This window comes from Anopheles marshallii, chromosome 3 (genome assembly GCF_943734725.1).
Source record: "Anopheles marshallii chromosome 3, idAnoMarsDA_429_01, whole genome shotgun sequence".
In the NCBI taxonomy this organism is placed as follows: domain Eukaryota; kingdom Metazoa; phylum Arthropoda; class Insecta; order Diptera; family Culicidae; genus Anopheles; species Anopheles marshallii.
The window spans coordinates 42,061,666-42,122,613 of record NC_071327.1 but is presented as its reverse complement, the minus strand read 5'-3'; the positions used below and the strand labels follow the sequence as shown (position 1 = coordinate 42,122,613).

The following is a 60,948-nucleotide window of genomic DNA, read 5'->3' as shown; positions in this document are numbered from 1 at the left end:
AGTTGTAAAATTGTTTCTGGGTCATTTCCACTGTTCCGAATAGCAGCGCTCTTTGCTGTCAGCAAAACAGCAGCGACAGAGGAATGTACCAAACACTGGAATAGCCCGAATAATTTAATTGTCCTAGAAAATTCAGAAATAGTTGCGATACCTGACCCATCGATTTGGTTCTGTTTTGTTTTTATTCTGTTCAGTTGTAAATACAGTGACTTGTTTCGTACGAACCTGTAAGGAAAGTCATCTGCACCAGTGTTGTTCAAATATGGTGGACAAGTTAGGTGAGTTTATTTTGTTGAATTCAACATTGTCATGATTTTTCTTTGTGTACGAAAAGTTCGTACTACGTGAATGCAGATTCTTTCTATTCTAGCTCATTACATGAATTAAAATGGAAACTTTGTGCAAGTCTTTGGAAACAATACATTAGCAATAAACGCGTATGCTGCTATATAGAATAGTTATGACGATGGTGCTGTTAATATGATTCATACACCATCAGGGTTCATTAATGACCTTTCAAGATACTTTACATTTGTCAACAAAATAACGAAACAAAAATAGAAAGTTCCACGCTGGTCAAATTTAGAATACCATTAGGTTGTAGCTGAAATACGGATCCTAGATAACATATTATATGTTTGAGGGATTAATAATAAACTGCGTCAACATTATAGGCTTGAGTTACTTTAACATATGATATGATATGATATTTCTGCATGACGATCCGCCTATCGGTGTTATTTGGAAAGTGTAAAGCAATCTAAACATTAATGATGTTCTGTTTTTCCTCCCTTTCACCTAAAGTTAACAGCGAAGCCAATGCTCGGCGGATACAAATGGTTGAAAACTGTTTCGGGACATCCGGACAGCCATTGTTTCTTCCTGGGCGTGTGCTAGTAGGCGAAGGTGTCCTTACAAAGATGTGTCGTAAACGTCCTAAAGCGAGGCAATTTTTCTTGTTTAATGACATTCTGGTTTATGGCAATATTGTTATTGGCAAGAAAAAATACAACAAGCAACACTTAATACCCCTCGAGGAAGTTCAATTACAGGCGCTGGAAGATAATGGCCGTAAGGAATATGTTATTATAGAACGTTCGTTACTAATACCCACTGCTTACGCATCATTGCTCTTCACATTCTCTTTTGGGTACAGAGTATAGAAATGGATGGTTGATACGTACGGCTACAAAATCTTTCGCCGTGTACGCTGCGACCCAAACAGAAAAACAAGAATGGATGGCACACATCAACAAGTGCATTGAAGATTTATTACGCAAAAGTATGTTTCAAATGCCTCGGGTAAAGAAGTAGTTCCATTTTCTTATCATGATAATTTTTTTTATTACAGGCGGGAAAAAACCAGTTGAAACGCATGCTGCGGTCTGGGTTCCGGACAGTGAAGCCACTATATGCATGCACTGTAAAAAGACTCAGTTTACTATGATCAACAGAAGGGTACGTAGACAAAACACACAAATGTGATTATGTTTGCTATGAATCATGCGATTGCTACATCAGTGCAATTCGGTAAAAATCGTTCTTTTTCAAGCTTTGCGATGAATGCTTGTTGATATTATTGTAATTGTTTTGATATTATGACGCATGAGATGTATTTTCATTACTTGTCGTTAATAATGTGTAATTTTCCTTGTTCCTTAGCACCACTGCCGAAATTGCGGGGCCGTTGTGTGTGGTCCTTGTTCGTCGAAAAAATTCATTCTTCCGGGTCAGAGTAATAAACCGCTGCGTGTATGTCTTGATTGCTACGACAACCTCACTTCCATGAAGCGTGATGGAGTAAGTGACGATGGGTCATATTACAATGTAACATTGTAATTCATGTGCTTTTATTATTTTTTTGCAGAACAAAGCACTTGCCGGTAACAACAACAAACCAGCAAACTCTGCTGAAAGTTCCGGTGAGGATGATTCAGGAGATGATGAAGAAACTCTTAAGGATAATGTTACTCACGACGAAGTAAGTATTAAGTGGCTTGGTAGAAGTTTTATTTTGTATAGTGGGGGGAAGCAGACAAATTGCCTTTTGCCACCACTATCATGCATTACATAGAAAAGTTACGTTAAGGATTATGTAGCGTACGTTTTCTAAACACGAACAATTATAATGCGTATCTTTTTCTAACTTTCTTTATTCTCTTCTTTCTATCTTTTACTAACAATTATGAATTCGTTGCCATTACGGATTATTCTACAATACAGAATTTTAAGATGCATTACGAACATGCAGCGTTATGTGTGTAATAATACAAGTGGAATCAATCAGTAAACTTGTTTTTGAAATAACGAATTTTGTAGAAAGCAAGAAAAAGGTTGTAAAGCATTTTTTTTTCTGCTGTAACTCTTCTGAAAGTTCAAAAGGTTAGAATTGTGCGATAAAGATAACATGTGTGAATGGGTGATTTTTGTGATATGAAGCGTGATTTTAATGTTGTTGTATTGCCGCTGTAAAATATAGTTTTTTTTTATTTATCTTTAGCTCTACTTCATTTATCATTCTTTCTGCTTTTAAAATAAGCTAATAGTTGAACACATTATTGAAGTTTTGTGATCGTTGTATCGTTAATCGTTTTGTTATATAGTTTGTGCAAACATAAAAACAAACAGCATACGTCCAATCGCGATTTTTAGCATAAGAAAGAATGTTTGCTAAATAGAGCTATATATTACACATGCGTCTGTAATATAAATCATTCCGTTTAAAACCCATATCAAACGAACGTTTTAACTACCGGGGCCGTCTAGTGGTGTATGCAGTAGCGAAAGTAGCGAAACACGACAGGACCGGTACAACATTCCATCCTTAACATCCTTGTTCCTTGCTTATGATTTTATGAATTACTACTTCTTTACAATAATTTTACTATGGCAAAGTTAACTAACGAATCAGGGAAGAAATAGTAGAACGATTTGAGTATTTTTTTTTAAACCGGGGTACAATTGGTTCGTGGGTTTTTTTTTGTTTTTAATTTCACTCTGCTTGTTATTTTTTCTCTATTGCAAGTTAAAGACTGAATGCTAAGGAGAAATAGTGAACTAATTATTTGGATTCTATCCGTTATTTGCAACGAAATGCTGTCCATCATACTGGCAGCTCTTTTTTATATATACAGTCAATACCCGAGTTAAGCGTTTCACGACTTTTGCGGATTTTAAAAAATTGACATTTCACTGAATTTAGCATGCAGAATTCAATTTTTAAATCGCAAATTTCTAAAATATTTTACATTTCATCAGTATAAAAAATAATGTTCATAACATTCTATTGTAATTCTTTAAATAAACGTATAAATATCAATTTTGAATGAGCTGCGTAACATTTGAATAAGTATTCGATCCCTTAATACGTCGTATAAATGATGTTTTGGAGGAAACTCGAGGTACGCGGATGTTCGAGATACGCGGATTTCTCTGGAACGCGTTATCTACGTATCTCTGGTATCGACTGTATATAAATGTCTACTTCATTGAAAATTAAGGTATAACATTTGGTGCATTTGTTCATGTTTACAAATATTTTACAAAACAAAGCTACTTCATACTATCCCTTCCCTTTCTTTGTATGATGTGAAACCTGTGCTTGTGTGACCTTGTGCATGTATCTAGCCAGTTCAGTTTATTTTTTTATTAATCCTTTGTTATGGTATTTACAGAACCGTTCTGGATTGAACTACAGACAGCTTAGAATTCCTAAACTTCTTCACGTTTTAACTAAATATTTTCATACCCAAACTATAACCACGCTTCTTGTTGATTTTACATTATTGCCATGATACACTAAAATTAATTTATAAAGTTACTGACATCTGTTAGTCCTTAATTTTGCAATAAATAAATACTTTCCGCCTGTCAGTTTACCAACGGTGGTTTATTTTGTCCTAGCTGCATCGAAGTGCATCGGAATCGGTTGTTGAGATATTTATCTACGAGAAAACTGTAGTAGTTTATCATTTTACACAATAAATTTCACAAAAAAAGAATCCTGTTCAAATTTTTCCGCAATTCAAATAATAATTTTTCGTCTTGTTTTAATTCCGGACAGCCGGAGTAAATTGTAATCTCAAAATAAAATCACAAAGGCGCACACAAAAATGTCACATCGAGAGGTTTTGCTTTGTTTGCAAGATTGAACTACTTTCAAGGAGGAAGAACGTGACCAAAATCTTGGAAAACGTGGATGTCTATTTGAACGGTAATATCTTAAAAATTAGGAAATTGTGCTTTTAGCATAGAGGGTGTGTGATTTTTGAACTCTATTGAAGAAGTTTCGAAGCTGTCCGTAATTTGAATTAAAATGTCCGTAATATGAAATATTGCGACAAAAGTGTTCTTAGTTCGAATCAAAATAGTGTTGCAATTTCATTATTTTTTCGAACATTTCGAGTTATTTTTTTGGAAATATTCATTTGTTTCTCAAATAAGAATGTTTTGTTCTATTCAACCGGAGTGTGGTATGGCGGCCCGATGGCATGATGGTAGCGGCACCGGTCTTCACACGAACGGACCGGACCAATATCCCATCCGGACCAATCCCCCGTAGCAAGGACTGACTATCCGGCTACGTGGTAAAATAAGTCGATACGGCCAGGCCGTTCTAACGAAAAAAAAAACCCGGAGTGTGGTGAGGTGTGACCAATTAAATTTGTATTTACTACATAATATTATGTACAATAGATGTCTTAAGTGTCCGTAATTTGGTCCAAAACTGTACTTTTCTCTGTTTCGCTATTAATGTGTTCTAATATTTATTTCTTCAAGGTTTCTCTAAAAAAAATGGAACGGCCAAATGTAACACGTTATACTTTTTTCTTGCAAGTCAAAAAACTAACCTGTTGTTTAATGATATGCGCCACTGGGCCGTCTCAATTTCTGATTTCCATTAAACATCACCCAAATTTGAGCGTTCAGTTGCGTCGCTCAACGTGTTAAATATAATGTTCCTATGAGCGAATAATCCGATTTGATTTGATCGTTGATCCAACAGCTGAATTAGGCGAGCTCATTACCTGTAGCAGTAGTAACAGAAGAAAATATTTGATTGCGACATTATTTAGTACAGTGTACATTTTTTGATAATTTTGTAACGGGCTCGAATCTGTCTTTTCTCGTTATTTAAAAAAAAAATATTTGAGCTTATCGATGTTATCTATAGTTACCTGTTTAGGCGTTTTGACGAGAGTTGCGCGTTGAAAAGAGCTCGTTACCTGTTAAACCTATCTGTCCCCGTAAAATACCTATAAAATTGTATGAAAATAATTTACACTATTATAATATGGAAACGATTTGTATAACCCGCTTTACGTGTCGCTTGGGCCGTTTCATAATTTGTTTAAGGAACCAGATAATTTAAGGAACCACATAACGCTTTTTAGATTTACTATGTTTTTAATTAACACCTTTTTTTATTTTTTTAATTTTCAGCCCAAGTTTTACGCCGATGGTAAACTTGAAAAATAATACTGTAAGTGCTTTAATGAATCCTTCTTAGCGTAATGCTGGCGTTCGAGCTAATAAAGTAAAAGTTTTCTGGAGAATATTCTGTACTGCATTAAATAATCGTATATGCAGCAGAACATGAAACAGAAACCAATTTCATTTTGATGTATACTCTTATATTCATTTCAATGATGGTTGAAAATACATTGGGCTTACTTATTACACAAGCTATACTTTTAATTACAATGGATGATGAAGTTTGATCCATCTTTTGATTTATTTAAGTTATAGAAGAAAGTTTAGAAGAATCAAAATTTATAGATATTTCCGTAACTTGTATTATGCTGTTTTTAACACGAAATATATTATACTTTTGTCCAATCATGTCATATTAGTTATGTGTTTTATTGTCAAAGTTCTATAGAATAGTTGAGCTTAAATGAAAAAGTTTGCTTAAGTCTCAAAACAAATATAAATCCGCCAAATAATGCATGGCCACTTTTTCTTTACTTCTAGTAACTTTTTTTCTTTTTTTCCTCGTCCTTTTTCGAAAATGTCCGGGCACAATACATTAATGAAAAACCAAGAACACTACAGAACATGAAACAGTATTTGCCATTGTTAGATTTACGCTGCCAAATTGTAGGTTTACAGTGGCTTAGTGACTCTTGATGACGACAATCAGTGGATTTACAATGACCGATTGTGACTGTGTAAACCCTGTAAATTATGTTAATATTTGACATCTTCGGAAATAAGGGTGTGTTATAGATAATTTTTGTCCTTAAACTATCATTCTTACCTTATCTCTTAGTTTGAAGGCAACATAGACTATAACATGGAACATCATTTATTGGTCGCTCTTGCAAGATAGCAAGACAGCAGTTTGTGTCTTCTCTAATAATTCTCTGAGATAATTCCCCAGTACTTCCTTCCTGGGCCTTCCCTAGTTACTTCACTTTTGAAAGCTTTATTCAACCTTTCTTAAATTATATTTTTGTTAAGTCCTGTATTAGTAAAGAGCTAAACAAAGAATAAAAGATATTTACCCGAGATATCCAATTTTAAGACAGTTAACATTTTTATTGCAAATGACAACAACGTGCTCCCGACACTCTAGCAAAATTCCCCCATTAGAGTCAACCGATGTAGATAGGGTTGTGCGCGACACAGCAGCAGCTCGTGAAGCTCTTTGTTTGTTGATAGTGCCGTTGTGTTGTATTTGTTAATTTCGTCATCTAACACTCGCTTTCGGATTAAATGTTGATAAAACCTTTCACGGTCAAACTTTGATCTTTTTACATCATGTTGACCGACTGTTGTATGAAACATGTTTTGCACGAGTTTCAACAGCGTTGACATTGTTTTATCTTCCTCATTTTCATTGCTTCCTTCCTTAGTTGACGTAAGTTTTGATGTCACTATAATATTGCACGATTCTTCCACGACACGGTCTATTCCAAAAATTATATAATTGGTTTTGTCCGTACATTTCGTTTCCTTCGGGCCACTGGTTGACGACATTTTTACATTTGCAGATACGGACGAAAGCACACGACTAGCATCATCCAAGTCTTTTCCTTGTAAATTTGAAGATGATTTCTTATCTTTGTTTAAAATTGGTACAGCTGATGAGATAGGTTTTATCTTAATATCACTAGCAGCACTTTCCACTTTCTCTACATCACGATTCATTGTGCCTGTAGGAAGACTTACCACATCATCACCGGTTTTTGTTTCAATGTCAGAAAATGTTGGTTGTTTACGCACGGGACGGTCCCACAACTGTTGGCTAGCTTCTTTTTTATGTGATCTTGTCATTTTTCGTTGATCTTTTGAAAGAAACAATTCGCCACGCGGAAAGTTGTCTTTGTTTGGGTTTCCGAGTGCCCTTTCGGCATATATGTTGTTATGAATCGCTTCACAGCACCGCAGAGCCGTTGGATCGATAGGGTGGGCTTCCGTGTTGAAAATGTGTCCCCCAGCACCTAGGACACATTCGTGCGTTTCAATCGTATCATCGTCGTTCTTAACTACTTTGACAACATTGCCAATGCTGCCATCATTGTGCAAAACATTATTTGGATCGAACAGTAGGTACAGATATTTGGTAGTTTCGGCCAAAAAGAATGATTCCATACGATCCTCTTGTTGGTGTGTCAGAACGTTCCGTATCGTCGCATACCCACATGACGTCTTCGCGCTATGCTCTATGCTTTCAAGGATGTTTTCGCCTACCTCCAGTAGGAATGGATCATTGGTAGCGCGATAGAGATACATCACAGATTCAATCAGTTCTGGTCGTAGAGGATAATTTTCACGGTTTGCACCAGCTTCTCCAGTGGGAATATTATAAAACTCAGGTAAAAATCCATATTGACGCCATACGGACTGGTAGTTGTGTAGTACTCGTAGCGCTTCTTTGGTATTACCATATACACTAAGCAAGCCCGGCCAGTATGCTTCAAGTGATTGAAATACGGGAAGCGTGATCTGTCCTTTACTCATGCTAACCCAAACGTACCAATCCTCGCGTTTCAAATAACGATCAATCGCTATCTTACTTTCGAGAAACTTGGCCATCAGGGCAGGTTGTTCGAGTAAAATTGAACCCTTTACCAAATATTCAAAGAAAGAGTCCACCCCAGCACCAATACCAGCATCCTGAGCTATCCAGCGACCGGTTTGTACATCGATATGGTTACCATACAATCCTATTGGCGAGCGGTGTTTGTAAAGTGCGGACAGCGCGTTCATAGCGACATCTTCGTACACGGGATTTCCTGTAAGTCTGCTGAGCGTGCCAAACTCTAGAATAAAGGTTCCAATTCCGGCGGTACAGGTGACAGACGTTTCACCATACGGTACACCGTGGCGTAGATTTACCGTACCATACGGCATGCCCGTAGCGGTTTCGAACGCAGGCAATAGACGCTGAGCAACATCCTCTGCTATTTCTAATAGTGGACCTTCACAGGGCCAACCTGGTTTCACCAGTCCCATAGATGCTAAATCAGCGTGATGAGAAAGTAAGTGTGCCGAAAGTAGTCCTCCAATTATGCGAATATTCGTCTCGAACACCGATACGTTGATGTCTGCATCAAACGTTTTATCGCGCAAAAGCTGTACCACACGTCCAAATTCTGTGTAGTTGCCCATGACCGCTAAAGTATCGAGTGCGTCAATCAAAGTCAACGAATAACTACCCCAAGTGTCGATTGCATCACAGGATAACGGTCGCAATTCATCGTACGGAGCACCATACTGCAGATAACCATCATATGCATGATGAAACATTTGACGAACCCTTTCTCTGGAAAGAATGTTTACAAAATGGTGTAAATACAGTTGCTTTCATTTCACTCACGGAAATCATATTTTACCGCAAACGATGCATATCATTAGTTGCATATTTCCTCAAACCTTGCACTTCCGAGACCGATCGGAAAATGCATACTGCAATACAGCACCAAACTAAAACCTCCAGTGACGGTTGGGGACGCTTAACATGGGAAATATTCTGCGATACTTTTTTTAAGCGAGGCCATCTTGCTTTCGTTTCTAACATTACTATTATTGAAACGAGATGCAATCAACACTAAATTAATTAAAACCGGCAATTGTATCTGAGGCAAGTGTTTTCTGTTTGTTTACAAAACGAATTTACGCTAAAATGACATCTAATACCTAAAGGAATACCCAACGCGCGAATTTTGACAATCCTCCGTCACTGTGCATCTACACCTAGCGGTACGTTTCTGGAAGTTACGTTTTTCCGAGCTTCTCTGGAACGACATGTCCGGGAACCGACACATACGCAACACTCGAGTTACGCGAATTTGAGATACGCGAATCTAAAAAAATTTACAATTAGCGTAATTTTGTATGTGGAATTGAAGTTGTATTTATCAATTTTGTCAGACTTTCGGACATTGTCAGACATTTTGATATAAAAAACATTAATTTTGGCAAAAATTTACTTTAATTGTCGAAATAAACGTAGAAATATCAACTACTAATGTGCATCGTAACGTGAAAAGAAGAAATCGATAACTGAATATTAACTATAAACGATATTCTGAAGGGAATCCGAGTTACGCATTATGCATTTATGCGAGTTATGCATTCTCTGGCACGCATTATTCGCGTAACTCGGGAAAAGACTGTACAGAAATGTATCTTAAATTGAAGTCTCTCTTAAAGCCCATTTAGTGATCGAGTGAACGTGAAAATGAAATCGCTTCGTGAAATTCCAACAGCTTGTGGTTGACATTCGAAATCGGGCGAAATCAACCAGCTGAGCAAAACATTCCATCCCACGACTCAACTAAAAAATACAATTCCAACCAGAATGAGATTGATATGAACTGGATATCTTAATATATTGTAGTGTTGGTCGGCATATACAGAATATTCCTAACGTTATCGTGCATATTTGGCTTTTATTCCATATTTTTTCATTTTAATTTTTAGTTTTGACGAATGCTAGATACTAATCCGTTCCGGGCGATCTGTCAAAACTGAAACTATTTAAAAAATCCGTTAACGCAATTCCAATTTTGAAACTAAGCATAGTGTAAATACCTTTTTTCGTGTGGAAGAAGATTAGTCTTTTCTTTTTTTTTTAATTTTCTTCCTTCTAAAAGTTGGTGAAGATATTTAACTGCTTGCTTTATAACTGTAAGCTCACGGCCGAAGACTGAATAGTTTTATCTGTGACGATGAAAATTTCTGTGAGAAGAATCCTAGCGGTTGCCAGGAATCGCTATCGTACTGTTGTAGAAGTGCTCCTGCCACCGTATCCGATCACCTTCGATGCCCCTTCGTTTGGATAAGTCAGGATATAACATCAAAATTGCGTTATCCAAACTTTCATTTGACTGTCTCTACACAGTTAGCGATTGTCGCAATTGCGACTGCGACTTGTCAAACTCTATACAAAAAAATGCGAAATGTCGCGATGTTCTTTCATTGTAATAGGAAGATCATAATCGATAACAGCTTGTACGTGATTCGTTTGGGGTTTGATAACAAAAGTGAAGGAAGCAATGCATAAATAAATCAACAAACACGAGCACGAAATCGAGGACTCCGAAGATACGAAGCATAAAACACTGAAGTGTCTGGCTCGCGTTGCATAATCCAAATTTTATCATTCTAAATTCAAAGTGCTCAAACGGAGTAAAAACGGCAGTCTTGAGAATATCACTTTCTTCTACCGGAATAAAATGGTATGCTCGTACCATATCCAGAGATTTAAAGATATTATTACCCAAAAAGTTGTTCAGAAGATAATAGATATGGCACGGGGTAACGTTCTGGCGCAGTGATCCGGTTTAAACACCTGTAGTCTCCGACGAAACTGACCGTACGCAATGGGGTGGACTTGTCCGTTCACTTTTGGATGCTCGACAAATTCCGAGCTCCATCATAATCTAGAAATATTTTTTGGCGGTTTGTAGTTTTTCTGACAACATTCTACTTCATTTGCAAGCGACTGCAGAATCAATGGTTTGAATCTGATGCACATCATGCCGTATCTCGGTGCGCATCATGTATGGGGCGGTGATTTCTGAACATTCTCCAAGCAGAACCCGAAAAGGGGGATCACATGCAATGGTTGTGACGCCGTAGGCATCAGATTCCGTTAAACCACAAAAAGTAATCGGCACCGATTATAGCAGAAATAACGTCCACTTGTAAAAAAGAAAATCCAAAAGAATTTTCGACGCAAACCGAGGTCTGTAGGCACATACTTACACCCATACGTACGAATTTTCGTTCCATTGGCTGCGTGAACTAGAAACGGCAATGGTTCTCCAGTTTTCTTTAACCTTGATGCTGGAATTATCGATACATCTGATCCCATGTCGATTAGGAAGCGAATTCTTGAAGGTTTGTCGACAATCAATTGACGGCTGACCCACTCTTGTCTAGGTTTGGATCATACCTAGTTAGGAGATCGTACAAAGTCAGAGTAGCGGACGCTCTCTCCGACTCCTTTGAAGCCAAATCCGGGGTACCTCCATGCAGTGTACTTAGTCCTCTTCTTTTTTTCCTTGTTTTACAACAATCGTGTGAATGTTCTCCCTCAAGATGGGTTTCTTCTATATGCTGATGATCTTAAAATATATTCTCCTGTGTGCACGACAGCTGACTGTCTGTTCCTCCAAATATTCAAAAAAGGTGGGCTTTCAGCGGTTATGTGTTATGTTTGGATAAATTTTGTATTATTAGATTTTGTCGATCATCTAGTAGAATTCTGTGGGATTACTCTCTGGGTGGTACTCACTTAAATAGAGTCACCTCAACCAAAGACCTCGAGGTTCTACGCTCCATCCCGACGCTTCTAAGCTCCATTCCGACTTTTGCGCGAAAATTCCCCACTTCTTATTCCCGCTCGTCAAACTAGCCATAGATTAAATGACCCGTTTTTGAGAACCCTTTCAGCCTTTAATGAAACTTATTACCTTTTCGACTTTGACCTCCCAGAATCCCAATTTCGGTCCAGTCTTCGTAAATTGTCCTTAAACATCTTTCCTTAGGATAAGAATGTATTTGTAAACCCCTTGAGGTATACAAAACAAATTTATTTAAAAAATAATAAAACGGCACTTTGATTTGCAAGACTGAAGGATTCCTATGAATCTGATTACACGGAAGTTTTGTTGGCCGAAGTTTGTGGACCCAATTCCATCATTTCATTTCCCATCTCGGCCAGCATTGAACGTCTGCCATGCTGGGTACCGCAGGGATATTAGCGAATATTATAATTTTCGTAAAATAACATCTTTAAGTAAAATATACGTAAAATAACATCATCATCAATCATACATCATATCAGCCACATGACAAACCACGGATTAATAAAGCTTAGCGACTCCGGCCAAAAAGGACTGAGATTCAACTTGTGCAACTTCGGCAACAGGAAAATTTTCAGTAGACATATTCGATTATATCACGTCGGGGTCACCAATGTGGGAACCAAATGGAAACATAACCGAACCGTTTGAAGAGCCAACTAATACTAACTGTTTGAATTTGTTCGTATTGGACGTTGAACGGCATACTGAATTTAATGAGAATTCTTTTCTGACTAAAGCCAGGTTGAGCAGCCAATAGAGCAACGGACTGTTTAGTAAAAAAATATTTTTTATTATGTTATTTTTCTCAGACTGTTTAATACAAAAAAAAATAACACAACGTAGGACCAAGTTTTCTTTTGGCTACAAATAAAAAATTGGTGTCGTGAATAGAACATTACACCGTTAGCCAACGTACCTGTCATTTACCATGGGGCTAGTACGTTGCGAGCTTCCCACGATTTGTGGGAGACCAAAATGACTGGTACGCAGGCCAGCGTACCTTCGAAGACCGCTAGGATGCACGGTTAGGGGTATATCCCTCTAGGGTCTTAGACCATAATTTTTGTTCGGGTTTGTGGTCTTTTAGGTGTTTTTCTTTTTACACTAGCTTACAGAAGGAATAAAAAGTCCCTTGGTATCAACCAATAGAAAAAATGTGACGCTGTTCAATCTCCTTGTCATTCTATGTATATAGCGTTTGAAACGGTGCAATAGAAAAACGTGTGCGTACTCTTAAGTGTCAGACTGTCGAATGGTTGAACAAGTCAAAACTATTCCACTAGCTGTAATTTTTTTTACCCATGGATTAATCCGCCAGCCAGTTAATCAAGGCCCGGATAATCGATGTTGTACTGTAATTTCAAAAAGAATTGACAACGAATATTTTAACACGTACAGTGCCGTCGCAAAAATCGTAATAGTTACCGTGGGGCCACTGTCAAAGCTTACTTGACTTTTTGCATAGCACATCATCTAAATTCGGGCTATGCGTCGTTGAACGTGCTAAGCCTTTGGCCTACAATATAGCCGCCGAGTGGTGCGGTGGTAAATTTGTAGCGATAACGGGTTTCGCACGACAGGACCGGTCCAAAATCCCATCCAGACCATTCCCCCGTGTATTATGGGGCTGGGGCGAATAATTTTTTGAAACGCTGAGCGGGGAGTGTTCGTTTTGTTTGGCAGAGACCTTTGAGCCTAAGGTCCGGAGCCGTGGGATGAAAGCCAAAAACGGCAGGACTAGACCTTTTGAGCATGTGTACCTATAAACAAGAAGAATGCTACATATTTCTAAAGTGAATGTACAGGCAGTTCCAGAAATACGTTATATTAACGGATCGCAATGACTCAGGAAAAAATCCACTAATGTCGAAACCTGATACAAAATAGTTTATACTTCAAAGATAGATAATTGATTTCTTTTCCTGCACTTAATTTATTGAGCAAATCAGGTGGCTTTTTCAAATAATACATTAAAATAAATTAAATAGAAACGTTTTATATGAAAGGGGGGTATTTTCGACCAAATTTGCACCCTTATGGCTAGATTTTCTCGAGGACTCCCTGTACATTGAATTTGATAGAGACCATGCACTTGATGAAATATCATAAAAATTAACGTAAATCTGCAATAAAACAATTAGTACAATGAAGATAAGACTCATAAGTAGCTATAATAATAGAGCTGCGTAGTTATTTATTAATATATGCGTTTTTAATATTTTTACAGAAGTTTTCTAGTAGTAATTATGCAAATTTATTACATTGCTATCAAAAAACTTTAGGAGAACATTTGTTGGGAAAAGAGTGTTTTTGTGGTAGTTGTTTAACGAATATGTAAATGTTTTATTTCTCGGGATGATTATAAAAACTCATTATCAACGTAATGACAGATACTTTTTTGTTCATTCAAATTTAGCTTGTTACGGTTATTTTTAAGAATGAATTGAAATAGAGAGCAATATTTATGCTATTAATTGCAAACGAGGAAAAAAAACAATCAGTAATATTGGCCACCAATTTTTTTTTTTTAAATTCAGACATAGACACAAATGTTCAAACTTGGTGAAAGAATTGCAGGCACACGGTACGGGCCGCGAATCTACTACAAAGCGAACAGCAGCTACTCTTTTTTATTTCATGACTGATGGAGAAAAGAAACACGGAATCTTTTTCTCTACATTTGATATTCATTTAATGAAGCGAATTCAAGGGCATTTGGGAAACTTAATTCATGCCAATAATGTGTACCTTTTAATTAGTTTCACTGATTAGCTCGTCGCAAATCTTTACCAACTCTTCGTTTTCTTTTGATTTTTGAATCAATTGCTCGTTGATTGAAATTCGGTATAGTTCCTCTTTCTTTATCTGAGCCTTTAACTTTGCTGATTCCTGGGAATGGTTGCGGAGCGCTTCATCTATTTTGGTGTTTGCGCTGTAATTGATAGAAAAGGTACAAAATACAAAATACAAATACATAGTTAAATTGCAATACTCTGACTTAAAATTACAATACTGAAATTACAATTTGTTAAATTACAATTCTGAAGTATCACTCCAGATACAATAAAATTCGATAATATTTTGTATTACCGTATAGTTACATATGTATACAATTCTTCTTTATCGTATATTTATATTATATCTTATTCTTCTTTTATTATTTATATTTTATACTACGCTAGAGGTCTAGACATGCCATTTTTGGCTTTCTGTTACTTTATTTACCCGGAGCTGGATAGTCCTGCGTACGGGATTGTATACAAAACAATTGGTAATATAGACATTTTGTTCCATTGAATTTAGTTTATCATCCGTACATCCAGAAATACCCAAGCAGACAAATAAGGTTATCTTCTATATCGATACAACAACCTCAAAAGACATTAACCGGATGAGATTTTTCCCCGTTCTTGTCGTGTGAAGACTTGCGCCGCTACCAAAGATATCGCCCTTATCCAAATCTAACAGTCAATTATTTTAAGAATTAATTGCCAGTCATTATATCCCACATAACAGCACTTCGGTGATTTAAGTAATTTTTACTATTGTTTATTCAAAGAAAAAATCTTTACTAGCATACACCACGACAACAACAATTGATTAAAAAGCTGCTTGAAATATTTTTTCCAAAATAAAAGTCATTTAAAAAGCAATCGATGCTCGAAAGAGTAAATAGCCAGCAGTTTGCACATTATTTAACCAGAATGGGCCATCTGATCTGGCCACGACAACAACAATTGATTAAAAAGCTGCTTGAAATATTTTTTCAAAATAAAAGTCATTTAAAAATCAATCGATGCTCGAAAGAGTAAATAGCCAGCAGTTTGCACATTATTTAACCTGAATGGGCCATCTATAACGTACAACGCTAATACACCGATTTATGCGAACCAAACAAGCAATAAAAAGTCGATCCATTGTTAGAAAATTTATACTTACATTTCCAGTTGACTCATAGCATGACTTTTCATTTTTTCATATCGCTGCTCTTGCGCTCTAAGACATTCTTCTAGTTTCAAAACCTTTTCTAATAGCTTATCTTCGTTTTCTTTGTATTTAATTGCGTTCTTTTTCATACGCTCATATTTTCTGCAAGAAAAGGAATACATTTTCAGTAAATAACAGATTTATAATACAAACAGTTCCATACGAATACGTACGCATACAAATTTGAAAAGGTTTTCTCCAATGACTCCAAATGTTGTGCGTTGATTTCATTGTCTTGTTTAAGACTTTCGCATTCAACTTCATGATTGCGGATTAAAATTTCCTTTTCCGATATTAACTCTGCTATGGTTCGCTCGTATGCCTCAACCACGTTGCTATGTCAAAAGACAAGACAATAAACAAGTTCAATGGTCATATTATTTTATATTGTATATTCTAACGAATAAAATGCAATGGAATATTTACTACTTTTATGCGATGAAAAGTTGGTAAATTCATCATTAGCACAGATTACCTGACAATCTATAAAGATATATAATATTTACCTCATTTTGGAAATCGTTTTATCTTTTTCTGTGATCCGCTTTAACATGCCTTCTTCCCTGAGTTCAACGTCATGCATCTTTTTCTCTATATCTGCAATATTTACTCTGAAACGATAGAATGTTAACCTTGTCAATTCATTTCTTGAATAACTGTATAAAAATGTTACGAAAAAAACTCCAACAAATTCATCGTAAATAAATGACAAACGGAGCCATCGTTTGGATAACAAAACTGTACTTTTCAATACACGACAAACTGTAACCGCTTAGCTTCATCATTATTACTCCTACTCTGCTCCAAATATGTTTCACTACACTTAATTTAGAGCTCGTGGTAACTTACTCTTCAGGTTTACATTTTTTTCCAACTTCAACATAACCTTCCTCGTTTGGGATTGATCGATCCTCGCTATGTAGAATAAAGGGAAACACACATGATTATCGTTACTGCGTGACATATTTTGCGTTAAATTACCTCATTTTCAATACGGAAATGTTTTGTTTTTCGGGGTGCGTTTCGGCAATCATATTTCCGTCATGGAACGTTATACCATGATGAGTCTAAAAATAATAATTCAATCATAATCATTGCTATTTTCTGTGCTACTTAATTTACTTACATCAGATGCGCTTGCGAAAATGACAGTACTGCTTAAATCTACTGTCGGCTCTGTAGTCACTTCCAATACTGCTTGCTTTACAGGTAATGAAACTTTGACGACCGGTTCTTGTAGTTGTTCAACAGTCAAGTCTTCAAGCGATGGGATGCCAAAGTCCAAATTCAACTCTGACAATTCTTCGGGGTCTACGTTGGCTTGCGCCAATTGAACAACATCTACATCAGAGTTCAAAATTTCCACAAGTGGTTCAATGTGTTCACCTTTTTTACAGTCTAAAACTTCTTGTACTATAGAGCTGGTTGAAAACAAAAGATGTTCCGTAGATTTTGAGGAATTGCTAGTTTCGTTTTCCTCTTTAGTTAAAGTTTTGTCTAAAGAGCATTCAATATTATCCTGACTTCCGTAATCATTTGAAACTACGGTTGTTTCAAGTATAAAACAAGAAGTTTCTTCTTGGTGTTGCTTGTCCTTGGAAGTGGAGAGACTGTTTTGCAATTGCGGTGTCAATGAAGAATCTAAAGTATTCAACAGAAGTAACGTACTGTCTTGCAGCTGTTGTTCGGAACGGTCGTTGCTAATGTTGCTGGACACTGGTGTGTTCAAAGTACTTCCGATAATTGCCTGCTCTTGTGAAAAACTAACTAAAGCTAGACACGCAGCAGATGGGTCACCTCCGAAGTTTTCAGTGGTACCTTTATTTTCCGCCTTTACAATAGTTTGACGACGTAAAAGTGGGTCAAAATTGGCCAGCACAGAGTTTCTTGGAAGATTCGCAATTGAGGGGGATGATGCATAACCTGTAGTTGATTGTACCGAGCTTGAAGTAGACTGCGAGCAACCCCGAGACAGTAAACAATCAAAATCAGCCGCCGAAAAATGGTCTACAACGAAAAACACACACATAAAATCAAGTATCAATTACTGGTCACATTTATCACAACCTATTGCCGTACACTTTCTCAGCAAATCGAAATATCTATTAGTTTTCACACGGCGAAAGTTTTTTCGTCATACACTTTTATCTCTCTTCCTGTCGCATATGTATATAATATACGACGACGATGCAACTCCCCGTCGTGCTCGTGAAGGCCACCCGTGGGAAGCATAAAGAAGGGCGAGTGAGCAAATGACAACCACCCTCGCCGCACTGTTTGCAATGCATGGTTCAATACTTTAAGAACTGGAAAGGGTTGGTTGAATAAAACTAACTCTATTTAAAAAAAAAAGTTATCTCCAGTGCACCTCAAAATTCTTGTCGTTTTACTAGATTTTTAGACGTAATTTTATTTGTCCTAAACATGTTAACATATTCGCGTCTCACATCATATCATGCTTCATGGGAATTCGAGCCGAAATCATTTTGCTCAAGTTTGGTACGAGTATTTCATAAAGCTAACTACGAGTAACTACTACTGTTGCAGAATCAGGGGAATTTACATACTTTTCATGTTGCAATTGGTACAATATAGACCATATTCAAGTATGAAACAACGAAACGAACCATTAGGCTATTTTAATAGCGATTTAAAAAAAGAAGTTGTCGCTCCTTCTTGATAAATAAAAATATAAAATATAATTCACAATATATGATAAATAAAAAATAGATAAATACAAAACTTTGTTGATATTGTGCGTTAATTGTGATGGCGAGACACGTAATTATGTCATAATTTTTTTGGAATTTAAGGAAGTATATTTATATTTTTAAACAAATCAGTCCTTTCCTCACGGCCAGAGTTCGACTGACTGGAGATTAACGATTAAATTAATGGTCGCCCCACTGCCACAGAACAAATTCCGATTTATGCAGGGGTGACATTTTGCTTTTTGAAGTGGTCCAAAATTTCATCTATGTTTGTGTCAAAGGTCACCACCGAGAGCAACAAAAATGTTTAGCTACACACTAGGGTTGCGGCTACCATCCTGTCTTTCTACTGACTGGAGAAACTTCTCAAAATAACTGTAACGATAATTGAAGCTGGGATAACATAGAAACTAAACAGAGATGACGTTGATTCGTTCGCCAGAAAGGCCGGGTTTGGCTGACGGTGCTCGACCGTAAGCGTTCCGCATCGAAAGGGCCCAATACCGTGCCTTACAATGCAAGGGCTCCGTGAGCGGGCTAGAGATCGCAATACCGCGTTGTTAAACGCAAAGGTTTCACCAGAGAGAAATTTACATCTCTTTCTACACTCTATTTTACCATGTACCTGTTCAATCTGTTTGAAACAATGCAAATGTTGTACATAAATTCTTACTTCAATCAATCCTGGAACAGCATGGAAAAACCCATATACGAAATAACTCAATTTTGCATCGTAACTATCTTATATATACAAAATACGATCAAATTTGGAAAATAAAAATACTCACATTCAATAGCTGGTGTAAAATGTTCTTCAGAAAGTGAAGAGTGTTCAAGAGATGAACGAGCTGATACAAATTTTGTCATGTCGTCCAGTGGAAAGCTACATCCTTGGCTTTTTGTTTCTGTGGGAAATTCACTTAACCGGGTGTTACATGTTTCCGTAGAGATGTTTTCCTTGTCTGATCCACAGAATTCAAGGTTTGTAGTGTTCATTAAATTTCCTTTCAAACGTTCGATTGAACTAATACTCCTTTGAATAACGTTGAACTGATTGCAATCTTTTGTATCTTGCAGCGGAAAACGATTAGGTTCCGTAGCACTTTCACTAGTTTCCGCCGGGAAATTGCTGCTCGGAACTGGCGGAATATTCATTTCTGGACTACTAGATTGCTGTTCTGTTACAATGGTTGAGCCATTTTGGGAATCGAGTTCATTGACCAGGACTTTGTGGGAAACTTGTAGGGCTGCAATGTTTTGACCTTCATAGCATTCATGTTGTTCTTCATCACCTGCCAATTGAAAATGCATGTGTGGACAGTTAATCGTTCTGATAACATCGTCATGGAGGTTTCTACTTACACATCATACCAGATATTTCGCCAAGTTTATCATCGCAGTACGAAATATCCATACTCTCCATATTAAGCTCTCTATGATGATGCAATTGTCTAAAAAATGAAAATATTAAATGTACATTTCGATTGTCCTTGCTCCGACTAAAGTATTGCCAAGTTCTATTGGTTTATTTTTACACGCAAGGTACTTTTCCATTTCATTGTCAATGCATAATGCGCAAAGTCAAAAAGAGTGAACCATAGCCGCAAACTGCGCATAGCTCCGTAGACTTAAAACCAATCTCTCAACAAGAAACACAAGTTTTCATCAAGTCAATTTAGGCTTATCACCGTCTTTAATTTGTTTACGTGCAATCATAGCTTGACTAATCTGAAACAAAGGAACGGTACACTTACCAAGAGAAGATGGTACTTTTCCCGATTGTGTACAAAAGTTATTTGTCGAATTAAGAAAGATCGTTAATCTCGCGCCCAAGCGGTTCTCTTTTGTACAACAATTTAACATTTTTTGAGGAGGTTGTTCCATGCTGACGATATTGACAACGATCGTATTCATCAAGGTACCTAGAAGAAATTTGCAGCAATCATGTGTCCATCGAAAACAAATACAGGCATTCCCTACGATACGCGACTAATACGATCCTCTAGAAGAGAGATTCCTCTATAACTAAATTCCTCTAGAATTAAAATTAGTTTTTGTAATAAAGGAATGTAACGTATTGTTGACGTTATTTAAAATTTGCAAATTTTAAATTGAATTCCACTTACAAAAATCTACGAAATTTTATTTTATTTATTTATTCCATAATGATGGCATTTGCCGTATTATCAAAACTCTACGAAATGTTAAATTATTAAAATCCGCGTGTCTCCGAATCCGTTAAATTTGCTAAGTTGATTTCCTTCTCTGCAATTAATTTAAACAAGTAAGGCGAAGTTTTTAAAAGAAAACAATTAAATAAATCAAGTATAAATGCTTTATAGCACAACTGAAGGTATTTTTGATAAATTTTTCAGCTTTTTGCCTAGATTTTGTGCTAAAAATTTACTCAGCTGTGAAATTTCTAAAACCGAATTTCTGAATCCGCGTATCTCGAGAACTGCCTGTGCATGCGGAGCAAACGGCGTTTAAATTGTCGGAGCATGCTGAATAACACCAAGGCAAATACATATTACAGAACATGTAGTTATCTTGACGATGCAAAACGACATTACGGGTCATGATGTATGAATTCCGGAAAAAAACGATGGGTATGTTTTGAGTACAGTCGCTATCCAATTACGTTTAAATTATCTAAAATTTTGAAAATCCGCCTATCTTTGTATCCGCATTCGTAAGTCGAGAACCGCGTACGGGTATTGACTGTACAGGCAGTGCCCGAGCTACGCGACACTCGAGTTACGCGAATCTTAAAATTATGACAGATCATGTAATGTTGTATGTGGAAATAATATTTTTGATTATCAAATTTAAAATTTTCTCTAAAAGACGTTACATTTTAACATTAGAAACGTTAATCGAAGGAAAAATGTACTCTAATTGTCCAAAAAATCGTAAAAATATCAATTCACAATGTGCTTCGTAACGTGAAAAGACGTAATCGATGACAGAATACGAATCTGAATCGATATTAAAAAGGGAATTCCCGTTACGCAAATTTACCTGGCACGCATTATTCGCGTAATTTTTCAAGTTCAAGTTCTTTCACTTTTTGAACTTATAGAAAAAAAACTGTAAACGTTCTTCTCAGCACATTTCTTACCGACGGGTAACAGGGTACACTCGCGTCACACTTTCCGGTGTGTAGATCAGTTACGCTGACATCGTACGATGGGACGAAATAACTTCGATCGTTAGGTTGCATCGTCAGAACTGTAAGAGGATTCTTCTACTCGACCGTTGGAGACATTGAGGCCTTACCTTGGGTAGGGGGACACTCAAAGTTCTTGAAATGAGAAGACGTAAGGAAGACGTTGAGTAATATCTAGCTCAGACGGCCCAAACGATTCTCTCTGTTCTGAGCTGCGGCATCTTTATTTATACTCAATTTTACATTGTGATTTCTATTTGTTAAACTATGTGAACCAAAATGAACTCAATATAATTGCTTATTATTTCTAGTTCAATAATTGTTCAAAGTTGACGTTGAGTTCACGCGGATTTGTAAGAATGCTTACTTTGCTTAACACATCACCTGAGCGTTCTTCAGCGCCTCATATTGTTCATGTTCTCATTTGCGTTGGTCACTAGTTCCGTGCAATTGCTGATTTTGTTATTTCTTTCAGGGGTTTGCTATATATGGGTCACTGTTCCAGACCGGGTTGTTGTTGTGTTGGTTTAAAATGTACTATGATATATCGTTTCATGTGAGGTGGTCATGTGATCTTTTCTGTATTCAAATTTAAGCTGTTTAGCAGTTATGCTACAAAACAATAAACGCGGTTCAATGCTAAGGAAAATTAAAATGTAAGGAAATTGATACGAGTCTTCACTTTCTTCAGTATGCTATTTATTTGCGCATGTATTTTAGTTCTCTAGTTAATTATTAAGTTATCGGGGTTGACATTTTACACAAGACAGACGAAATTCAAAGAAATTTGTTCATTTTTGTTAGGTTAATTTGTTCCGTTAAACATACGCGTAAATTAGTTAGGTATAGCTACGCTTAATGCCATGCGGGTGTATCTCTTGATTCCTTTCCTTTTTTAATTTTAATTAACAAATATACATTAAGATTTGATTATTAGGCGCATTACTTTACTAAACTATTGAGGGAAACAAATGTACCAACAAATTGAAATTGAACACGTTTCCTAGGTCTAGAAATGTGTATGACTTTTTCTAGCAAAACGGTTTATTTGCTGCTCGTAGTAATAGTAAAGATCATTGAGACATTTTTCACTTATTTTCATCTGGTATATTGTACGTTTGCTATCTGAAAAGCGAATTAAATCCCTGATGCACTGGGCACATTTATGCGTTGTTTCGAAATTAAAATGTCAACCATTCAATAACAACTGATTTCGTTAAAGAACTTACTGTTGAATGTTAAATTTATTCAAGTTTAACATGTTGAACTGACTTCAATGTTTGATATTATTCACAGCTTGAATTTCACTCTCATCAAACTTTAAAACTGCTGCTATTGCATTGGTCATATGTTTCTTACTGTCTATGTCCCGCGATAAAAGGAAACTGAGCACAACGTTTTTCAAATACTCTAGGTTAGATCCTTCCAGTTGGTTGTTGCTTCGCAATCGTTCGATGTCTCTTTCCAGTTGAAATATTTGGTCCTTATAATTTTCCTCAATCATAACTTTTTCCTGTGCAAGCTTCCGAAGTGCAGCCTCCGACATGTTTTTTGAAGTACGAATCGCACTGATTTCTACGTTTTTCCGTGCTATTTCTTGTGCATAATGAAGAATATGTTGATGTTCATCAACTAAAGAAGTGAAGGACGTTATCATTGTAGAAGAGTCATTGTTACTATTCCAGCGGTTGCGATCACCTTTCGCGTTGTTCATAACTTCGCTGTTTGACTCCTGTTGGCGGATAGAAGTAGAAGACGAGAGTGAAATAATTTCCAGCGACGTTCGTAACGTTTTGATTTCTTCATCCTTCTCGTCCATTACGGCAAGCGAACGTTCACGTTGCTTTTGCAATGAATCTTGAAGATGACCAATTTTTCTCTCGAACGATGCTTGCATTGCATTCAAGGCCTCTGAATGTTTGGAGGACTCATTTTTAAAGGTCATCTGCTGTTCTGTTAGTTTCTGCTGCAAATCGGACTCCAGCTGTGCTGTGGATTGTTTTTGCAAATCATGTTTGTGTTTCAGTTGTGTCACACATTCTTGACACAAAAGGAGTTCCTTTTTCAGTCGTTGATTATCACTTATTGCTTGTTCGTAACGCCATTTATAGTTTTCCAGCTCATTTTGTGTATCCAAATGTTGGTCATGGGCAACGTTGGAAGGAAAATTAAGATCAGTTCGATTTTCACCAGTTTTATCAAAACTTTCGGTTTGGTGTATTGCGAAAAGCTCTTGACGTGCGCCATATCCATCTTCTATGGATTCACGATCAAAATTATTATCGCATGGCATGTTGTTTTGTTCTTCTACGTGTTTCGTTTTGAGGTTAGCTATGGTGCATTTCAATTGTGAGATGTGTGCCTTGTCCTGCTCTTTTAGACGATCATACTTACCCACCATTTCGCTAAGCTCTCGTATGCGGGATTCAAAATTGGCCACACGTTCCTCATGAATTTCTCTCAAACGTTTGCTGCTTTCTTCCGCCAACCGCACCCGCTGCTTTTCATCTGCCACTGCAATGGCATATTGTTTCTTCAGATGATTCATTTCTCGTTGCAAATCATGCAAAGATTCTTTTAAATTTATTGAAGTGCTTGAGCTCTTCTCAGTGATGCCAGTCACGGAACTAGAATCCTTTTCTTCAGTACGTTTTTTTAGCTCTGCCGGCCGATCCGGGATATTGAGCAAAAATTGCGTTTTCAGATTACCTAATTGTAATTCTAACTGTTCGTTCAAGTTACGTTCATCGTCTAACAGTTTCTTTAGCTCTCTTATTTTTAAGGACTGATCCTCGTACTTCACACTACTTAGTGGGCGATCGGCAGAAACACTAGCAAATGAGCTGCTAGAGTCATACGGGAATTGGCTTTCAAGCATTTTGATTCGCCTCGTTAATTCCTCTATTGTTGCATCCTTGTTTGCTAATTGTTGCCGAAGCTGGTTTCTGTCACTCTTTAATACTTCCTCAATACGATTTCGTTCAGCAGTGAGTGTTGCGAGATTTTGCATTAGTTTTTGGACTTGTCCTCCTTCGTTCGGCGCCAATGGTTCTTGTATTGTGTCAGACTGTTCATGTTTTTTTAAGCTGACAGATACTTTGCCTGCACCATCCCCTTCCGCGTTGAGTGTCTGTAAAGATTGCTCTAAGGCAATCTTTTCCTTGGCTAAACCTTTATATGCTACGATAATGTCTGGAAAAAAGCATTGTCGATTTTTATTGAAGGTAATATTGTGAGAATGCCATTGTATGGTACAAGACGCATGAGTAAATATCACTCACCCTTCAATCGACTTTCATAACGCAATATGTGTTCTTTTTGAGAGCTAATTACGGATTCATATTCTTTCAATTTGTTCATTTCGTGATTTCGTTTCTCCATAATGATAAGATTCTTATTATAATACACTCGCCAAACTCGAAGCGCTTAGTTCCACAAACTACATAAATAACTGGGAATCAATAGTGTAGTGAATTTCAAATAGTGTAAAACAATACTTTATTTCAGCACATGACAAACACGATAGATAATTGGTACTATCACCACACAATCAAAAAAAAAAACAGCTGGCATTGCAGATGCCACATTTGTACATTATTTGCGAGCCACGGACAAGCATTAATATCTAGGAAGTGAAGTGTCATCATATGAAACATTGACAATTGCAATCCCTTCAAACAACTTCGCTACAAACCTTAATCGGTTTCAAAAAACTTATTTATTAATTTTATATTATTTCAGTTCAGCTGCTTTATTTATTTTTTTTCATTTCGCTAAAAACGGCGTAACCGTATCGCTTAAAATTTAGCATTACTTTATAAGGTAATTTAATGCAATATTATGAATAACCTGACTAGTCTTCTACGTCAAGTGATGATTGACATCAACTGATCAAACGGTTGTAAATGACCGCAGCCGTAGCAATCTTGAAACGTAATCAACAAACTGTACGGAAACGTAGTTCGCTTTGGATAAACAGAGAGAAAACAGAAAAAAAATTACATCAATCTTTACATTAGCCACACCGAAAACAGTTGCTATGGCTTCTAGAAAACGGTCTGGTTCTGGTACAAAAAGACCGAAGGAAAAAGTAGTCCACATCTACGAACTATTGTGCCGTGGTGAAGATCCTAAAAGACAGAATGCACAGTTTTGGGAGGAGTTTTTTCTGCTGCAGCCGAACATGGATACGCTGGAAGGTGAATTGCTTAAGCTCACTCCGGAACAGTATAATTGTGCCAAACACAATATACAACAGTTTTTCACGGAATGTATAAATATTCTCTCAACTGGTAGTCCCAAGCGGATACACAATGCATTACAAACGATAGGTGTGTTCATTCATGTGCTGTTCCGCAAACTGGCAATGTCCGGATCAGGTAGCAACGGCAGTGATTTCAACAATGGTGGTGGACCTGCTGGCATGCCTGCTTCCTTTATTACCATCAGTTGCATAGAAGATGATATGCGCGAATTAATGAAACAGCTTTATGAAATACTGTCCAGCAACATTCCCTCGGAACGTCCAAAAGATTTGTGTTTAAAGATTTTGCTTATTATTGCCACCGGCATGGACAATGTAAACGAAAATTGCGTTATAGAGTTCATCATCGGACAAAATATGTTTGAAGTATTTAAAAACATGCTAAGCGATTCCAGTTTGCGGAACCAGCATGGACACGATGTAATTACGCTGCTAACAATTTTGGTTAATTATCGAAAACATGAAGGAAGCAACCCGTATGTGGTAGAACTGTCATTACTAGCAGACGAGTTTGCATTGAACGGGTAGGTTTGGCCATTATATTTTAATATGCGCTTAAGAAACCGAAGTAATTGAATTATTTAATGCACAGCTATGGACAAGTGATATCGTGCGTACTGACAATGTTCTGCAAGCAGCATCTACTGAGCCTGACAGAGCTTCCAACATCATCATCCTGGTTTTCATCGTTATCAAGCATAGTTGGAAACATGTTCATTTCTGACGATTTATGTTATCGAAGCCAACAGATTCGGTAGGCATGAGGAATTCGAAAAAAATCTGTCGTTAACTATTGTCGATTTTTGTCGTTGTCGTTCTAGGGCAAACAATGCACTCCTTCTGGCACTGTATGAAGCGATTCATTTGAACAGGAATTTCATAACCACTTTGGCACATACGCAAGCAGATTCCACACCGCCTTCGCCGTGCAATACTTTAAACATCAATGACGGAACTCCCGATTTGTCGGCGGCAGCTATTCTAGATGCGTCACAGTACTCAACCAATCTGTTCGTTGCTTTATTTCAATACTGGTAAGTGTGTGGCCGATTTTTACTAGCAATATATTTGCCGAAGATTACGTCAGAAAATACAATATTATCTGTTTCTTGTGTTATTTGCAGTTCGATCGTGATGCAAGATCATAAAAGCGAATTGAGTGCAATTAATTTGAAACTTTGTTTGCTTATTTTGACATGCATTGCTGAGGATCAGTATGCGAACTCTATGATGCATGACAATAATCTTACGTTCAAAGTTTCATTACACCGAGCACATATGAGACATAGAAAGCTAACGTCAGAGAAAATTTCCAAGCCACAACCCTTAGCTACCACTTTACTCGGTAAGTGATGGCGTTATAAATACTTACTTACTCATGAGCCGCTACAAATTGTAGCCTATAAACGCTTCGAGGTCTTGGCCATCCGCATGAGTTCTATAACCCGTACAGGGTCGAGTGTTGTCTTCTGCCAATCCAAAATACAATTTTAAGCTACTTTGATCACGGGGATTTACCAGTTTTCGAAGACATGGCCGGGGATTAGTCGCCCTCCTACCGGCGTTATCAATAATGTTAGCGTTAATCAATAGCGTTACGAGCTTGTAACGTTATAACAGTGATATATCAAATAAGGATTTTTAATTTAGTGAAAAAATGCCCAAAGGTCGTATTGTGGACATAGTTTGTCAAAATTGAAACGTCACTGGGCATTTCCAGTTATGAACCCCTTCGCCCGGGTTTGCTCGGTTGATTTATAAACTAGCCTATAACTATGGATTGCTGTGGCGGGTGGCTTGTGATAATTGAGGCTGTGCTATTTATCTTGTCATTGTCGGAGAGTTGGTGTGCATGGTTAAAGCAACAGTGGAGTGGTGAGATGATAAAACAGGCTCGTAATTTTAAAGGCGTAAAATATTGCGGCCAACTCGGCAGTGTATAAAGTGCATGGTTGCCTCAACTTGAACGCGACATACATTGTTATGCCAAAAACATCGAGACCCTTACCCTCCCCAGAAGACGATCTAATAGTGTACAATTGTTTTGAAGGGTTTAAATGGCCATACTTGTTCCTAAACATGCCACGACCCTCGAGCGAAGATCATTAGGTATGGTGTTGATTTCCTCTCACAACGAGGACTATGTAAATGTACATACAGATGTACATACAAAGGAACTGTAGATCTCATTAAGGGTAGCGCAGTTTATTGTTTGTGAGGCGCTAGGGTGCACTTGTAGGGAAACAAAATTATTATATACATTCATGATTTTGTTCTTTGAAGCTGCCTCTATCAGTGCTTCAAAATTCTCTATAATCAAGGGATTTGATACCGAGATTTGGACCAGCAGACGAAGCGAGAGCTGTTTAAAACAAAGTTTCAGCGGTATCACTCCGGTCATCACTTCTAGTGCTCCGTTTAATTTCTACGTGACCATTATCAAAATTGATTACTTTTTCCAACAAAAGATAGAAGAGAAAATTATTCATCTTCGGATACAGCCCCGCATTTTCTATCATTTGACATAGTTTCCAATAAGTCACTGAGTCCATTCCAACTCCATTCTAACTGAGTCAAAATCCCGCTGTATATCATGAAAGATACAACCCATATTTTGCCCATATACACACGCTGTACGTGTGTAGGTTACTGTTAATTGTGTAGAATTTTTTACATGTTATTCTCTTTTATTACTCTTTCACAGACCTATTAGTGGAGTTTATTGTGTCGCATTTGCTCAAGAAGTTCCCAATAGAATTGTATCTTTTATGTATTGGTATAATACACCGCGTAATTATTTACCAAAAAAGATGCCGCGTACGAATTGCATATCACTGGAAGGAATTATGGACAGCAATGATAAGTTTGTTAAAATTTCTCATTTACCAAGAACAGAACCTTATGAAGAGATGTAACATTTTCGAGTTAGCATTACAGGTAAGAATGAAAAAGAGCTGCATGGACACGTTGTTAGTTGTGCTGAGGTCGCATTGTTGTTAATTGTTTGTAAATTTATACCGACTTTTGTGTTGCAGGTGATAAACATTTTCAATCTTTTCATCACATATGGGGACACTTTCCTCGCAACAACTAACAGCTATGATGAACTTTATTACGAATTGAATCGAGAAGAGAAGGTGTTCTGTGAATTGCACGCAATGGTACTACGATATGCTTCTATACAAGACTGCGATTATAAAGAAGATTCGATTCGACTGTTGAATGCGCTATCCAACATATTGGCAATAATTAAGCATTTTCAGATGAAAATCAAAGAATGGCTCGCTAGCCAAAGCTTATCGACTCCCACTGAACAGCAAATACTAGAACAAATTCAGAAAAACTATGATCTTACGCTTAAGCTTCAGGATAGCCTCGATCAGTATGAACGATATAGCGAGCGCCCTAAGCATGTGTTATTTTTTGCCAACCTTATGAAGGAAGTAATGGGCGATACCAGAAAAACGGTTTACTATTTAGTAAAGGAAAGCAACAAAGGTACATTTATTGAATGTTTATGCGGTGTTGTGACTGACGGAACAAGTACAGCCGATGTAGCAGAAATTGGAATGATGCATTCCTCCAGTTGAAAATTATCGACCGTTAATTGTGGTACTACTTAGTTATGCATTTGTATGACAGCAAATTAAATAAAGTTCTATTTTTTCCTTAACCATTACAATAGACATAGCATATTCATTAGTTTTTTCTTAAAAGCAAAGAAAATTTTGTTTTTTTTCTGCTCATTTGAAAACAGGATTTCAGAATGTGTCTATGGTTTACATATACAAATCAGCATTAACTTAAACGGAAGGGAAAAGCAGAAAGGTAGGCAAGAAAGAGAAAGAACCAATAAATAATAAAATGCTCGTAGGTAGGTTGAGTTATACTTCTAGTAGCATTTTTGGTATTTTCAATTGAATGCTTATAATAATGAAAGCATGATTTTCCTGTAGAACAACAAATCTATTTCTAGATTAATCTCGTCCCAAGGCATACATTAAAAGCAAGATATACACCATAAAAAACCGAAAGGGTCGTAACAAAAACAAAAATAACTACATTCACACCGTTTGTTACACTACATATGTTATAACATCTATATTTTGCTTATTGTTGATTTTAGTCCCATTTTTTTCCTATGGTATTGCAGGATGGTACAGTGGTAATTAGTTGCAAATAAATATGTTGAATCTTGTGCCTTTATTCACGTTTTACCACTTGCGTTTACGTTTGCGTTTCACGTTTTACCACATTTTTACTATAAGCAATGCAATACAAAAATACACAATTATACACATCCACGGATGCGGAAAGTATTACTCTTGGAACATATTAAAATAAAAAAAAAAACAATTCAATGGAATCTGAACAAAGTGAAAATATTTTCTTTTTCGATTACACTTGCAGCTTCCTGTGTATAATCTAAGCAGACAGAAAGTGAATTTTAGTCGTACTCAAATCGTACTGTGGAATGAACAGCTGGGAAGCTTTTAGAACAGAATATCATCGTCGCCTTCGTCTAAGATGTTTGCTTGGTTGCGCACATCTATGCCTTCTTGCAACAGAGCTGCCCGTTTTTCTTCCGCTTTCTTCTTGGCGATACGTTTCTTGTCCTATTCGGGGAGATTCGATTGTTATTAGAACCTTACACAGCCCTTTAGCCTAAATTGAAAAGTTTTGTCTTGTACAAACCTGAATCTTCTTCAAACGATAGAATTCTTCGCGTTCCAATTCATCCAGCTCTGAGATGATGTATGCCAGTGTGCGGTCGATTCTAGGTATAATAACTGTAAGCGATTGAATGAAGAATTTACCATATTTTTCGTTGTGTATAGATCTATGCATCTTACCATGCTCGATTGCATTTACACGACGATTGGTGATTTTGATGACCTCGTCTAATGTAACGAACGACGTTTGAAGCGATGCCAACTCTACTAGCAACTTAACAGCGCTTTGGTAGTTCTTTTTCAATTTTTGGAGCTGTTGTCCTCCCTTTGCCAAACCGGTCAGTTCGTAGGTGTCCGAACCATCTTGATAAGATTCGAAAACTGGCAGCGTAACTCCAGCAACGTTATCCTTTTTGGTACGAATCTTGATTTGGGCCTTGGTGACGTTTTGTAATACGACTTGGTTGAAATCACCCGAAGCAAATTTCGCCTCTGCTAGTGAGAAAGCCGCTTCTTTCATTACTTCACCCATCAATGTCTTAGTCTGTCGTAGAAGTATACGGAAACAAATTTAATTCAGAGCTACGAACCAAACATCAACACATGACATATGCGGGCAAATGGTAGCGAACTTACCTCGATAATTTTACTTAAAATCATTCTGAAACGCATCTGGAGCGCATCTGCCTTCTTCTTTAAAAGCCCGTGACCCTTGTGGGCACCTGCAAGGCGAGCCTTCATTTGCATTTGGGCGCTTCAAAAGGAAAACAACATAATACGCATTTAAGACCGATGGATATCCATTCCATCTTACACGACTCAGAAATACCTACCCTCGCGATGGGAAAATAGGGATCCGATCCTTAGATGACATTTTGAAAAAGGAGATTTCCTTCAGACTGATTCGGACAAAGTGGTTCTTGCTGCTGAACTGGTCCACTAAACGTACGAAGACAACAATCACGGGTTGCAAATTTCAGATTCCTCTGGTCACAAGACCATATAACAACACACACACGCATACACTTTTCCATTAAACCGTAACTTTTGCTGTCAGACAAGGTTGGGCCATTTTTAAACTTGACGGAAGAAGAAGAGAATTCACCAAAGTGTATAGAAGAGAGATGTGCTCAGGGTTTTAATTCAATTCATTTCGATTTCAGTGCTTACCATGGTCGTTGGGGTGCTCTCTTTCGTTCCGAATCAAGAATACAGCATGTTGCTTGAAGATTTTAACCAGCCACGCACCACCCTCGTAGCAAAGTGGTGCTATTTCTCATGACATCTCACTCACACCATACTGCTGTCTCCCTTTTCTGGGCCTAAGGTTTTGTGACATGGGATCGCAGTTTGTGTTTACGTGCGATAGCCAGCGAGATTGCGAAAATATTGGACAAATCCTTACAAAAAGTAAGTATATTTGTTTCAAAGTTAGGTCAACTCCTTGATAATTGCAATGCATTTTTCCAGTTTTACATCCTTTTCGTAAAAATCCGGAGCAGAACGCCGCGGCGCCATCATCGGATACACCGTGGACACAACACTGAAGACCATCGTCACCCTGTAAGCAGTGCTTTTTGTGATAATTAAATGTGAATGGGAAAAGTTATTGATAAATGGTGAATAAATGATGTATTTATAGCTGTAATTATTGTGGTATCCGAAAAAAATCGTAACCATATGTAAACAAACACACGCACATACAAGCCACGCCCCTCGATTCGATTTGGGCTTCTTTTCGAAGTGACGTCATTGACCAAGGAGCCGAGAAGTAGCCCAACGGTTTTCATACGATTTAACAGCACGCTTGCCAAGAAGGTTATTCTTTCAGAAGGAGTGACGACCAGCGGCTTCGAAGTAGTAATTTTGGAAGTTAATCAGAACGAATCAGACTTGAAAAGTTATGTAAAATTTTAAATCTTTATTTCCAATCATTCAAGACAGTGTCGAATGCGCGTATTTCACATCTTTGGGTGTTCACACGAGAGCATCGCGCGCATTGTCAAAATTCTTATAAAAAATCCATGTTGAAAACTACGCGCCTACGTCGTAGTGTCAAATCTCTCTCGTGTGAAAACAATGTGACGCAGTTTGGTACGTGTAATTTGATCAGGCTCAGATTGAAACAATGTTACAATTGTTGTTTTATAAAAGTTAAAAGAGTAAAGTACATAAAACATACACTAATATTGAGCAACAAGATAGAATGGTCATAAAACTACAACAAGCCCAACGTCAAAGCCAGTCCCACGGATAATATCAAGCCGTCCTACGCGGTCTCGCCAAACACGATGTGTAGTTTGGCTGTAAGCGCTTCATGTGTTCATGGGCTGTCAAGGGATGAATGATCGTACTTTTCTACCTTTTTTTCCTCCATTTGTCCAAAACGTAGCTGTCAAATCCAGTTGGGCAGATTTGGTTTTATTATTTGGGTTGATGTGTGGTAATCGTGTCCAAAGGATTAGTAAAGTTTTTTTCTGAAGTAGTTTAATGTAGTAATCTACCAATATGCAGATCATTTGCGAAAATTATTTCGCGGAATAAATGTACCTCATCGCCCATCCTTGTATAGTGACATTCCCTTGTGGTTGTTGCGTGGCCAATTCGTCACTGTAATAGATAAGAATCGGAAATCGGTGATTTTTTGTGTCGTAGCCTTTAAGTAACGCAATGAATTTCGAAAAATCCACTTCTCCCCGTAACAACAATGTGGGCGATAAATCTGCTAGTCAAACTTCTTCAACAGCTACAACACCTAGTTCTAGTAATAGTTTAATTGAACCTTCCGAAGATTCTACCTTAAACAATGCATCGAGCATATTTTATGGAGGAGAGCGTGGTGGATCTGGTGCCGATGCGGTAAGTTTATAAAATGTATAGTTTCGGTCGAATAGAACATTGAACAATGGCTACTTTTCTGAAATTTATGATTTATGTATAATATGTTCATTTCATGTGTAATATAATTTAACCGCAAGTGCATATTTTACAGAAAAGTCTGTTTATTTCGCCTTGCTTATCATTCGTATCATTAGCCTTTATCTGATCGTAAACGAATAATGTGTAATTACACTCAATGTTGGATTTAGCAATTGCAAGTTGCAGTTTTCTTTTGTTCCGTTTTAAGCCAATTTCACTGTATTTATTCTACGGCATTTTGGACTTTTACAGAGAGATTTCAGCTTTCGAGAATTATGGGCGTTTACTGGGCCGGGTTTTTTGATGTCTATCGCTTATCTGGATCCGGGAAACATCGAATCGGACCTGCAGAGCGGAATTGTAGCCAAATACAGTTTGCTATGGGTGCTACTTGGAGCAACGCTGCTAGGATTGGCAATGCAACGATTGGCTGTGAAGTGGGTAACATATGTCCAGTGTATTTTGATATTACGTTTACGGCCAAACTCATTTTGGGCATATTCATTCACTAACAACATTTTTCTGTCTGTCCTAAACACAGAATTGGAGTTGTTACAGGATTGGATCTAGCGGAGATGTGCCATAAACAATACAAAACTGTGCCTCGGTTGATACTTTGGCTGATGGTAGAAGTTGCTATCATTGGCTCTGATATGCAGGAAGTCATTGGTACGGCAATAGCCATCTATCTTCTCTCGTACAAACGGTAATTTATGGTTGTGCAACAAACCTAGAATGGATTTATACTTTTTTTACATATTTATACTCTTGATTACAGGATACCTTTGTACGTTGGCGTATTGATAACCGTATTAGACACTATGTGCTTTCTGTTTTTGGATAAGTATAAATTGAGGCGGTTGGAACTATTTTTTGGTTTCCTTATTACAACAATGGCGATATCATTCGGTTATCAAGTAATATATTATGTTTCAATATGTGAATTCTTCTGCTTTACATGATTTTTTTACTTTACAGTACATCATCAGTGATACACCACAAATGGAAGTAATCAAGGGCATGTTTATCCCTTGGTCATCCGACTATCGGCCCGGTACGCTATTGCAAGCGGTTGGGATAATCGGTGCAGTTATTATGCCGCACAACTTATATTTACATTCAGCGCTGGTGAAGGTACACATTGTTTATCAACAAAATTTGAAAAGTGGCAGCTTACTTTTGAATTGTTTTTATTTACAGTCTCGAGCAATTAATCGAAACGAAGTAAAAGAGGTGAAGAAAGCCAACCGTTATTACTTTATTGAAGCATCAATAGCGCTTGCTGTATCATTTGTCATTAACGTGTTTGTAGTTTCTGTATTTGCTCATGATTTATATGGAAAGACTAATCAGGATGTGGTAAGTGAGAAGCACAATTAATCGCTTAAAACGTTGCTTTTGGGCATACTAGCTTATCATTACAATTCATGACATTGAAGCTGAATCTACTTTTGATTGTTTTTCCCGTCCTCTTCTCTTTCTCCTTTTCCGCCTTGCCTCATTTTGTTGTTGTAATATTGGTTCGTTACCAATGTAACAAATAAAACCATCATAACGCATCAATTGAATAACTCGTTAACTTTTGCAGATCGACCGATGCAGTAATTCATCATTTTCGGATGATATTCTACAAGCGTTTACGGCAAATAATGCTACAGCCGATATTAATATTTACAAAGGTGGTTTGGTGCTAGGATGTTTTTACGGTGTACTGTCAATGTATATATGGGCAATCGGCATACTAGCGGCTGGTCAAAGTTCCACCATGACTGGCACTTATGCAGGACAGTTTGCAATGGAAGTAATGTATAGTTCGTTTTCCCCCTTTATTAAATGTTTTGAAGAATGTTCTAACTTTTGATATTAATTGTTTCCTTTGTAGGGCTTTCTTAATTTGCAATGGGCGCGTTGGAAACGCGTATTGTTCACCAGAACCGTTGCAATAATGCCGGCATTTTATGTTGCATTCTTCAGCAGACTAGAGGATTTAACCAAAATGAATGACATTTTAAATGCCGTCATGGCTTTGCAACTTCCATTCGCAGCGATACCTACTGTCGCTTTTTCTTCGAGCGTGGGTATGTTTCTTTTTTAGTAGGCGCACCATGAAGCCGTATAGTAAACAACAGAAACTTAAATTATCTAAACTTCTTACATTTTTTTCTCTCAACGAACAATAGCACTAATGAAGAAAGAGTTCGTGAACAGAACGTAAGGAAATCTGTTTTCTGCAGTTTAATTTTACAGACAAACCGTACTAATAGTTCATTTCGCCTTTTGCAGGATAGAGAAAGCCATCTCCATCACTCTCAGTTTTACTGTCATTGGCATAAATCTGTATTTTATTATAACCAATCTGCAACAAGTGAATTTGACTGCTTTTATGATAATTGCCGTGGGTATGTATGACACAGTATGAAAAAAAAAAAAAATTCATCAACGCTCTTTTTTTTTGCTCTTTGCTAGTCATTTTCGGTACCTTCTACATAGCTTTTAATGTATACCTTATATTACATATGATGGTGAATTTGGGAAACAAATCATTAGCAACCAATTCAGTAAGTAGTTTAGCATCAACAGTGAACAATTAAAAAAATCGAACAATAATATTTCTTTTTTTCTTTTTAGCTCGTGAAACGGTATATCTTAGATGATGTTGATCTGTTTTCAAATATGGCAACGATAGATAATGGTTTATGATCTCAAATGAATAATCATGCCAGTCATTTACATACTTACTTATAGTTCAAATGCATATCTTTGTGAATATCAAGTGTTAAAAGAAGTGTTTAATGTGGCAGATTAAGGGAATTGTGCCTTAGTAGTGTAATAGATTTTTAGGCAACTTATATTTTCGTGATGTTTTGTGTAAACCCAACCAAGATACATAATTTTGATTGATTTCAGATGAAAGGAAAAATATTTAATTACATTCAAAAAGAGCAATGGATATACAAAGGCATATACAATTAGGGCTGTGTAATTGAAAATACATAATGTATCTATCACATATATCGCGTCACATGCCAATAAAAATACGCGTATAACATTGTTTATGGACTTATAGTTTTGTTTTCTCTCTTTTAAGGTTTTCTTGCCAAAGATAGTTGCATACCGAAATTCACTGCAGATTTCGGAATTATTCGGAAGCAATTGAATATCCTCAATATGATAGCTATTCGTCTTACTGAGAAAAAATAGGAAACGAACCAAATAGAAAAATGAGCTGAGAAGATTTGCAAGATAGCAAGTTCCAATAGATTTTTGAGTGTTAAACATACATCCGAATACAAGAAGTCTGTGCTCTAAATAGCTTTTTCCTAGAAGTTAATGCCTTATTGGTTTACTTGTTTAATCCCTACAAAAATGTGCAGTGACTCTTGAAAGTTTCAATTTAGGAAAGCATATTTTTTAACAGAATCAAATAATTAATCCTCTCACAGGACACAGCACAGGAAGCTATAATAAAAGGCTAAACATACATATATATATATATATATATATATATATATATATATATATATATATATATATATATATATATATATATATATATATATATATATATATATATATATATATATATATATATATATATATATATATATATATTATTAGGGATTATATATAAGGTTCAGTGCTGATTTGGTAGCGGCACCGGTTTTCTCACGACAGAACCGGTCCGAAACCCCAGCCGGACGCAGGACGGATTATCTCACTGTGTCTCTAGTTTGGTAAATAAAGTCGAAGAAAGCCAGAAATGGTACGCCCAGACCTGTTAAGGATGTTGTGCCGATAAGAAGCATAGATGTTTATTTTTTATTAATGAAATATAATTCTTTACATTTTGCATTTTAACCAACGATCGTAACACGGGTTTATAGAAAACCCTTTGGTTGAAACCACCGAGATACAGTTTTTAATCTGAAAGCTCAATTACGCTTTGCCGTAGTCGAATAATATATTTAACATACTTTTGACCTTTTTGCGTATTCTACTAAGTAATTGTAACATAGTTCGTTTGACCTATCGTTGGCATTTACATTCTTTTGAATATTTTTAATTTTATTTAAATTTCTTAGCATTTGCCTGTTTGATAATTTTGTATCAATTAGGTTTCGATGACGTTTGCCATATTTAACATTCGTTGAATGTGGAATTGCTGGATTAAACACCATTTCCGAGCAGTTGTAAGCTGTATAAAATTCCCCGGGAGTTCTAAAATAATGAGGATTAAAAAACAAAATGTTTGCGCATTTTTTGTTATGATCGCATCCTAAATTATACTTACAGCGTTCTTCCAGCATTAACGGGCGCAGTGTCCGAATTTGTCAGCACATTGGTTATCATTTTGCGTATGGTAGGATGATAATGACGCACCATGCAGCTACTTTCGTATAACGCGGTGCAATTGGCATTAGCGAATTCCGGTTCTTCGTTGAATGGATCAAATCTACCCGAACCTACGACAGTCTCCGTATCGAGCAAAATGTCTAGCTTTTGATTCATATGGATGCAGCTTCGAATTAAAGATATAAGACCAAGAGACCCATTGGGAAGCACTTGTAGGCAAAGTGTTGAAAGACGCTTTACAAAGCTGACATAACGATGATACGTTACGTTCCGACGACGTTTGAACAGAATGGTATCTAAAGTTTTAAGAATAGTCTCCATATCTTCGTGGTTTTTGCCTGTCAGCAATTAAAGAATGTGAATTTGAACATAAAATCATATTATAATAAATGCACATATCATACGCTGATCACAAAGAAACGGTCATTAATTTTCTCGTGCTTACCTGCATTCACGTAGAGCAAATTTTTGTAAAAATGCGAATAGAATCTTGCTGGATCAATGTTAAGAACTTCTCCTTGTCCACTTAGTATGATAAACACCGTTTGGATACAATGCAATTGCTCTCTATATCCCAACTCGACGTTTGCCAACAAATTGTTCAACAGCTCAATCAAATCGGCATAAAATTCGATGTTAATGGTATGTGCAAATTTGGACAATCCTTCTAGAGTTACACTCAGCACTTTCGAATCTGGATAACATTTAAGAATTTTGAAGTAAATCATGAACGTCAGCTTCGATATTTCAGTTAGCTTGCGGCGTACGACTTGCTTGCTTTCTTCCGCCTTTGTTTCAAAAATATCTTTCTCAAGCTCCTGAAGCTTTTTCTTGCGTTTACGTTCTTTACGTGACATGTTGATAACGTACGATTTTTGCTTTTCTAATTTTTGCTTTTTGAGCTCCAGCAACACGTCTTCATTCATATTTATACGATTAATTTGTAAGTTTTTCAAGCAAGAAATCATCTCAGGAAATATATTTCGCTGCTTTTTCTTTATCATCATATTTATATGACGCACAGTCTGGAAAAAAATGGATAACCGTTATCAAAACTATGCTAGCTTATGTGCGCTAACGTCAAAATTTGTTTCTTTTACTTACATGATGAGTTAAATCTAACCGTGTGTCCGTTTTGAACAAAGAACTGAAACAGGCATGTACTGTTTTCCGTATCACTTCTTTTGCATTGTTTAACATTAAAACCAGTACTTGTATGATGTTTGGACTATAGTTGAAGTACGGGTGAGCTAGTACCAAATCGCACATGCATTGTACCGCCATTTCCAACAATTGGCGTGTTTCTATCGATTGTTTTTCCGAATGTTTCAATTTTCTTGTGTAATTGCTTATTACTGATTCCATGTGTGTCAGTAATTGTTTATAGTAAGCTAGCAGCTTATTTTCAAAATTAACACGAGCAAGTGTATCCTTCTTCACTGAAATGTATAAGAAAGGATATAATAGCAAAGTTTCAAGAGCGGCGAGACACAACATTACACTTACATTTTTGTTGCTCCTTATCAACGATTCCAATGCGATATTCCGGAACAATATCTTTGAAAACTTCAACCAACGAAATCATAGCAGTTTTACGAACAGCTAGGAAGTTGATAGTACCATCACGGGTTTGCTCATTCAATAAATCCAGTAACGAACTAACGTTTTCGATCCTAGCTTCCGGGTTTTCTAATAATGCTGCACATACTGTTCCTATGTAGAATTGTTTCTCTCTAATTTGCTCTTCACGTTTTAACAAAATATCAGTCAACGACACTATTTCATGTACGTTTCGAGGTTTCTGGCATGTAACATCAATTGCCAATGGATTCTCAGCAGGATCAGCTGCATGTGTATCAATTTCATTTCTCGGTTGCTTTGGAGCAGATCGATTGATCAATCCTTTACCTTTAACTTTTATGGGCAACAAATGATTTACATTGTCATGTTTTTTCATTTCCGTCAGCACTTTCCTGCGATATGTTTCTTCCATCTTTTCGACCCTGTCGGTCGGTGTTTTAAACGCCGTTCTTTTATAATCGAATGCATTCTTCGGTTTTACGGCTGCGGATGATCTACTTTTACCTCTCTGAAGCCCAAGAACAGGTTGGCGTGCTAAAAACCGAACAAGATGTCAGGGGGAATTGAAGAAAAATAGTAATAATGATGAAAATAAACGTGTACCTTTAGTGATAGACTTGGTTTTTATCGATTTTTTCGGTAATTTAGCCATGGAAACTGCACGGAAGCGACCGGTTTCACTAATATTCTAACCAATGAATAGCTTGTTTATGCGATGGAAAGCCACATGTATTTCGATTGCAGAACTAGCAGTACACCAGTTTGCTTCATGCTGAATAAATTGACAGATGACAAACGGGGAATAATCGCCTTTGAATATGCAGCAGCTTCGCACTTTACACTATACAGGCAGTTGCCGAGATACGCTATTATAGCGGACCGCTATAACCCGGGAAAAATCCAAGTATTTCGAATTTACGCGTAAGTCGAATCCGGGAGTAAAATCGTTAATACTTCAAAGTTCGATAGAAGACTTCCTTCTCTGCACTTAATTTATTCAGCAAACCAGGGTACTTTTTGATAGAATACATTAAAATAAAATTAAAAACAAATGTTTTATATGATAAAGGAAGCTGTTTTAGACCAATTATACACCTTTTTGCTTAGATTTTGTGTTATAAATGAACTCAGCTATCAATTTTCCAAATATATTTCCAAAAACCGCGTATCTCCGAATCCGAGTATACGAGGACCCGCGTATCTCGGAGACTACCTGTACTCGCCATACGCGATGTTTTGGAAAAATGACAGCTCACCGTGCAATTAGACGGTGACAATTGTCTCGAAAACTTTTTGAATTGGCTCAATCCAGCAAAAAAAGTTCGTTTCTCCGAGACATTTCTGCGCTCATTTGTTTGTTTACATACCACTTGTGGGTGTTATTTTGGTAAAAGATTTTTGTAGTCCCCCCCTATAGGGTTTGAAGCTACCCTGGACATATTTGTTGCACTACGGTCTTGAGTTGGTCATTGATAGTTAAAAATTAAAATTTTATGAGGTATGTTTTAATTTTTGTTTCCGTGGCTGTAATAGTCAAAAACAATGGTGGTAATGAATATTATGAAAAATTAAGGAAATGTTAAAAAATTATAAAACTACCAGCGATTAACTTCTAGTATATTAATGATTTCAGGAGGGTTATCATATAGTTAACAACATAACTATATTTTAAATATTTAACTTAATATCTTTAATGAAAAAAAACTTTGTTGAAACATATTTTTATTAAACTTTGCTAAATTTATTAGGAATATCCCTTGCATCTTTAGATAAACCTACATCTTTAGATAAATAAAAAAATAAAATAAATAAAAATTTCTTCCTTCACGGAAGTAAAATCTTTAAGCAGTAGTGCTTTTAATTAATATTAAAATACATGTATTATTATTTTTTTCTTAACTTACACCTTACTTCCCTTAAACCACTGTTTAAAACCATCATTGCAACGAGCATTGCAACCATTGCAACCAAAAAATAAAAACACTTTCATTTTTATTTTATTTTCCTTCATGACTAGAGCCCAACCATTTTTAACGAACATGTCGAGTCCATAGTGCAACAAATATGTCCAGGGTAGCATCAACCCCTATGGGGTAGACTACAAAAATCTCCCAATCTGCAAACGTCACACGAAAGGGCGCCCGACGGTAGCCCAACGGGATCGAGGTTGATTGAGTGTGCGTTTAACTGCGCACGCTGCACTGTACATAAACACCACATACGCGATTGATGCGGACGAACGCAGGCACACAAGGAAGGACGAAAACAACACGATCCTGAACATGAACATGCGCGCGTACATTTTCACATTATCTGACAATAAAATCAATACACGAGATGATTCACAATACGCATAAACACTTACGCGAAAATTAAGCACTATTTCACTAAAAAACACAAAACACCAATGTTGCTTACCCAACGATAGCTAGCAATAATTAAAAAAATAAATGATTTGGGAAAAAAGGAAACAAAACAAACACAAGTTCGTTAACACAGGGAACACGCGAAACAAACAGCTAGGCTCGCTGTTTCGGAAATTGATTAGATCAGCAGAACGTTCAAAACATAAACAGCCCGGCAACGCTCGGTTATGCAAGAGGCGCAAGAATGCGATGAGCCCGATTAACGCGTACAAAGCGTACTTTTTACATGCGCCAATATCTTTAAGAAAAATAGTATATAAACCATTGAATTTTATCAATAAAGAATCTTTACATTGTTCACTTCGGAAATGAACAGACGTGTCGAGTTCATTGGAGAATTGGATAATCTTGCCTTGACTTCCCTTCGGATGTTGACTTCGTACACCGCGTGTATCGCACCACTCTGACGGAAGAATTAGTAAGAATTCTATTAGCCGATGCTAAATCCACTGTCAGGTACTAGATGACTAGCCTGTCCGTCTGATTTACGCGAAACTGATAGAAACGTCCAATTTTCTGACAAATAAAGAAGCTACCACGAGAGTCTTCTAAAATAATCGACGCTCCTTCGCGCGGACGATTAAAACGGCGGAATTAAAACTCCGGTTTTGTTACCCCGCAGCGTAACAACCAACCCAAGGAAGCATTTTCGATCAATCTCCATACAAAAGTGGAGAGTGCTCGCTCTAACAGCTATTTCCCTCCTGCTTGCTCACACACGGCTCGGAAACCCAAGGAAGCATTTTCGATCAATCTCCATACAAAAGTGGAGAGTGCTCGCTCTAACAGCTATTTCTCTCCTGCTTGCTCACACACGGCTCGGAAACCGCTCACTGCAGTAGCCTCATTCCGCAGACCGCCCCACCGCTCTTCGCCCACACATTACGAGCTCGCGTGCATCGGGTTTGTGTGTGTGGGTGTCTCAAGCTCTCGAAATTCCCAAGGAAGCATTTTCGATCAATCTCCATACAAAAGTGGAGAGTGCTCGCTCTAACAGCTATTTCCCTCCTGCTTGCTCACACACGGCTCGGAAACCCAAGGAAGCATTTTCGATCAATCTCCATACAAAAGTGGAGAGTGCTCGCTCTAACAGCTATTTCCCTCCTGCTTGCTCACACACGGCTCGGAAACCGCTCACTGCAGTAGCCTCATTCCGCAGACCGCCCCACCGCTCTTCGCCCACACATTACGAGCTCGCGTGCATCGGGTTTGTGTGTGTGGGTGTCTCAAGCTCTCGAAATTGCGATCGGATTGCATTTATTTTTCGATAGCCTGTGCACGGTTGAGTGTGTCCTGCTCGCACGTACTTTCTGTCTCTGTCACAAACGTCGGTATCGCTGAGCTGAGCGTCTGATGAAAGCGCGCGGCATTTAAACCAATTCCGGTACGGGATTCGAAGTTAAACTAAATTATATTAATCATTCTGTAAAGTAATCGAAGGCAATACGATGACGCGCCGTGATTAGCCAAACGCTAGCGATTATACATATCCTAAGGATGCATGTCAAGTTTTATTCGCTGTTTTTTATTCAACTGCTATCCGTTACGATGTCCGATGATCTGAATCGCGAACGCCACACCGGTTGATTTTATCACCGGTCCGCTTAGTTCCAGAAGATGTACGCGACCGGAGAAGATGGCCAGCGAGCCTACCCTAACCGAATTGCTAAGTTTAAGCATTGTGTTTGTGTATGTCGGTTAGAAATACGGATCTGTATTTTAGTTCCTATCGCCAGGATCAGGAGCCAGGATCGCCTGGATGGGTGGATCCGACACAACCGCTGTCTGGAAGATGCTGTTCGAATATCGTCATATCTTGACAATTGCGATAGCTCTTCGGACGGCAGCGGCATCGAAGGGGACACCGACCGGTCTTTTGCCAATATGTCGACCGTCGATGGTATCCGCTACTGGGTGTCAATAACACCCATCCGATCCATCACTGTAGTTTTGCAGCTCTTTAAGAAGGCAGACATGACACTGCCATCCCGAGTGTGCCAGAGTACCAACACTTTAAGTTGCTGTCTTGTGGCATGACATTGCTGTCTACTAATGCGCACAAAGCAAAGTGGCCACTTGCGGCTCAAATGTTGAACCAATTCGTGAAGGATTACGAAGCGGTGTCTCCAACGTTTGAAATGTTTGCTTCGCAGTGGTTGGAAAAGTCTACCTCAAACCATACATCGGATTTCCGAGATGGAAAACTTCGGCATGCCAAAGCCGCCGGAGCAAACCATCACCTATCCCTCCCTGAAGTGCAAGTTTGTCACCAATGTACACGTTAGTCCACGGTTCTCTTGGCAGACCACCGGTGGGAACGCATGGTTTCTGACCACGGACAGCAGTATCGGCAAGCTGAAGACTTATCGTGAGAGGACAGTAACTGGACCGCAAAATGCTAGCATTCGACGCTCCTATGTCCTCTAGCGATATGATAAAAGATGCATTCGTGACCTGTCGAGCGGTGCTGACCTCCAGTTTCTACCAGTCGAGATACTGTGCAAGTAGGTAGAACTGGGCAGGATACACCATCTCTGTTTAGAATGTTATGTATATGTGGTGATAAAAGACCATCGCAAAAATTGTGATATGTTACACAGGATGTAATAAAAATGCAAGACATTTATTTTTGTAGTTCGTGTAGCTGTATGTGGTCACTTGTTACATTACAAATTAAATGTTCCCCTGATCGGATGATCGGATTTATGCCTGGTCGTTCAACTACAACTTGTCTTTTGTCTTTTGTCTCCATAGTGTTTCGCAATTTCGAGGCTGGATTACAGGTGGACGTGATTTACACTGATTTTCGCGCAGCCTTTGATAGTATTTCCCACGACCTCCTACTGGCAAAATGACTCAAATTAGGTTTTAGCAGTTCGATTGTTGGTTGGCTATCCTCATATTTAAAAGGCCGCTCATGTAGAGTAAAGCTTGGTCCCAGCATGTCAAGAAGTTTAATTTGCTGGTCGAGTGTGCCTCAAGGTAGTGTGCGACCTTTGGGGTTATACTTGACGACAGATTGAACTTCAAATTGCAACTCGATGATGTCTTGTGCAGAGCAAACAGGACATTAGGCTTCATAATGCGTGCTACTTCTGATTTTAGAGATCCTTTCTGCCTGCGGAATTTATATTGCAGTCTGGTTCGCTCTAATCTGGAATATGCTAGCGCGGTTTGGAGTCCTTGTAGCATTGAAGGTTATTCTAGAATCGAGAGCGTACAGCGTTATTTTTCGAGGATGGTGTTTCGACGCTATTACAGAACTAAATCCATACGCACATATGATATGCGTTGTCGGCTTTTAGACATTGAATCATTAATTCAAAGACGTCATTTAGCGCAAGCTTGTGTTGTGGATGGATTGCTGCTCGGCTCTACGGATGCCGTACTCGCCGTCGTCGTAACCCGTTGTCTGTGGAATCCCGTCACACTTTGTATTGCTTTAATGATCCTCTCCTCTTCACTTTCAGAATCATTTTTCTGATCATTTTGACTTTAACTCTTTGTCCTTTCGAGTGGACTGTATTAGTGTGAAAAAACCAAGGTGGAATTTCGGGAGCAAAGGATAACGCGTCCGTTCGCTACGTTCACTACTTGATTTCTTCCCTTTATTTTCCTGCATTTTTGACATTTTAATTCAATTCCCAAATAACATTTCTAATACACAACCTGTCACCAAATTATGCCCAGGTGGCGTAACATCCTCCCCGGCGTTGAAATAGTGTTTCAATTATCGTTTTCGTCCAATGGCAGCAAGCAGACTTCAGTCACTGCACGCTTGAACTCCGCTCCATTCGCCGTTCTAACAGTAACGACACGTGTCGCACCGTCGTCTCCGGGGTGTGCAGCTACTATCCTTGCAAGCGGCCAGTGTAGTGGAGGTGTATTCTGGTCTGCTAGTAGTACAAGCGATCCCACCTTGATCACCTTTCGCTTCAGCCATTTCGACCGATTTTGGAGTTCCGGTAAGTACTCGGCAGTCCACCGTCTCCAGAAGTGTTGCAGCATAGTCTGCACCAACTGCCATCGTGAGAGACGATTCTCCTTCAGGGTGGAGTAGTCGGGTTCTGGAACAGTTTGCATCTCTCGGCCGATCAGGAAATGTGCGGGGGTGATTGCGGTGTAGTCGGATGGATCGTCTGAGCTCGGTACTAAAGGTCGAGAATTTAGTATCGCTTCTATTTGTGTAAGTGTCGTGTAGAGCTCCTCGTAGGAAAGTTTTCTATCACCAACAATGCGTTTCAGGTGGTACTTGACCTGCTTCACACCAGCCTCCCAGATACCGCCAAAGTGCGGACTTCGCGGTGGTATGAACGACCAGTCAATACCGTTGTCAGCACAGTAGTTGATGATTTTTTTCGTCGTGCACTCATTCTTGAACATACGCCAAAGCTCTTGCAGCTCCGTTTTGGCTCCGACAAAGTTGGTTGCATTGTCAGATCGTATCGATTTCGGATATCCTCGTCGACTGGTAAACCGCCGCAAGCTTGCAAGGAACGCGTCTGTCGTCAAATCCGAGACCAATTCCAAGTGTATGGCTCGAGTCTGCAGGCATACGAATAGGCACACGTAGGCTTTCGTGATCTGCGGCTTGCGGGAGGTCGATGACTTGATGAAGAAAGGACCGGCATAGTCTACACCGGTATTCGAAAAAACAGGGGCTGGCTGGACACGATATGATGGTAAATCACCCATCATCTGCGTCATCTTAAACGGATTCGCCTTGAAGCAGACGATGCATTTTCCTGTCACCTTACGGATGGTGCTCTTCACGTTCAACGGCCAGTACCGTTGGCGTACAACTGCAAGAAGGCCTCTTTGCCCTATGTGCAAATTGTTAATGTGTAACTCACGAACAAGTGCTTCGGTGACGGGATGCTTAGCCGGCAACAGCATCTGATGCCGACTATCGTAGGGTATGATGGCTCGCTTGATTCTTCCACCGACTCGTATGATACCATCATCTAGATCCAAAAACGCCTTTAGTCCATTGAGTCGACGATTTGTATTCGCATCGTCCATTAGAGCGAGGATTTCTTGCTGAAAGGCCTCTCGCTGAACCATTCGTATAATTACGTGTGTCGCTGTACGTAATTCTGTCGCTGTGAGTTGACCTTTTACCACCACCTTTTTGCGTGACTTGATAAACCTAGCAAAGCGCACCAAGTAGGCCATACTCCTAACCATTTTCGTGAAACTTCCCAACTTTTCAAAGATTGGAAAACGCTCAACAGGAACGGTAGTGGCCAACGCCACTCCAGCTCGCATTTCTGGCAGCTCGTTGTCCGGAATTTCCGTATAATCCGCCTTCTTAGCGATGGGTTGTAGTGGCCGAGGTTGCCACCACATCGTAGACTTAATCAATTTCTTCGGTGTGACTCCACGTGAAATCAAATCGGCCGGATTATCGTAAGTGGAAATATAATGCCAATGGAAAGATAGGCTGAGTTGTTGAATTTCACTTACTCGATTTGATACGTACGTTTGCAGCAGCTCCGGGGGTTTCATGAGCCAACACAAGACGATTTTTGAATCGCTCCAGAGATTAACAGATTCAAATCGAAGCTCCGTAACGTCCAGGAACTTCACGACCATTCTAGCAAGTAACAGTGCCGCCAGCAGTTCAGCTCGAGGGGTCGTGATAGCCTTCTCCTTCGGATTCCGTTTTTTTGGTAGAATTCGAGACTTGCTGCAGATCAATTGCATCTTGGGCTCCTCTTTCGAGAAAGAGCCCTGCACGTACAAACAGGCACCATAAGCTTGATCAGATGCATCGGCGAACCCTTGCAGTTCTAGCTTGAGCACATCATTCCAGGAAATCCATCTCGGAATTTGGACTTCCCTCAGCGCTGTCATTTCAGTTCGGAAATTTTGCCACTTCTCATTGACTTCGGTTGGAACCGTGTCATCCCAATCGATCCGAAGTTCGCTGACTTCACGTAAAATCAGCTTTGCGTAGGTGATAACTGGACCAAAGAATCCAAGTGGATCGAAAATCTTGGCCAGTTGACTCAGGAGCCTTCGCCGAGTCATTTCTTGTGGGTTGTCAAAATCAGGAACAGACACCGAAAACCAATCCTCAAGCGGATTCCATGTAACACCCAAAGTCTTCACTGTCGTCTTGGAGGTGTTGTCTGTAACTTCGAAAGAAGTTCCTCTAAGTTCTTCTGCTACTCCTGTAACGATATCGGGATGATTAGCACACCATTTATGAGCACTGAAACCAGCATTCGCTAGCAGTCTGGTCAGATCTCGTTGAAGTTGGCATGTCTCAGCAAGGGTATCAGCTCCCGTTAACGTATCGTCCATGTATGTTCCCTTGTTAACTACTTCGGCAGCCTTCGGGAACTCGTCTTGATGATCGTTAGCTGCCTGCTTGAGCGCCATGGTTGCTTGGAATGGGGAAGGTCCCAAGCCATAAGTAACAGTGAGCAGCTCTTGTACTGTCAGTGGATCGTTCCGGTTGTACCTCCAAAAAATTCGCTGGTACTTCGTGTCTTCCGGATGGACGATCACCTGACGAAACATCTTCGGAATGTCCAATGTGAAGACGTACTGGAACCCTCTAAAACGAAGAAGAATTGCAGTGAGATCGTTCTGGACTGTTGGCCCAGTCATTAAAGTGTCGTTAATGGATACACCCGTCGACGTCTTTGCTGATCCATCAAACACGACTCTTAGTTTAGTTGTCGTGCTCGAAGGTCTCAGCACGCAGTGGTGAGGCAGATAGAACACCGACCCTGGGTCCTCGTTTGGTGCTTCTACAATCTCACGCATGTGTCCTAGTTGCTCGTACTCTCGAATGAACTGAGAGTACTGTTCCTTCAGGTCGGGCTGCTTGTCAAGTTTTCGCTCCAAAGCTAGAAAACGTCGAAGTGCCATTTCACGCGAGTCGCCAAGCTCGCGTTTCCGTTCGTTGAAAGGATGTCGGACCACATACCGACCCTCTTCCGTTCGCTCGTGTGTGCGTTGAAAATGTTCCAAACACACCTCGTCGTCCGCCTTCGTTGAAGGACGGAGCTCGTCGCAGGATTCTATCTTGTAGAAGTTCCTCAGTAGTTCAGTAAGCGGCTCATCATCAGTAGTGTTGCAAAGTGTACGTGCAATGAGTGCCGTGTCGCTCCTAATCACACCACCAGCAATCCAACCTAGTTTCGTTTTTTGCAGCACGAGTCGGTTGGAACCAAGTTCGCATCGGCCATCTTGCATTAGATCCCAGAACGATTCAGCGCCAATCAACATATCGACAGGTCCTTTTCTGTTGAAGGTAGGGTCGGCCAGCACCTGTTCGCTCGAGATGGGCCACTGTGATATATCAAAAGACTTGGACGGAAGTTCACCAGTAATTCGTGGGGTCACTAAGAATTCCATTTCCGCTACAATGTCACCAGCACGAGACCTAATCGTTGTGTGCAGTTTACGGCTTAAACGGGTTTTGTTGCCGTTCAAACTGTTGGCTATGACGTCAGTAGATTCCATTCTCAAAGAAAGAAGATTAGCAAAGCGTTCAGTAACAAAATTCATTTGTGACGCTGAATCCAGAATCGCTCGGCACGGGTAAACAGTATTATACAAACCGTCTACTAAAACCACTGCGGTTGAGAGAACAGTTTGTCTCTCAGGATACATTTCCTTCGTGCATAGAGTTGTCGGTGGTTCAGCAGGCAAGTTTGTATTCTCAGCTAACGTTGTTGGCGCTACACTATCGGGAACATAGCTTGAACGATCTTCGTGGAGTAAGCTATGATGCTTCTTGCCGCATCGACGACAAGAACCTGACCGACAGTTACGGATGCGATGACCATTCGACAGGCAGTTGAAGCAAGCGCCACACTTTTTCACAACATCAAGCCTTTCGCTAACACTCTTACTCCTAAAACGTTCGCAGTTTCTAAGTTCGTGAGCCTCACTGCACACTGCACATTTCGCTTGCTGATTGGAATCGCTAACAACTAACGTTTTTGTCACTGTCTTTGGTTTAATAGATTCCGTAGAGGATTTCACGCCTATGTCGACCATCTCGGAAATTCTGCACTGCTCTTCCAAAAACTCTACTAATGCTGCGTACGATGAGAACACGTTCTTCTTTTGCTTCGTTTCCCAGGCAACCTGTAACTTCTTGTCCATCTTTCCCGTTATGAGCTTCACTAACATTTGTTCACCAAGCCCATCAACCAAAAGGCTATGATGCTTCAATGCATCAACATTCTTGTTGCAAGTATCGATCACCTTACGTAGATTGGCACCGTTATCTCGGCTAAACTTAGTTAAGCCAAGAAGATTGTCGATGTGTTTTTCTACTACCACACGTTTGTCCTCATACCGTTGCGCAAGGAGGTTCCATGCGGCTTCGTAGTCATTGTTGTTCACTAATACTTCGTCAATGATACCTGATGCCTTTCCGACCAGACTGTTCCGAAGATGGAACAGTTTCAGGGCTGGTTCCTCATGCTTGTATCGGTTCATCACAGAGGTAAACATTGCTTTAAATGAGTACCATTTTTCGTATGAACCATCGAATGTAGGTAGGGGAACATTCAACGGTGGCAGGTAAGGCGAAAATTCATGCAAGGTCGATGGAGCTACTGGAAGAGTTGCTTCCCGTTTGGGCACGGCGTCAAAACACATACTTAATTTCAACGAGACTTCATTAAACACTTTCTCGAACTCGATGTAAAGATTGTTCTGCTTTTCGTCTTCGTCTTTCGAGAGCGACAGTTCGTAGATTTTGCTTTGTATTTCGTTGTACTCCTTGTATATGTTCTCCAAAGCCTTTTCTTGGAGCTGTAGGAAGCGTACATTTTTAACGTTGGCATTCGGTTGCCCATCACTATCACATAAGGATGCACACACACGACTAAGCTTGCTGCGCACTCCCTCTCGTTGCTTCACTATAGCTTGTAGTTGGTCCTCCATTTTGTTGGAAACCTTTTTTACTTCTTCGTGTTGCGACTGTGTTGATATTGGTGAAGGTGTCGTACGTTTTACTGGTGATCGTTTCACTTTCTTAGACCGAGTAAACGGTGATTGCATTGTCTTTACACTCACACACCTTTATTGGTCCGCCATTTGCTTTTGGCAAACCCACGCCAAGCCAAATCACATGCGGTTTTCGAGAATATTCAATGTTCCTTTTATTGAGCGGATTACTTTCGAGCAGCAGAATGCCTTTATCGAGAGGAATGCCGGTGAATCACACTTTCCAAATCACGGTCCGGATAGTGCTACTCTTTTTGCATAGTAGCAACGCACTGTCACGTCACTAAGATCCGTTCGCGGATCTTCCTTAGTCGGGAGGAATGCCGTTGAATCACACTTTCCGAATCACGGTGCTTTGTTTTCCGGATAGTGCTACTCTTTCACAGTAGGGACGCACTGTCACGCCGCTAACATCCGATCGCGGATGTTCCATACACCGATAATACACGAAACACTACACTGGTTTCCGCATCCGGTTTGGTAGGACCACAATGTCCTTTCGAGTGGACTGTATTAGTGTGAAAAAACCAAGGTGGAATTTCGGGAGCAAAGGATAACGCGTCCGTTCGCTACGTTCACTACTTGATTTCTTCCCTTTATTTTCCTGCATTTTTGACATTTTAATTCAATTCCCAAATAACATTTCTAATACACAACCTGTCACCAAATTATGCCCAGGTGGCGTAACACTCTTCCTTAGCTACCTGTTCCTTTTTGTTGTTCTTTTTACCAGTTCCTATTGCTTCCGCTTTGAGTTTTTCGATAGTCCTTGTCCGATTTTATTTTACTTGTTGTCATTAGTTTTAGTGTTGTATTAGGGTACATTGTTGCGCCATTAAAGGTAGAGCAATGTTAATACAGATAAAGATAAAGAACTGTTAGTATGTAGCAGGATGTGTTCTTTATCGCCGCACTAGACATTTCCGACATAATTTGATTATGTCTATTTTGTATGCTTAAGCATACACGTCGAAAACGTCGCATCACTATACACGGTACGCTATCACCGACCGGTGTCTCGATCGACGCGCTGGGTAAAGAACAAAACCTAGCTATTTGCACACTTTTCCCGCGCGCATCGTACGACGGACACCGCAAACGCCAGGGTAAGCTAGAATAGAATTTAACCGGTTCGAAACCGTCACTCTTCTCTCCACTTTACTTACAGAAAAATTTAAAGCATTCTCGTTCTGCCGCCCATCTGATCCCCCACACTTGACATCGACAGAAAATCTACACGAAACAAACGAGAGACGAACACACGCGACGACACAGACACACACGGTACAATACGAGAACGCCGCAGGTGAAGGATAGCGGGCAGAGCAGACAGATTAGGGAGAGAGACGGTTTTTGGTCACTCCTCTCCACTCTTTTTTTGTTGAAAAAGCGCTCGCGGCATTTAAATTTTTTGGACTGCATCCGAGCAGACGTTTGGATGCAGCTGTTTCCGATCAGACGTTTGCCCAAACACTCGATCTGAGAGATTTTCGATCGGATTTCCGAGCGTTTTTCGATAAACCAAAAATGATCGGAAATCCGATCGGAATTCAGTACTTTTCGATAAGACGTTATTATGCAGCTGCATCCAAACGTCTGATCGGAAACAGCTGCATCCAAACGTCTGCTCGGATGCAGTCGAAAAATGTAAATGCCGCGAGCGCTTTTCCCAAACACTCGATCTGAGAGATTTTCGATCGGATTTCCGAGCGTTTTTCGATAAACCAAAAATGATCGGAAATCCGATCGGAATTCAGTACTTTTCGATAAGACGTTATTATGCAGCTGCATCCAAACGTCTGATCGGAAACAGCTGCATCCAAACGTCTGCTCGGATGCAGTCGAAAAATGTAAATGCCGCGAGCGCTTTTTCAACAAAAAAAGAGTGGAGAGGAGTGACCAAAAACAGTCTCTCTCCCTAATCTGTCTGCTCTGCCCGCTATCCTTCACCTGCGGCGTTCTCGTATTGTACCGTGTGTGTCTGTGTCGTCGCGTGTGTTCGTCTCTCGTTTGTTTCGTGTAGATTTTCTGTCGATGTCAAGTGTGGGGGATCAGATGGGCGGCAGAACGAGAATGCTTTAAATTTTTCTGTAAGTAAAGTGGAGAGAAGAGTGACGGTTTCGAACCGGTTAAATTCTATTGTAGCTTACCCTGGCGTTTGCGGTGTCCGTCGTACGATGCGCGCGGGAAAAGTGTGCAAATAGCTAGGTTTTGTTCTTTACCCAGCGCGTCGATCGAGACACCGGTCGGTGATAGCGTACCGTGTATAGTGATGCGACGTTTTCGACGTGTATGCTTAAGCATACAAAATAGACATAATCAAATTATGTCGGAAATGTCTAGTGCGGCGATAAAGAACACATCCTGCTACATACTAACAGTTCTTTATCTTTATCTGTATTAACATTGCTCTACCTTTAATGGCGCAACAATGTACCCTAATACAACACTAAAACTAATGACAACAAGTAAAATAAAATCGGACAAGGACTATCGAAAAACTCAAAGCGGAAGCAATAGGAACTGGTAAAAAGAACAACAAAAAGGAACAGGTAGCTAAGGAAGAGTTAAAGTCAAAATGATCAGAAAAATGATTCTGAAAGTGAAGAGGAGAGGATCATTAAAGCAATACAAAGTGTGACGGGATTCCACAGACAACGGGTTACGACGACGGCGAGTACGGCATCCGTAGAGCCGAGCAGCAATCCATCCACAACACAAGCTTGCGCTAAATGACGTCTTTGAATTAATGATTCAATGTCTAAAAGCCGACAACGCATATCATATGTGCGTATGGATTTAGTTCTGTAATAGCGTCGAAACACCATCCTCGAAAAATAACGCTGTACGCTCTCGATTCTAGAATAACCTTCAATGCTACAAGGACTCCAAACCGCGCTAGCATATTCCAGATTAGAGCGAACCAGACTGCAATATAAATTCCGCAGGCAGAAAGGATCTCTAAAATCAGAAGTAGCACGCATTATGAAGCCTAATGTCCTGTTTGCTCTGCACAAGACATCATCGAGTTGCAATTTGAAGTTCAATCTGTCGTCAAGTATAACCCCAAAGGTCGCACACTACCTTGAGGCACACTCGACCAGCAAATTAAACTTCTTGACATGCTGGGACCAAGCTTTACTCTACATGAGCGGCCTTTTAAATATGAGGATAGCCAACCAACAATCGAACTGCTAAAACCTAATTTGAGTCATTTTGCCAGTAGGAGGTCGTGGGAAATACTATCAAAGGCTGCGCGAAAATCAGTGTAAATCACGTCCACCTGTAATCCAGCCTCGAAATTGCGAAACACTATGGAGACAAAAGACAAAAGACAAGTTGTAGTTGAACGACCAGGCATAAATCCGATCATCCGATCAGGGGAACATTTAATTTGTAATGTAACAAGTGACCACATACAGCTACACGAACTACAAAAATAAATGTCTTGCATTTTTATTACATCCTGTGTAACATATCACAATTTTTGCGATGGTCTTTTATCACCACATATACATAACATTCTAAACAGAGATGGTGTATCCAGCCCAGTTCTACCTACTTGCACAGTATCTCGACTGGTAGAAACTGGAGGTCAGCACCGCTCGACAGGTCACGAATGCATCTTTTATCATATCGCTAGAGGACATAGGAGCGTCGAATGCTAGCATTTTGCGGTCCAGTTACTGTCCTCTCACGATAAGTCTTCAGCTTGCCGATACTGCTGTCCGTGGTCAGAAACCATGCGTTCCCACCGGTGGTCTGCCAAGAGAACCGTGGACTAACGTGTACATTGGTGACAAACTTGCACTTCAGGGAGGGATAGGTGATGGTTTGCTCCGGCGGCTTTGGCATGCCGAAGTTTTCCATCTCGGAAATCCGATGTATGGTTTGAGGTAGACTTTTCCAACCACTGCGAAGCAAACATTTCAAACGTTGGAGACACCGCTTCGTAATCCTTCACGAATTGGTTCAACATTTGAGCCGCAAGTGGCCACTTTGCTTTGTGCGCATTAGTAGACAGCAATGTCATGCCACAAGACAGCAACATAAAGTGTTGGTACTCTGGCACACTCGGGATGGCAGTGTCATGTCTGCCTTCTTAAAGAGCTGCAAAACCACAGTGATGGATCGGATGGGTGTTATTGACACCCAGTAGCGGATACCATCGACGGTCGACATATTGGCAAAAGACCGGTCGGTGTCCCCTTCGATGCCGCTGCCGTCCGAAGAGCTATCGCAATTGTCAAGATATGACGATATTCGAACAGCATCTTCCAGACAGCGGTTGTGTCGGATCCACCCATCCAGGCGATCCTGGCTCCTGATCCTGGCGATAGGAACTAAAATACAGATCCGTATTTCTAACCGACATACACAAACACAATGCTTAAACTTAGCAATTCGGTTAGGGTAGGCTCGCTGGCCATCTTCTCCGGTCGCGTACATCTTCTGGAACTAAGCGGACCGGTGATAAAATCAACCGGTGTGGCGTTCGCGATTCAGATCATCGGACATCGTAACGGATAGCAGTTGAATAAAAAACAGCGAATAAAACTTGACATGCATCCTTAGGATATGTATAATCGCTAGCGTTTGGCTAATCACGGCGCGTCATCGTATTGCCTTCGATTACTTTACAGAATGATTAATATAATTTAGTTTAACTTCGAATCCCGTACCGGAATTGGTTTAAATGCCGCGCGCTTTCATCAGACGCTCAGCTCAGCGATACCGACGTTTGTGACAGAGACAGAAAGTACGTGCGAGCAGGACACACTCAACCGTGCACAGGCTATCGAAAAATAAATGCAATCCGATCGCAATTTCGAGAGCTTGAGACACCCACACACACAAACCCGATGCACGCGAGCTCGTAATGTGTGGGCGAAGAGCGGTGGGGCGGTCTGCGGAATGAGGCTACTGCAGTGAGCGGTTTCCGAGCCGTGTGTGAGCAAGCAGGAGGGAAATAGCTGTTAGAGCGAGCACTCTCCACTTTTGTATGGAGATTGATCGAAAATGCTTCCTTGGGTTTTCAACAAAAAAAGAGTGGAGAGGAGTGACCAAAAACAGTCTCTCTCCCTAATCTGTCTGCTCTGCCCGCTATCCTTCACCTGCGGCGTTCTCGTATTGTACCGTGTGTGTCTGTGTCGTCGCGTGTGTTCGTCTCTCGTTTGTTTCGTGTAGATTTTCTGTCGATGTCAAGTGTGGGGGATCAGATGGGCGGCAGAACGAGAATGCTTTAAATTTTTCTGTAAGTAAAGTGGAGAGAAGAGTGACGGTTTCGAACCGGTTAAATTCTATTGTAGCTTACCCTGGCGTTTGCGGTGTCCGTCGTACGATGCGCGCGGGAAAAGTGTGCAAATAGCTAGGTTTTGTTCTTTACCCAGCGCGTCGATCGAGACACCGGTCGGTGATAGCGTACCGTGTATAGTGATGCGACGTTTTCGACGTGTATGCTTAAGCATACAAAATAGACATAATCAAATTATGTCGGAAATGTCTAGTGCGGCGATAAAGAACACATCCTGCTACATACTAACAGTTCTTTATCTTTATCTGTATTAACATTGCTCTACCTTTAATGGCGCAACAATGTACCCTAATACAACACTAAAACTAATGACAACAAGTAAAATAAAATCGGACAAGGACTATCGAAAAACTCAAAGCGGAAGCAATAGGAACTGGTAAAAAGAACAACAAAAAGGAACAGGTAGCTAAGGAAGAGTTAAAGTCAAAATGATCAGAAAAATGATTCTGAAAGTGAAGAGGAGAGGATCATTAAAGCAATACAAAGTGTGACGGGATTCCACAGACAACGGGTTACGACGACGGCGAGTACGGCATCCGTAGAGCCGAGCAGCAATCCATCCACAACACAAGCTTGCGCTAAATGACGTCTTTGAATTAATGATTCAATGTCTAAAAGCCGACAACGCATATCATATGTGCGTAAGGATTTAGTTCTGTAATAGCGTCGAAACACCATCCTCGAAAAATAACGCTGTACGCTCTCGATTCTAGAATAACCTTCAATGCTACAAGGACTCCAAACCGCGCTAGCATATTCCAGATTAGAGCGAACCAGACTGCAATATAAATTCCGCAGGCAGAAAGGATCTCTAAAATCAGAAGTAGCACGCATTATGAAGCCTAATGTCCTGTTTGCTCTGCACAAGACATCATCGAGTTGCAATTTGAAGTTCAATCTGTCGTCAAGTATAACCCCAAAGGTCGCACACTACCTTGAGGCACACTCGACCAGCAAATTAAACTTCTTGACATGCTGGGACCAAGCTTTACTCTACATGAGCGGCCTTTTAAATATGAGGATAGCCAACCAACAATCGAACTGCTAAAACCTAATTTGAGTCATTTTGCCAGTAGGAGGTCGTGGGAAATACTATCAAAGGCTGCGCGAAAATCAGTGTAAATCACGTCCACCTGTAATCCAGCCTCGAAATTGCGAAACACTATGGAGACAAAAGACAAAAGACAAGTTGTAGTTGAACGACCAGGCATAAATCCGATCATCCGATCAGGGGAACATTTAATTTGTAATGTAACAAGTGACCACATACAGCTACACGAACTACAAAAATAAATGTCTTGCATTTTTATTACATCCTGTGTAACATATCACAATTTTTGCGATGGTCTTTTATCACCACATATACATAACATTCTAAACAGAGATGGTGTATCCTGCCCAGTTCTACCTACTTGCACAGTATCTCGACTGGTAGAAACTGGAGGTCAGCACCGCTCGACAGGTCACGAATGCATCTTTTATCATATCGCTAGAGGACATAGGAGCGTCGAATGCTAGCATTTTGCGGTCCAGTTACTGTCCTCTCACGATAAGTCTTCAGCTTGCCGATACTGCTGTCCGTGGTCAGAAACCATGCGTTCCCACCGGTGGTCTGCCAAGAGAACCGTGGACTAACGTGTACATTGGTGACAAACTTGCACTTCAGGGAGGGATAGGTGATGGTTTGCTCCGGCGGCTTTGGCATGCCGAAGTTTTCCATCTCGGAAATCCGATGTATGGTTTGAGGTAGACTTTTCCAACCACTGCGAAGCAAACATTTCAAACGTTGGAGACACCGCTTCGTAATCCTTCACGAATTGGTTCAACATTTGAGCCGCAAGTGGCCACTTTGCTTTGTGCGCATTAGTAGACAGCAATGTCATGCCACAAGACAGCAACTTAAAGTGTTGGTACTCTGGCACACTCGGGATGGCAGTGTCATGTCTGCCTTCTTAAAGAGCTGCAAAACTACAGTGATGGATCGGATGGGTGTTATTGACACCCAGTAGCGGATACCATCGACGGTCGACATATTGGCAAAAGACCGGTCGGTGTCCCCTTCGATGCCGCTGCCGTCCGAAGAGCTATCGCAATTGTCAAGATATGACGATATTCGAACAGCATCTTCCAGACAGCGGTTGTGTCGGATCCACCCATCCAGGCGATCCTGGCTCCTGATCCTGGCGATAGGAACTAAAATACAGATCCGTATTTCTAACCGACATACACAAACACAATGCTTAAACTTAGCAATTCGGTTAGGGTAGGCTCGCTGGCCATCTTCTCCGGTCGCGTACATCTTCTGGAACTAAGCGGACCGGTGATAAAATCAACCGGTGTGGCGTTCGCGATTCAGATCATCGGACATCGTAACGGATAGCAGTTGAATAAAAAACAGCGAATAAAACTTGACATGCATCCTTAGGATATGTATAATCGCTAGCGTTTGGCTAATCACGGCGCGTCATCGTATTGCCTTCGATTACTTTACAGAATGATTAATATAATTTAGTTTAACTTCGAATCCCGTACCGGAATTGGTTTAAATGCCGCGCGCTTTCATCAGACGCTCAGCTCAGCGATACCGACGTTTGTGACAGAGACAGAAAGTACGTGCGAGCAGGACACACTCAACCGTGCACAGGCTATCGAAAAATAAATGCAATCCGATCGCAATTTCGAGAGCTTGAGACACCCACACACACAAACCCGATGCACGCGAGCTCGTAATGTGTGGGCGAAGAGCGGTGGGGCGGTCTGCGGAATGAGGCTACTGCAGTGAGCGGTTTCCGAGCCGTGTGTGAGCAAGCAGGAGGGAAATAGCTGTTAGAACGAGCACTCTCCACTTTTGTATGGAGATTGATCGAAAATGCTTCCTTGGGCACGAAACGTCCGTCCCGGAATTAGCGTTCAGCAGACTGAGCTGACCTCGCTATGGTGGTGTGAACGCTAGACAAAGATCTATGGCGACCAGAGCGTCGTAATTAGCCAAGACACAAAAAAGCGCCACCTAGGCAAAAAAGAGGGTACTAACCAAATTGCTAATTGGGAAGTTTTGCCTGGACACGACGAATACAATCAGTCCTTTGTTCCTAGGTAAACCCAAACTAGACAACCGGTAAAGCTAGAACAATAAGATCCTTGTTTGTAGGAGAGGAACGAAAGAATAGGCGAACAAACGAAAAACAGACAGGATCAAACACGAATTGTAAGGAGACAGGAAAGTTCGAGACATGGCCAGCACAGTATAAAAGCGGTGGCATGTCCGAACGAAAGTTAGTTATCGCTCCGATCTCCGACGAGGAAGATCTTCTGCTAGTTATCGCTCCGATCTCCGACGAGGAAGACCTTCTGCTAGTTATCGTTCAACACTTCGACAAGAAAATCCTTCTACTAGTTACGAACATCTCGTTGCAACCCCAAGGAGGACCGAAGAGTGACTAAGTCCCAACAAAGAAGGAAGGAGGAATAAAATAAGGGCTCCGAACTACGGAATAACCCCCTAAAGATCGATACAGCATGCATCCTTGCGCGGGGATGGGACGAGATGGTACGAGGACGTAAGGACGAGATGGGAACATTTTCTAACTCTCATCCCACGACCGCTCTAGTTCAGCGCACAGCAACCGCGCTGGCTTAACGCGTAAGCAGGATCGCTGCGATGAAGGACAAGGCGAGACGGAAAGGATACGAGCGTGTACATAATCGCTTCGCTCGTGAAAACCGCCGATAGCTGACGCACACATTCAACGGCCCCTCATATTTACACGACGTCGCACGTTGTTTCACCAAGATTTCTTGACCTCCTCAACCCCTTGGCCTGTAAATCGTACTCGTTTTTTCTCTCATTGTCTGTAGGGACGAACACATTGAATGAACAAAATAAAGCTTACGGGAGAGAAAACCATATGCGAGAGCGCGCCATGCATTTTGAATGAGGAACGGGAGAAGGCGACCGTTCGTCCGAAACTTAACCATCGAACGGGCCAGTCGTTCGATCTGCCGTTCGATGTGACATCTCACTAATATTGGGGTAGATCACGCTCTAAGCCAGTTTTTTGTATGCGTTTTGACGTTTTCAGGCTTATCCGCTTACAGCTCGCCATACAAATGGCAAGCCAAGTTAAGCCTAGGAAAGAAGGATTAGATTGGTTTATCAATGAAAGTACCCAAGTACCCAAAATCCAAACTCGACAAATGTCTAAAAAAATAATTTTGCTAGCTGGTCTGAGCCAGGTTAGGCCATGATTCCCGTGTGCGAAAAATGTAAACAATTTTTTTTAACGAAAACAACTAAAAAAAGATTATTTTAATAATCAGACTTGTATATTATTTCATTGCATTGAAATTAAAATTAAATTTCTAAACTTTAATCGATTTTCCTCAAATTGTAGTTTACAAAAATGATCCCTTGTGTCATTCTTTATGTCAAAATGCTATGTCCTTTACGAATCTGTACAGAATGATACAGCCCGGTACCTGGATTATTTGGCAGATACAGGCTTAAAGCTTAAGCATTCTAACTTTTTGGATGATCTATACCATTGTTACAAAAACAAGCTCATATTTTGCCGGACGCGTACCGTTTAATGTGACATCTCACTTACATTGTTACAAAAAAGCTCAAATTTTGCCGGACGGGTGGCGACCGTTTCGAGACGGTGGTTAGCAAGAAAACTGTCCTATTAAAAGTTTCATCTGCTTCTGCTCCTGCAGCTAATACCATCAATACAAAGCGCCGACAGCGGAT

The 60,948-nt window shown here is 39.6% G+C and overlaps 7 protein-coding genes across 7 annotated transcripts; 3 read left to right on the top strand and 4 right to left on the bottom strand.

Annotated features, from left to right (window-relative positions):
• Window positions 1-262: 262 nt before the first annotated feature.
• LOC128711617 (pleckstrin homology domain-containing family F member 2) lies at window positions 263-5,478 on the top strand. The gene is made up of 7 exons (XM_053806497.1): window positions 263-278; window positions 805-1,071; window positions 1,157-1,282; window positions 1,352-1,458; window positions 1,663-1,800; window positions 1,868-1,981; window positions 5,443-5,478. The coding sequence occupies exons 1-7, from the start codon at window positions 263-265 to the stop codon at window positions 5,476-5,478; spliced, it is 804 nt and encodes a 267-aa protein (XP_053662472.1).
• Window positions 5,479-6,573: 1,095 nt separating this feature from the next.
• LOC128712619 (ER degradation-enhancing alpha-mannosidase-like protein 2) lies at window positions 6,574-9,028 on the bottom strand. The gene is made up of 2 exons (XM_053807509.1): window positions 8,841-9,028; window positions 6,574-8,770 (listed from the first exon to the last, which is right to left on the bottom strand). The coding sequence occupies exons 1-2, from the start codon at window positions 9,023-9,025 to the stop codon at window positions 6,574-6,576; spliced, it is 2,382 nt and encodes a 793-aa protein (XP_053663484.1). The 5' UTR covers window positions 9,026-9,028.
• A 5,545-nt stretch (window positions 9,029-14,573) lies between these two features.
• LOC128714339 (uncharacterized) lies at window positions 14,574-19,943 on the bottom strand. The gene is made up of 9 exons (XM_053809215.1): window positions 19,883-19,943; window positions 19,309-19,812; window positions 16,936-17,816; window positions 16,791-16,876; window positions 16,659-16,724; window positions 16,316-16,420; window positions 15,983-16,144; window positions 15,762-15,911; window positions 14,574-14,754 (listed from the first exon to the last, which is right to left on the bottom strand). Exons 1-9 carry the CDS (start codon window positions 19,941-19,943, stop codon window positions 14,574-14,576), a joined length of 2,196 nt encoding a protein of 731 aa, XP_053665190.1.
• A 3,019-nt stretch (window positions 19,944-22,962) lies between these two features.
• Window positions 22,963-25,135, bottom strand: LOC128714147 (GRIP and coiled-coil domain-containing protein 1). Its single transcript, XM_053809021.1, has 2 exons — window positions 24,971-25,135; window positions 22,963-24,881 (listed from the first exon to the last, which is right to left on the bottom strand). Exons 1-2 carry the CDS (start codon window positions 25,068-25,070, stop codon window positions 22,963-22,965), a joined length of 2,019 nt encoding a protein of 672 aa, XP_053664996.1. The 5' UTR covers window positions 25,071-25,135.
• Window positions 25,136-25,728: 593 nt separating this feature from the next.
• LOC128713328 (armadillo-like helical domain-containing protein 3) lies at window positions 25,729-29,543 on the top strand. Its single transcript, XM_053808187.1, has 6 exons — window positions 25,729-26,477; window positions 26,546-26,707; window positions 26,775-26,987; window positions 27,078-27,298; window positions 28,658-28,890; window positions 28,989-29,543. Exons 1-6 carry the CDS (start codon window positions 25,729-25,731, stop codon window positions 29,541-29,543), a joined length of 2,133 nt encoding a protein of 710 aa, XP_053664162.1.
• A 903-nt stretch (window positions 29,544-30,446) lies between these two features.
• LOC128715595 (V-type proton ATPase subunit D 1) lies at window positions 30,447-31,500 on the bottom strand. Its single transcript, XM_053810504.1, has 5 exons — window positions 31,460-31,500; window positions 31,263-31,380; window positions 30,807-31,170; window positions 30,649-30,743; window positions 30,447-30,569 (listed from the first exon to the last, which is right to left on the bottom strand). The coding sequence occupies exons 1-5, from the start codon at window positions 31,498-31,500 to the stop codon at window positions 30,447-30,449; spliced, it is 741 nt and encodes a 246-aa protein (XP_053666479.1).
• A 1,796-nt stretch (window positions 31,501-33,296) lies between these two features.
• LOC128715322 (protein Malvolio) lies at window positions 33,297-36,245 on the top strand. The gene is made up of 12 exons (XM_053810205.1): window positions 33,297-33,485; window positions 33,798-33,982; window positions 34,087-34,251; window positions 34,324-34,462; window positions 34,524-34,679; window positions 34,746-34,904; window positions 35,134-35,346; window positions 35,428-35,623; window positions 35,726-35,756; window positions 35,829-35,944; window positions 36,012-36,103; window positions 36,174-36,245. Exons 1-12 carry the CDS (start codon window positions 33,297-33,299, stop codon window positions 36,243-36,245), a joined length of 1,713 nt encoding a protein of 570 aa, XP_053666180.1.
• Window positions 36,246-60,948: the final 24,703 nt, after the last annotated feature.

Coding starts and splice junctions, on each gene's coding strand:
- LOC128711617 (XM_053806497.1), top strand. Junction 1,072..1,156: donor GGCGCTGGAAGATAATGGCC/GTAAGGAATATG, acceptor TTTTGGGTACAG/AGTATAGAAATGGATGGTTG. Junction 1,459..1,662: donor TTACTATGATCAACAGAAGG/GTACGTAGACAA, acceptor CTTGTTCCTTAG/CACCACTGCCGAAATTGCGG.
- LOC128713328 (XM_053808187.1), top strand. CDS start 25,729: ATGGCTTCTAGAAAACGGTCTGGTTCTGGTACAAAAAGACCGAAGGAA. Junction 26,478..26,545: donor GACGAGTTTGCATTGAACGG/GTAGGTTTGGCC, acceptor TTTAATGCACAG/CTATGGACAAGTGATATCGT. Junction 26,708..26,774: donor TATCGAAGCCAACAGATTCG/GTAGGCATGAGG, acceptor TTGTCGTTCTAG/GGCAAACAATGCACTCCTTC.
- LOC128714147 (XM_053809021.1), bottom strand. CDS start 25,070: ATGGAGAAACGAAATCACGAAATGAACAAATTGAAAGAATATGAATCC. Junction 24,882..24,970: donor TTATGAAAGTCGATTGAAGG/GTGAGTGATATT, acceptor GCTTTTTTCCAG/ACATTATCGTAGCATATAAA.
- LOC128714339 (XM_053809215.1), bottom strand. CDS start 19,943: ATGGAGAGTATGGATATTTCGTACTGCGATGATAAACTTGGCGAAATA. Junction 16,421..16,658: donor AAAAAATGTAAACCTGAAGA/GTAAGTTACCAC, acceptor CTATCGTTTCAG/AGTAAATATTGCAGATATAG. Junction 16,145..16,315: donor AAAACGATTTCCAAAATGAG/GTAAATATTATA, acceptor CTTTTGACATAG/CAACGTGGTTGAGGCATACG.
- LOC128712619 (XM_053807509.1), bottom strand. CDS start 9,025: ATGTTAGAAACGAAAGCAAGATGGCCTCGCTTAAAAAAAGTATCGCAG. Junction 8,771..8,840: donor AATGATATGCATCGTTTGCG/GTAAAATATGAT, acceptor CATTCTTTCCAG/AGAAAGGGTTCGTCAAATGT.
- LOC128715595 (XM_053810504.1), bottom strand. CDS start 31,500: ATGTCATCTAAGGATCGGATCCCTATTTTCCCATCGCGAGG. Junction 31,171..31,262: donor TTTTAAGTAAAATTATCGAG/GTAAGTTCGCTA, acceptor CTTCTACGACAG/ACTAAGACATTGATGGGTGA. Junction 30,570..30,648: donor ATCGTTTGAAGAAGATTCAG/GTTTGTACAAGA, acceptor CTCCCCGAATAG/GACAAGAAACGTATCGCCAA.
- LOC128715322 (XM_053810205.1), top strand. CDS start 33,297: ATGAATTTCGAAAAATCCACTTCTCCCCGTAACAACAATGTGGGCGAT. Junction 33,983..34,086: donor ATGCAACGATTGGCTGTGAA/GTGGGTAACATA, acceptor TCCTAAACACAG/AATTGGAGTTGTTACAGGAT. Junction 34,252..34,323: donor TATCTTCTCTCGTACAAACG/GTAATTTATGGT, acceptor TCTTGATTACAG/GATACCTTTGTACGTTGGCG.